Source organism: Mytilus californianus, unplaced genomic scaffold (assembly GCF_021869535.1).
Source record: "Mytilus californianus isolate M0D057914Y unplaced genomic scaffold, xbMytCali1.0.p SCAF_9, whole genome shotgun sequence".
In the NCBI taxonomy this organism is placed as follows: Eukaryota; Metazoa; Mollusca; class Bivalvia; order Mytilida; family Mytilidae; genus Mytilus; species Mytilus californianus.
The window spans coordinates 64,279,138-64,351,226 of NW_026262745.1; the positions used below are offsets into that span (position 1 = coordinate 64,279,138).

Genomic DNA, 72,089 nt, shown 5'->3' on the forward strand with positions numbered 1-72,089 from the left:
ACAATTGTGGATTAAACCTGGTTTTATAAGTACCTCGCACTTGTTTGATAGTCGCGTAAGATTCCTTGTGTCATATTAGTGTACTACAATAAAAAAAAAACTCATTCCTTATCAGTAAATGAAATGTGTTTTAGCATATGAATTGAGTTATTCTACCAATTAAAATTGTATTAGTGGAGCTCTGAGTGTAAACCTGTACATTAAACCTAACACCTGTTGTTTTGTTTACTTTCAGAAGCCACAGTGACGTTCTATTTAAGAGATTGTTTTGCGGTGAATAAAAACATAGAATCTGGATGTTACACTGATCAGAATCTGTTAAATGACCAGAAAGTATATCATTGAAAAGAAATTTGCACATGATCTTAAAAAATGTGGTGCACACGTAGGAGATATACACAATTGAAAGTTCTGTATCAATGACATAGTTATCGAACCGTGAAATTTGAAAATTGGTTAACTACCACTGCATTATTCTATCTCACATTCGCGTATTCCCCTCTGTAATGATAAGTTATTTATCACTGAAATATAATTAATAATTTTAGTTATATGCTTTTTGCGTAGCTCGGTATTTATACATTCCGCCATTGTGTTATTGTGCTATAGTCATTTTCTGTATTCTTGTCTTTCATTTTTGCTAATGTGTTTGTCCATATGCCATGTTTGTTTTTATAGAGTTAAATTTAAATCCCAATGTTGACTGCTGTACGTCTTTACCTATTATATAGATATAAGAAGATGTGGTATGATTGCTAATGAGACAACTCTCCATCCAAGTCAAATTTGTAAAAGTTAACCAAATATCTTTTTGTTTTGTTCACCATTTGTTGTCAATATAATGGAACTTTATGCGTCTGTCATACAAGTGAGAAGTTCAGCTAACCATAAGATTTTTGTTTTCAGTTGAATTGTTCAACCCTAGTCATTTTGGGGCTCTTTATGGCTTGCTGTTCGGTATGTGCCATGGCACCGTGTTGAAGGCCGTACTATGACCTATAACTGTTTATTTCTCATACATTGTGACTTGGATGGAGAGTTGTCTTATTGGCACTCTAACACATCTTCTTATTTATATTAATAAACCATTTGCTACATAAGGAAATGCATGTACTATGTATGGAATATTAAAGTTGTTTTCCCTCCGTTTGATGTATTTAACCTTTTGATTTTGCCATTTGATAAGGGATTTTCCGTTTTGAATTTTCTTTTTAGTTCGGTATTCTTGTTATTTTACCTTTTGGTAAACGGTAGAAAAACAAATCTTAAATATGTTACATCGTCCATTACAAATGCCTTTTACGCCATAATATTTACTATAATGGAATTTATTTTAATATGTTGGATTTGAATAGAGATAACTGTATTGTATTTTAAGCTTGGCTTTCGTCAAACAAAAATTTAACAGTTGCAAATTGGGTTCACCTAGCGACGCATAGCTAGGTAAACTCTATCAAAAATAACTTATCTACTGTTTATGTTAAAACAAACAAGTTAAACACTGTCTATGTGTATGTAAATCAACATTAAAGACGAAACGTTAGGTACAAGTCACATTATCAAGAAATGCTTAACATTGATATTTGGGGGTTATATAATGGCTAACTTCTTTGCAAACACGTCATGCAAGTCTAGTGATTGATAATCTATACATTCAATCTTTTCTGTGATCAGAAGGTAAATTTTCAATTGACGCGATTACAAATGTAGAAATGTTTGACAGTCTTCCGATTTTATGTTCAGATTCCATTTTAAATTTTAAATTCTCAAACTTACATTTTAAAAGAGAGCCAAAGTGACGTTCATACTCATGACTTGAAAACAAACTAACAATGCCACGGTAAGAAACAAAAAATGACGAAAAGACAAACAACTGTTAACAAAACACGATATACTAAACTAAAAAGTGACTAATACGAATTTCACCTAAAACCTTGGGTGATCTCAGGTGATCAATTGGGACACCATTACTAATGCGCCTCAAATTGTGTCATACAAAAATAATACCAAAACATAAAGAAATATCGTTGCATTGATATTGGAAATGTTTCAGGTTTAGCAAGTGACTGAGCTTGACTATTTGTGACGATTTCAAAAGATCATAGAATAAAGGTTTTAAAACTCGGAGAAATTCAATGTATGCAAATAACACAATTTTCAAAGAACCTATTGTGGGAAAAAGAGATTTTTACCTTGAGAAGCCGCAACCCAAATCACACATCTTACCCCAAACATGTTACCATAACATTTATGTGATAATGTCTCAGCTCCGAAACGAGCCATCATACATATCCAGGTTTATGATATGAAGTTGTGATAAAGGCTACCTTAAATGAATTGCGTATGTTGAAATAATTACCTAATGATACAATGGTCAGAAACTATGCATCACTACCTACTCCTTTTTTTTATACTTTTCTTATATCTACCTTATCTTCTATTTTTTATCTTTGAGTCCTAAATCAGCAGTAACCTGCATTGCCAAAAACTAACATTCCTCATTCATTTATTATTCTTACGTACGGCCTTATGTAATGCATACACTTTTTCACTTTGTTCACACAATGAAACAATTGATTTTCAATTTTCTAGCGGAAATTCTACAATTATTGTGGATTCATTTTATTTCCAGGGTTCAAACTATCAGAAATGTACGAAAAGTATATATATTAGATCTCAAAAACAACGCAGAGCATTGTTTCATTTCTAAATGTTATTGTTAAAACTTTGTTTTAACTTTAACACTACAACACATGTAGTCATTATGTATTACAGTTAATTTTACGTTGTGAGGAAACACACTGATTCAAAAATGATTGTTTTTATATATGTATATATATCGACAACATATATCTTGAGTTTGTTAGATTGACATTTTAACGAACAGTGCGTATTCAAATTGTGCACAATTACTGGCCGACCTAGCCAGGTGTTGAACTTAAACGAGACAAAATTCATATAGAACTGTCACAAAAATAAAAAGAAAAAGCGTTATGCTATGTTCTCTTATTCATTTTCAGATATATTGATGATATCCTGTCACTCACCAACATTTCAGTGAGTGATATTATTTCATATATCCAGAAGAACTTGCGACTAAGGATACATCCAGAAACTGGAAGGTATGCTACATATCTTTATCTTTTTTTCGATATTGCCAAATATGGTCAACTTCAAACAAGAAATTAAGGCAACCGTGATCATTTCTAATTTCAAATTGTCAACTTCAGATTTTTCAGTAGAAACATAGTTACCATCTGTTTCATTGTATGGCGTTAACAAACACTGCCCCAACACAGGTTTAAGTTTTAGTTTAAGTACATGCATTTCCTTATGTACAAAATGACAGCCATCTCTAGAACTGTCGACAATTCTGGTTTCGCTCTATTGGAATTCAGTGAGATTTCTGCAGTTTGTATTTTTTTTTTTTTTTTACTTTCCCAACCTTTTTATGATGTTTTTTCATTGATAAATATCTGTTGCCTTAGATTATATTGCTTCAAAATTCGAATTGATAGAACTCATTATGAGTTACTTCATAACATACTTGTATCATGTATTATAGAACAGGTAAGTTGATATTCTGAACGGTAAAATATCAAATGTATTATACAAATAACAAATCTTGTCTTTAACACTGCTGATGTTAAAGGTATTTTGTTTTCTCAAACTTATTTGAATCACACAAAGTCGAAGTATAAAAGACATGTACATTTATATATAAACAACATATTAGAACTGTGTTTAAATTAGCAACAACAGAAAACAATTGTTTTTATTTCATATAAGAAGGACTTAAACCGTGGAATCATCTGAATGTTTAGATCCATGTCTGCTATCCCCATATATAGGAAGTTCTTGGTTTTTTGACATTATATAGTCACACAGGCCTTTCACTTTCAAACAAAATCTGTAAAAATGAACCAGTATAATTATTTGAAATAATGCTATTCCTGTGAAAGTTGTGACGTGTTTTTTTTATATTGTAACTTGGAGTAATTCTTAATCAAACCAATGCATGTTATTATAAAAATGCAAAGAAATTATTTTGGACAATATTAATGTCTAGTATGTTGCATTTCTAAACAACGAAATTAAATTATATATACACATATAGATTACACACATTAAACGAAAAAATCGGACATAAGTTTACCTATTTTCTTCCTAATTCCTTCTTACTTACACCAAGGGCTATCAAATTTGTGTTTGGTGAAATAAAACAAAACACTTAGTGTTACTATTCAAAGACATATCTTGAGTTATTGTTTAGTTTCATAGTAAGTTCATTTTGAATAAAATTGAAAACGGAAATGAGGAATGTCTCAAAAAGACAACAGCCCAACCAAAGAGCCGTAAACCACCAATGGGTCTTCAACACAGCAAAAAAATCATGCACCCGGAAGCGGACTTCAGCTGGCCCCTAAACAAAAATTTCTAATAGTTCAGTGAAAATAGACGTCATATTAAACTCCAAAACATATAAATGAACTAAAATTAAAAAAACATACAAGATTAACAAAGTCCAGAGGCTCCTTACTTGGGACAGGTACATATATGCGGCGGGGTTAAACATGTTTATTGAACCTCAACCCTTCCCCTATACATCTAGCCAATGTAGAAAAACCAAATACACAGCAATACGCACAGTAAAAGTCAGTTTAAAAGAAGTCCGAGTCCGATGTCAGAATAGGTAACAAAATAAATTAAAAAAAATGACAATGATACATAAATTTACAAAGGACTTTTAGCATTTACTGACATGCAAGCTCCAGCCCTTAATTAAACTGATTGAAAGATTATGTCTTCGTCATACGAAAATCAAGCAGAATCCCTCCCGTTAGGGATTAAGTACCATACCATCATAAGATATATGAGAAGCACATAACCTTTATTTGGAATAAACATGCCATCTTTAATGACCTGACAACAGTACCGTAACTGTATCCCTTCTGAATACTTGATCATAGAAAAATGAGTTTGAACAAACCCAGAATGATCCGGGATTGTCTATTTAGGAATACTTTAATTGCAACCATGCTTTTTACCAGTGTCTGAGCAGAAAGTTGATGAACTAGGGGTTTGTCAAAGAACGTCTCGTCCTTTTTCCTAAAAAAAAGTTCATCGGAATGTACCAAGACCTTGTTGATAGATATTCCGTATCAACTTCATAAATAATAAATGATGGTCTTGAAGTATAAATTCTGGGTACTAACGTTTCTTAAATCTAAATAACGTGTTATAGTATTCTTTTATTTGTTTTTTTTGAATATTACTTTTACTGTTTAGTCTATTTTTGGTGATATCTGTTTGACGTGGCTCGGTACTTATACATCCCGTCATTGTTTTATAATGCTATGGTATTTTTTTGTATTCTTGTCTTTCATTTTTGCTTATATGCTTTGTATATATGCCTTTTTGTGTTCCTTTGTAACATATTTGTTTGTTTTTATAGTGATTAGGATTTTTTATTATAACAAAACGTTGACTGTTGTACCCCTATTTTGACTTTTTACCTCTTATGTCTGTTTAATTGTCTTTTTCACACATCGTTGTCAATATAATGGAATGTTATGCGTCTGTCATACAAGTGAGAGGTCTAACTAGCTATACAAAAGGAAATGCCTGTACCAAGCCAGGAATATGACAGTGGTTATCCATTCGTTTGATATTTTTGAGCTTATAATTTTGCCATTTGATTAGGGACTTTCCGTTTTGTATTTTCCTCGGAGGTTGGTATTGTGTGATTTTACTTTTTGCTACACAAAATTCGAATTACTGATATTTTTATTTCTACACATTTTGTTTATCAATTACAAAAATGAATTAGTCGTTAGTCCATACTTGTTATGTATTTTATGAATGTCTGTGATATTAGTTTGTAAACGTGGCAAGAAGAATTACTTTTTTTCCGGGAGAATTACTATATTGATATACCATGTGACTGTTTTGTATACATTTTAGAATATCAAGCCATGTTATGTTGTAAGACGTGCAAAATGAAAAATAATGAAATACGTCTGATATAGTCTATAAGAAACATATATAAGAATTCCGTCATTTTTACTCAAATTGGCAGCAAATTGGGTACTTTAACGTTATGTTTTTAATTTTGTATATTTTCGTTGCATTTCTTTTTAGAACGTTATACTTGTTAACTTATATATGTTATGCAATTTGCAATTGGGTCATAATTTGCTTGTATAGTTAAGTGAAAAATATATGATTTATAGACACACAAAAAAGTTTATGCATGAAGTATACGACTGTACATCCTGTTTCCTGTGTACGATGGTTCAAAGGTATAAATAAAAATGTCCGTTTGTGACACCGAAACAGGAGCACTAACATAAAATAATGCAAAACGTTATTTCAATGTAATGTCAAGTTCACAAGGCCCACCTATCTATTTTGTAGATAGGAATTTCCGTCAATTTAGTGAAAAGCAACGAAAATAATATTTTTAGACCATTAGCCGTAAAGTGAACTTTTTATTTCCCCTCCCTCCTAATAAATATTACAAATTCATAAGTGTATCAAAAAGAAAAAAAAATGACATCAGTACAAACAGTTTTGAATGCTTGAAATTGCTTGCACACTTAAAGAAGAGACGTCAATATTTTGTACCTGCAGGTTCGTATTCTCAGGGCAGACAGTTTAAAAAAGCACTTTTTTCAAATATTTTATAAATTGTCATGAAAAACTTATTAAATCATTATTTACCCCGAATGCCTAATTTTTACATATACATCCCTCTGACATATATCTTACATACATTACGAACATTATCATACAGAGAGAATCGATATTTGATTGATAAACCAATCAATGCTTAAAATGTTTCCAGAAAGACTGACAATCTCAAGTCTAAAATTCACCTCCAGAAAGCGCAGACTTATTGACATGTTTAAGTTGAACTGAAACGTACGTGTTTATCATAAGTACGAATGATAAAAGGATTTAACTTTAATATTATCAGTCCTATTAAGTCTTGTTTATAAGCTGAATAATCTTTAAAAAAATATCTATAATGTCGTTTTTTCCAAAAACATAATTATGATTTGTGTGTTTTGCCAATCTTACGAGTAAAGCCATTTTCAACTGCATTTAACATTTGATCTTATGTTGTGTTGTTACACCACCGTTTCAAGCTTGGGGTTAAGGTTGAGCACCAAGAAGCACGTTTTTCCCTAAGACATTCTCAATGTGCCTATTTGTATTCTAGAGCCCTGTGTTTTAAATTCTTGTTGTTGTTTGATGTCTGTCATTTTGATATCCCATTTGTTGTTTACCTTTTGTTATGTTGGTACCTTTAATACTTCATTATACAAGAGTTTTACTCATTGTTGTAGATTTACAGTGAATAACCAATTTAACAAAAAAAAAGGTGTTTATATCCACGTCACTTGGACTCTGGTCTTATTAACGATCATACCATATCTTAATATTCCCCATGTAGAGTTTAATGATACATGGTGTGAAGAACAGAAATGATGTATTTTATCATACATTAATAATCATTTTTTATATAGAATAAGTAAACAATATGTCTACTATTTTTCAAAGTGCAAGCGTGTTTCCAACTTGGAACTCGATGAAACTATTTTACCGCGAGCGTCATTGTATTTCGCGGAATTTCAAATGCAGCTGCGGAATTTGAGAATATAACAACAAAACTAATAATATTTAATTTTACCAGTGTACGTTATTTTATTTAACGCCAATTTGCCCAGATTATAGATGTCTTTTTGACATTGTTTTACATATTGTATTAATATTGTGTCATAGATCAAATTTATTTGTTAAATATATATTTATTTTTGTTAATATTCCTTTTTGATCAAGTTTGGCTTTTTCAATTGATATTTTATAGTTTGTCTTTCTTTGTTGTAATGCTATACTACTGATTCAGGTTAGGGTGAAGGTTTTTTACCTTCTAAAACGTTTCAACCCGCCGCGTTTGTTTGCACCTGTACTAAGTCAGGAACCTATTCTTCATTGGTTGTCGTTTGTTGGTGTGGTTCATAAGTGTTTCTCCTTTTTTTAATTTTAGATAAACAATTGGTTTAATTGTTTGAATTGTTTTACACCACTTATTTGTGGGCCCTTAATAGCTTTCTGTTTGGTGTGAGCCAAAGCACAGTGTTGAATACCATACTTTGATCTATAATGGTTTACTTTTTACAAATTGTGACTTGGATGGAGATTGTCTCATTTGCACTCATACTACATCTTTTTATATCTATGATAAAGTCACACTATATTGCAGGTATTTATTTTTGCAGTGTTTATATATTATCAGAATGTCTTCTATGGATGGTAAAGTAAAAAAGGTCAAGTACAATGCATGATCACCCAAGTTGTAAGAGGTTCATAAGTGTTTCTCGTTTCTCTTTTTTTTTTTGAATAGATTAGACCGTTGGTTTTCCCGTTGAATGGTTTTACACTAGTAATTTTTTGGAGCCCTTTATAGCTTGTTGTTCGGTGTTAGCCAAGGCTCCATGTTGAAGACCGTACCTTGACCCATAATGGTTTACTTTTATAAATTGTGACTTGGACGGAGAGTTGTCTCATTGGCACTCATACCACATCTTCCTATATCTATGAACAATATACATTTTGTTTGTGATTTTATATTTAAAAGAGCAATATCAAAATAGAAAGATTACCGTAATTTCCTTTATTGTAATGTCTATGATGATGCTTCTTTTTCTTTTTCTTGAACTTTCGTATGGGAGTATATTTTACTTCGACTTTAAATCTATATTTTCTCATATCTTTTGGTGATGGTCTGCAACTAATTTATAATAATTAATAATATAAGTTAGACATTAAAGGACCGAAACATTATCTTGAAGATATACGCTAAATGCAATATAACACATTAAACAACTTGAACAGCCAAGTAGACTCCTCAATAGAATCAAGCAGGTTGCGAGTTTGACTGTCCCTCTGGTATCTTTCGGCCCTCTATTGCGGCTATATGTCACTCAAATAGCAGGGAAAACTAATTTAGAGTCGACGATGATATTTTCTGAACGTGAGAGCTGTTGAACAATATTGATTATTGTGGGATAAATGCACAAACATTCTTATCGTACATTGGTCTGGGCATGTAAAACGTATTATACGATTTTAAGGGACTGTTTGGTGTACGAAACGCTTGTTTATTTAAAATACCTTGGACCAGGTTCTTCATCAGCAATTTGCACTTCTATCTCCATATCTCTGTTTACACTTTGTAATGGCTGAGGAGGGCTGCATCGGTCTGCATCTATTCTTAACTTTGATAAATCTTCCTTTAATTGATCTCGGTCTTTCTTTAGTAAATTCGACATATAATGCGTACTCTGTTGTTAAAAAAAAACAATTGTTTGTACTGAATTTTTAATTGCTGATATATTTCGCTATAAGTTCCGTATTCTTTTTTCTTACAGAAGATATTTGATAATACAAAATCTGAAGTGATCAATGCTCTATGTATACCTAATTTTTTATGATAGATATTAATACAGTTCAGATATCGATCTCACAACAACTGTGATTTCGCAACGAATATTTTATCAACTATAGCTATAGATAACATACGAAAAAATCAGTTGAATTTTTAAAAGGTTGTTTGCACGGATAGACACAGAGAAGGATCAGTAGGAAATACACTATACCATACTCTCTTGTATTATTTTTAATTTTAGTTTCTTGTGTACAATTTGGAGTTTAGTATGGCGTTCATTATCACTGAACTAGTATATATATTTGTTTAGGGGCCAGCTGAAGGACGCCTCCGGGTGCGGGAATTTCTCGCTGCATTGAAGACCTGTTGGTGACCTTCTGCTGTTGTCTGTTCTATGGTCGGGTTGTTGTCTCTTTGACACATTCCCCATTTCCATTCTCAAATTTATCTCAGACACACGACCTTATATTAATGTCAAGGTAGCTATATTTGTGGCTTGTATTTCTTATCATGATTTTTTTGGTAGAGGGTTGCTGCTCACAAGAAAGCTATTAAACCAAGAGATCTAAATGGTGAAGTTGAAATCATCCCTTCGTAAATTTTGCGGACGCCATCACGAGTTGGTTGACCGTTTTGAATAACCGTTTCACAGATGATATCGGATATGTTCCTTATGTCGTAACTTCAATCCCCTTCCCTTTACACGATCTTGACCTTCCGATTTAGACTATTTACCGGGTTTGTAATAACATGATCAACACGACGGGTGCCACATGTGGAGCAGGATCTGCTTACCCTTCCGGAGCACCTGAGATCACCCCAAGTTTTTGGTGGGGTTCGTGTTGCTTAGTCTTTAGTTTTCTATGTTGTGTCTTGTGTACTATTATTTGTCTGTTTGTCTTTTTCTTTTTTAGCCATGGCGTTGTCAGTTTATTTTCGATTTATGAGTTTGACTGTCCTTTTGGTATCTTTTGCCCCTCTTTTAAGGAAAGAGACATTGTTTCGTCGTTAAAATGGAATAATTATTATGCGTTTGATACCTTATTCTAGAGTATATGTGAGCAGCCGTGAACTTAAACGTTCAATTAAGTAGATTATTTTCTATATACTTTTATTTAGACTGGCAAAACCAAGAAAACTCATATCCATGAAAATACTATAATCCCTCAATCAATCTAACATGACCAAATTGGTTTTACAAAAATAATGGTTAATCTACAAAACATGCAAAAGTCTTTTTAGTTTTACTTGATATTGAATATTTACTGTGCTTTAGAAGTTCACTCTTTGTATCCTCCAATGGGAAATGACAACTTAGTAATAGGCAAATATCAATAGAATTATCACAAAACAAGTACCACCAAAATGGCACTCTGCATATTATAATTAAGTCAGTGAAAATAACATGCATCTTTGGTTTAAAAACACCTTTCATTCAAAGTTTTACAAATAGACCGAAGGTACAACTTAATTGGTTGGGTCAAACATATATGAATCAATGTAAACAATTTTGGAAGATTCTAATTTTGTGAGTGAATTTCATTAAACATGTTAAAATGCATAAAAAAAATGGAATAAACATACCTTTTTTGATGCTGATCGCACATCAGCAGGAACATCTGGTATAAAGTAGTCAATTGCTAATTTTATAGCAACAACTGTATGCTAGAAAGAAAGAAAAAGTGTTAACAATATTAATGTTTATATGTTTATCATTGCATTAACCTTACTAAATCAGTTGTCAATGTGTATTGTTTTCGAGTGTTACAAATTCTGTTAAAAATTATGTCAAAGTGTAATGGACAAAAAATCAAATAACAAAAATTCCAAACTCAAAGGAAAACGGAAAACTGAGTTTCTAGCTATTTTAAGTAATGTCCTCATAAATTATTCCTACTTTTACGTAACAGGAAATGCAAAACATAAGAAAAGAAACCATACAAGAAGCAACATTTTAAATTCAATCAATACATGTACCTCAAGACAAAAAATACCTCTGATTATGATATTTGATCTTGTTGGATATATCAATTTGGAAAGACTTTTAAAAACATTTGTTTATGTTGTTTTGCTTTGCAATATACGTTCAATATATATATGCTTGTTTCTGTTCAGCTCCTGCATGAATTCAGCCTAATCAGAATAAAGGAAAAAGTAAAATCATAAAAGTAATGAACTCTGAGGAAAACTCAATACGGAAAGTCCATAATCAAATGGCAAAATCAAAAGCTCAAACACACAAAAACGAATAGATAAGAACTGTCATATTCCTGACTTGGTACAGGCATTTTCTTGTGTAGAAAATAGTGGATTAAAACTGATTTTATAGCTAGCTAAACATCTCTACTGTACGACAGTTGCGTTGAATTCCATTACATTGACAACAATTGGAAACAAAAGAAACAGAAATAAAAAGTAAAAATGCCAAAAATAGGGGTACAGCAGTCAAAATTGATTTATTATCTTAATCACTATAAAAACAAACAAATATGTAACAAAGAAGCACAAAAAAGGCATATACAGATGGTTGCAGACCAAGCATTACATAAAGTTAACGCACGTTAAAGCCGCATGCACATATTTCGTTTGTTCGTTTCAATTTTCGCATTTACCGCGCGTTTACTATAATTACGTTAACGCGGCCAAAATAGATATTTCTAATGTCTACCCGAGTAAACGCGCGTTTACTCTGTGCCCGTTTAGTCTGTAGTAAATGGACGTTTACTTCAGATTTCACAAGTTTATTTTACGTGCACTTAACAGTAAACGGGCGTTTACTACAGATTTCAGAAGAGTAGCCTTAACTGATTGTATCAATTAATTTTTCTTATGTTATATTCTCAATAGCTTACGTTTAAATTGTTATATGTGAACCGAATCAAAATCAAACTTTCGTATTCGTATTATGAAATAAACTTCGTGTTCATTTGTACATTTACTTCGTTTGTTAAATGACTTTTATCTTAAAATTATATATGTATATGTGTTTAAAACCAAAACAATTAAAAACACTTTGACCAAATTGTTCTTTTTTCCCAAAATTACTATACTCGTTAGACTATGGATAGATATTATACACTTTAAAACAATCTTTTTCATTTCATTTTCTTATAAACATTAAATAATGGCTAGCCTATAAAATTACTCACTTCTGATCGACAAATGTATATATATGCAGCTATCATAAAAGAAAGGAAATGTTGTTTATTTAATTAGAAGGCGAATATAAAGATTATCCAACGCATCTGAAAACTAATTTTATATGATGGGATATAACCATCATGGTTTACGTTGCTTTGTTCTCCATTTTTAACAGTCTCTTCCTAAATATAATTCTATGTATTTATATGCATTTTTACTTAAATCTACTTGTTTGCCTTGGATTTACGAATCAATGTTCAAACGAAAATTGTGCAGTGTAAGAATATTTAAGGTGTTGTATAATTATGTACCATCTCGTGAATTTAGACAGACCTATCCTTACTGGATTTCTGGGACGTCCGATAGATTATTCTCGTTGTGAACATGAATGAAATATTTGCCCCTGAACGTTTAGCTACAAACAAAATCAATCAACCCACATACTAACAGTATACTATTCCAAGAAGAGAACCTCTCATACTTTTCATTATAACGGTACAAGCAATGTTTAAGGTAGTCAAGTTCTATTTAAATATGTATCACTTGTTGAAACGAAATATAGTTTTAAAGATTAACACTGATGATTAATGATAATTTATAATTTTATAAGAATCAAATGAAACCGAACAGTAGCAGGATAATTTGAAACACACATACATGTATATTGTTTTTGATACTAAGTAGACTACCATTCAAATGCTGAACATAACCGTAACAGTGCGTTCAACAAAAGACAAAACTAACCTCAAATGCTACAACAATCCACAGTCTTGTATAAACATCATAATGTTTTACCACTGAGGAGGTAAAACCAATTAGGAAACCATTAGATATCACCCCACAAATATTAACAAACTGTAGAATTGTAAACCATATTCCTACAAACAGAAAATATATTCGTTTGCAGCCTTTTTATCAGCTTTCAGTCACAATGGAATTTTTGTCTACGGGTGCATGGTAGATTTTACAGTTTGTTCTTATATGCTATTGTTACACCACTGCCCCAGGTATGAAGGTGTATGGTTTCCGCAAATATGTTAAACCCCTTCTCATAAAGTAATGGTACTGGTTTAGCTCATATTTGAAGGCCGTACGGTGACAGATAATAGCTAATTTATGTGTCATTTTGTCTCTCGTGGAGAGTTGTCTAACTTTCAATTATACCACATCTTTGACTTTTATATTGATATGCTTTTAAGTTTATAAGCGTATCAGAGACTGTATGAGGTTTACAGATAGAGACAAATGAGCCAAAAATATTGAATAAAGAAAAACATTTGGACAAAATAAGCATATATCGAATAGAGAATGATGGGCAAACTAAAATATTGCATAAAAGTTAATACCGAAATGAGTACCTCCTTGTAGACCCTCGTGTGTATATGACAAGTTTAAGGTTGAGCTTAAATTTGATTCAAATTACACTCTTATGACATTATGACCGCCCTGTACTAGGAATGAGGGCAGTAATGTGAGCACTCTATTCATCAAGATGCATCAAATAAGTTGATTTTGGTTAGTGAAATGATGTTGGTATTTTAATCAGATATCATCTGAGAAATAATGGTGTTAATAGATAGGGTTAATATATACTTAAGAGCCAATCTGCCAGAAAACCATACAAAACCGTCCGAATGTCACTTTTGCCAAATGAGTTCATATTTGGCACATTGGTGCACCTTAGTAATGTAAATAACCACACAATTTTTTTGGGAATATTGAAATTGCTCGAAAACAGCAAAACTAAGCCTTTTTTGAAATATTTCGCTGGTTTAAATAAAAAAAATATGGCAACAGTAATTTTTTATAGTTGTTCCTATAATACATCACTTTAAGTGTAAGAATGCATAAAATTAACAATGCTGTCTATTAAGTGTATGTATAATCTAACTGTTTCAATATGTCTTTTCTAGCTAAATTTCCACAATGGGTGATTTTGGTCATCTTGCAGAGCCAAAATACTCCAAGACCTATTTATCATTGTAAAACAACATATCTACTTTCAAAGTATAACCTTATATACCCAATAAAAAAAAACATCAAGCTCGGCAAATAATGTTGGTGTCTGGTTATGCCACAACAAAATGAGGTAACCTGCATATTCAAATTTTCTCTATGTTGCCGTCTAATTTGTAACTACTGACATAATATAGGAGCTGGACTCATAAATAACTATACACTAGTAGCAATATTTAAGTCTGAAACGGTCATTTTGGTCTGATCAAGTCTTAATCGACTGGATTTAATGATAGAGAAAAACGTCAAGACTTTTTCAGACTTTCAGACGCTTTCACGATATACCGTGTTAAGTCCGTTCAGTCATGTCAAGATAAACAAGACAGATTGTTCTTGCATGCGATTAAGACTTGATCAGACCATGTTCAGATCAAATCAGACCAAAGGTAAAAATGCTGTTTAGACTTTGTAAGATCGTGTTCAGTCGTGTTAAGATTTTAAATATTCGGATGCAAAACGGGCGACACTTTCTCTGTGTTTATTAGGTGTTTTTCCCCTTCGTGAATAAAATCGGAAAAGAATGGAGGGTATTCTTGTGTGGTCTTTTAATGTTATGTTGTATGTCTATTAATTAAATAACGTTTGCAAAGTTGCAATTCATTTTTTACGATGTTATTTCACTTAAACATTTAATTTGTTATATAAGAAAAGAATAATTGGTGAAACCGGAAAAGTGTGTAAGTCATAAAAACTTTGCAGTCGTGCTTTCTGGCATTAAGTAATTTATAATTTATTCGTTCCGTCAGTAAAGATATAATGATTAGTAATAAATATCAAAAATGTTCTTAAACACATTTTCGTCTGTGATTTAAAATAATTGTTCTTACCCATATAAAATTAGTCAAGGAAAATATATTCTGAGTATCTTCTTTACTTTATATTTTTCTAATTTTTGACAGATGACAGATGTTTGGTGAAAGTTATTTACATTTCAATATACGGATTATCTGAGCATTCAACCGAAACGGACTGTCAAACACTATCTTAATAATTATAAATACCCGTGCAACGCTGTGACTGTTTTATCCATGGAAGTTAAGTGAAATATGTTGCCATGTTTTATCATATATAAGGATACACCGGATAAAAATATAACATTTACAAATTATAAAACATTATTTCAAAATAAATGCAACAAGAATGCAAGCATATTTCAAAAATCTAGGTTACAGTTTATATTTAGTAAAGGTACCTATAAAACCCGATTTTGATACCTCTCTGACCTTTTTTAAGCATCAAGTTTTTTTTAGCAAGAACTAAAAAAAAGAATAAACTATATTATAGAAAAATATAAAATAGAATAAGTTATGAAACGATTGGTAAAAAGAAAATGTACATAATTATAAATCTAGTTTACGGTATATATTTCTGTTTCGTAGCAGATTTGTTTTATATAGCACCCGTGTTACTTCTCATTTTAAAAACAAAATGTCAAAGTGGCTTGGTGCCTTAACAGCTTCATGGTGCTTCAAAAAATATATCCTTCTAATGATTAAAATTTAAAAAATCTTCATTTATCAAGGCTAATGAACAATTTCCCAAACTGTAAAAAGAAAATATGTTATAAAAAGTAATTATTTCAAGATTTGTCTCTAATATATTCACTCAATTGTCAACAAATTATTTGTGACTTTTTGTCATATCAAATTTGTAACTTTCTGTCCTGTGACTTTTTGTCCACTGTCCGTTAAAAAGGATCTCCCGCACTCAGGGAGAGAAAGCTGCCGAGACTACCAATGCTAATTGTTAGATAGAATAATAAGTACACCAGTCATTTTCAATTTTATATTTAATATATAATCAAAATATGCATTCTGGTGCTTAAAAAAACCTGTTTCAAATGTTTAATTTAAGGAATGCTCTGATTTCAAAACTTAAATCTTACTCTGTTGCTTTCGATTGATATCATTCACAAATCATGTAATATTGTTCGCTGAACATTCAACTATCTTAGCCAAGCATGTGCACTTCGGAATGCAATCTGTAGAAAAATAATAAACCAGTTTTAAATTATGTACATTGTGCGAGTGTCGTGTTCGACTTATAATCCTTTAATCTATAAAATAGTCATAAATTACTATTAATACAATTATCATGATTATACTGTTGTATTTTTGACACTTTACTCAGAAAGATGTGAATATATTTTAATTTTCTTTCAACAAAATTTCCTTCTTCAATTTGCTTCTCGTCTACAAAAAAAAACGCATTTATTATTTCATTTTTGCCATCGAAATTCCTAATAGATATTTTTGTTTTTATCTATCTATCAGGTAAATATCAAAAATGAATCCAAAGTTTTGCAAGTACATTGACGGTTGTGAATTAAGGATTAGTTACTTTATGGAAAACTCATTTACCTGGATGGTAATATTATCGTTAGTCTTTCTTTTAATAATTTGATCATTTTTTCTCTTTTGCAAATTATAGATAAAGAATAAAAATGAAAATTTGTTTTCGATTGCATTCAGGCAGGGAGAAACATATTTTTTTTTTTTTTTGTTTCAAATAATTGCGGAAGATTTTTAGTACGGATATAAAACAATTCTTAATCTTTTCCAATTTGCAAATATAATTCAGTGGGCTTTTTTTTTGCACATGGTTGATGAAAATTGTATGATCTAACTTCTTTCAGAGGTCTGTTAAATCTTGAAAATATGAAAATTCCGTGAATCACACGTTACATGACATGTTACATTTGTACTATTACGCTGTTTTAAAGTGTCCGAATCATTTGCAAAGGATGAAAAGATGAATTAAGGACTAGATTTGATTTAAAATTCTTCTTTTTGAGACCTTTATGTTTAATGCGATTTTATATATGGACTACTAGCCAAAATAATTGCATGCATTTTTCTTTATTATATGTCTTTTTTTTCGACACGAAAAGCTTATCTTCAATATAACATGGATTTGTATTTGTTACTTAAAAAATACTTAAAAATACATTAAAATTGTGAATTTTTATAATACATTCTACACAGATACCGATATTTGTTCGTATCAATGTTGTTTGTTTAATTACGGAATTTAACCGCACATCTCTGCCGCACATCATAAAACAAAAATCAAAATTTTGTTTATTTCAGTTATACTTTGCAAGTGGTTCGGACACGGTTGAATTGACGCGTCTACATTCACCTATTGTCATTATTTGAACGATTTGCATTACATAAATTTGACATAGGTCTAACCTTACAGAACCTGTATTGATTTACATAGTCTTAAAATTTCATGTCGTTTATAGACAAATTTACTTAGTGCTTAATGACTTTAAAAATTCTTCTATCTCAATTTTTTCACGGCAATACTGTTACTTTACCAAGGATTTGTATAGTAAGATATTACTATACAAATCCTTGACTTAACAGAGTTTTGTTTATACGCTCAGCTTTTCACATGTGTAGCTGACATACAATAAATTCACACATATATCACATTGGTACCCTGCTGTGACTAGGTTGTATTCGCGATACACGTGCGTTAACCTAACGGAGTTGAGTCAGTGCCCCATCTTCGCTAGCCCGTGAAGAGGGGGGACTGGATCGTTACTCTTGCCTAGCGAAGATGATAAATGAATGAATAAATAAATAGATAAATAAATAAATAAATAAATAAATAAATAAATGAATAAATAAATAAATAAATAGATAAAATCTCTATTTATTTCAACAAATTGCTGTTGAAGGCATATAAAAAAAACTTCCGGACTGAACAGTCACGTGTTTGTAAAATTTTGTATCGAAGGACATAACTATAAACAAAAAGAAGTAATGTATTTCCGAAAGACGAGATGTAAAAATATATTGCTTCCTCCAGAATTTTGTGTTTTTACTTATTACAGCTATTTTCCAATCTGTTTAATGACTACTCAAAATTGCGGTTTTGCAATATCTTCATGTTTAGGGTTAACTGTGTCATTTTAATGTTCAGAAAGAAGCCATTATAATATTTTTCGAACCTTAAACTACACATACTGAGCTATGATACTATGATAGATGTAATTGTAAAATAGTCATGTAATTGCTAATTGTCTTTCATGCGTTATAGTTCATTGGACTTATTACCTGTTGACTCGGATGATTACTAGCACCTGCCATTGATCTCAATCTTTAAAAACAGAACATACTTAATTACGCCAAGGATTTATATAGTAAGAAGGATTGGAATCTCGTATGTTATCGTTTTATCTTACTATATAAATCATTAATTACACTTAAATTACTATGGGTACTGAAAAATATATTAGAATATATTGTTTTAATGCAAAGCTCTATTCGACATGTTCGATGGTATTTTATTTATAATTTTAATACTGTCTCATCACGGGCTAAGTGCAGTTTTAGAAGCTTAATGCACTTAGGCGGCCTTGGTAGCGTTTAGATGCACAACTGTGTGATGTAAATCATTGTTTAGAAATATATTGTACAATACAAGCTAAGAAAATAGAAACTTGTTCAAGTTTTACAAAGTAACCCGCACGAAAGTAACAAGTTTACAAAATGCTCTAAAGTAAATATCTTGTTTACGAGGAAAGTACCGACAAATAACGAATTGTAGCACCTGACATAAAACATACTTAATATGTGTTTATTAAATTGCTAACGTCCACTTGACTTGAAATATGGCGGATAGTTCTCTCAAAGTCATTCATATCACATCTCCTTAAATTTATATTGTTAAATTTAAAATTTCCAGTAATTTTTTTCAAAGACGAAAATAAATTACCGTACACATTTTATTTGGGATAACGACTACATTTTTTACCTGCTGGGTTAACAACATGTTAGGGTTAAGTGTATAACTTACATGTTTTGTAAGTAACGATGTAACGATTGCATAAAAAACCCATTTCCCCAATACACGCAATTTCCGTCTATTTCAAATATGTTTTAATACGGTAACTTATGAGGGTATCTTTTATAACCCTTAGTAATTATACATGTATAAATTCTATATCTTAAAATACAGGTTTCAGCAAATAATGGTAAACTTTTATTCGCCGGTATACAATTAATAAATACATAAATAAACTAACATTAATTAGAAAAATAAAACCAACGACATTTATAGACGAATAATTTTTTAATTCCTCAACAAAACAACAACAGAAATAAATAATCAACAGATGATTTTCTTTATTTATTTATTCAAAAGTTATGCTTTTAATTCTAGCATATATTTTTCAATTTAAAATGTATCATAAAGCAGAAGGGGCGTAACTCGGATTATCATACTAGCATACTGAACGGATCTTAACACGGTCTGACAAATTTGAAAGCATTTTTTTAGGTTTGGTCTGATTTCGTCTGAAACTGTCTTAACAGATCTTGTTTGCTCGCTAGAACATTCAGTCTTGTTTATCTTGAAATGCATAAACGGACTGAATTACCTGATTGGTCGATCGATCGGAACGGCGTCTGAAAGTCTGAAAAAGTCTTGACGTTTTTCTCTAGTGGTAAATCTAGTCGATTAAGACTTGATCAGACCAAAATGACCGTTTCAGACTAAAATCTTGCTACTAGTGATAACAACAAATGGAAAAGAATAATTCAGGTCTAATTTAATGCTTTCAGAAAACAATCTTACAAAAATACAAATAATTCATCATAAATCAAGAGGCTCAAAGGAGCCGCTATAACTCTCATTGACAAATTATGCACTAAAAACGGATGCAAACACACATCTCCAAAGTAACAACTTTCAAAGAAGAATTTAAACAATTCAGAATAAGTTCAGACTGTAAAAGAACAGTTCCTACTAACCATTAATGCAATTTATTCTATTATATATTGATATAGTTGTCCGAAAGAAGACGCAAACGGTGAAAATTTGTAGATTCAAACATTTCAGGGACAATAACTGGAAGATATAAGTACCAATTTTTCGGAAAATTTTGGGGTGTTTAGACCATGTTATGTTAATAGTTTTTATTTAAATATACATGTAGGACCTTTTTTCTATAGTTATTAAGATAATGGTAAAAAAAACTGTAAACAGTGACATTTAAATACAGAGAAGATTTTGACAGACACTTAGTGATGTGAAAAGATTTCACAGCCCTTTGAGCCCGGTACGCTAACAAGGAAAGTTTGGCCAAATACTGATATAAAATTGAGAATGGAAATGGGGAATGTGTCAAAGAGACAACAACCCGACCACAGAACAGACAACAGCAGAAGGCCACCAACAGGTCTTCAATGCAGCGAGAAATTCCCGCACCCGGAGGCGTCCTTCAGCTGGCCCCTAAACAAATATATATACTAGTTCAGGATCTATGTTTCCTGCAATGATGTCAATACAAACATGACATGAAAATGCATGTTAAAAAAAACCATAACAAGACAAGAAAGACAAGTAAAACACTTTATACGTTGCAAGTGTTGTAACGATACACATATTTCATACAATATTCATATTTACACGGACACTGCATATTTCCGTCACATAATATATGCTTAACACCTTGTTATGATTCTTGTCCTATATTTTCTTTTCACTGAAAATCATCCGTATGCTTTATTTCAAAAGCAGCCATGGCTAGAATAAGTATAATATCCCAACTCAATGCCTTTTTATTTCATGACATACAAACTATTCTGCTAAAATCAGACATTTACAAATTTTTAAGTCTACAATACTTGTGCAAAATTTATTAAGAATTTTGAATGAAAAGTTGAAATTGTTATGATTTCTGTACCTATAAGGGCCTACATAACACACTCAGAAATAACAGAATTGTATTAAGTCATCTGAAACTTTAAATCTAAAAAAAATGGAATATGTTTTTTTATGCTTCAATGTATAAGTTTTACTATACAATAACATCAAGTGTATGTTTACTTACTAGTAAAAGAACATCCTTTATAATATAATATAATCAAAATCTTCATAAATGAACTGCTATTGAAACATTGTCTTCCTATACGCATTGGCCTTAACTATGACCTCTTGTTAGAACTTTGGCCACCACACAGTAAAAGTGCAAGGGGAAAACCATGATGTAAACAAATGTGCACTGGAAGGTAAAAAAATAATTACATGTTCTTTAAAAGAACAATTTAATACAACAAATCATTCAACAACTGTGAGGGAAAACTTTAATTCATAACTGGGAACCCATGGAAAATAAAATAATAAAAAAATGATCGTGGCTCTTATCTATTCACTTATAAAAATTGTGCTCCACATGATCTTGGTTTAAACTTTGGCAACCAAATTGAATGTTAAATAGCTTGGGAACAACAATTACCGAATGAAATATTATTTGTCGATTATATGTCGTCTGTCAAACCATCACTCGAAGCTGACATGTTGGAGTGGAAATTTTACCAAAGGGAGATAAGTCAAGAGAAAAGCATAAAAGATGGACTAGTTTCAGACAATTTATTGATTTTTGCACTTGCAGTACATAAACGTCTTATTTCATTTTTTAGTTAAATTGATTTTACTTTTTCAAATGATTTTATGAGCCATTTTATTTCCAATTGTGTTAAGAATTTAATTAAAATCAAAATCAAAATGTGTCAATTTGGGACTAAAATCACCATTCTTCCAAGGCATAAATTAACATATAATAGTCATTTGCCAACCTTAATATTTTAAAACATACCCCATAGTAAAACCCGATATAAGTACCAAACATATCCGGAATAAGTCTTGCAAGTTGGAGGCAAATGAAATCCACGTAAATTCATGTATGAAAATCCCCGCCTTTGTGTCCGTGCTCCTGGCAATGTGCCAAATCGTTTAAATTATCATATGTATTAATAATAACATAGTAAAATGGATGGGTTCCAGCTGACATTACGCTAAAAACTCTACTACCCCATTTAATATGCTTCTTGGTCATTCTTAAAAGGCATAAAAAGGTTGGATTTTTCCTTGGTTTCATTATGAATTTACAGAATTATGCAAATGAGGCTGTTACTAAAAGTAGATTCGATTCTGGGAAAATTAAGTGCTAAATTCTTTTATTTTATGCCAAGGATTAAGATGATGTATAAGAATTTGTCAAGTTGTGATTTTTGATTCGGAAGATTTTCTGAATATTGCATGGATTTTTGGCGGATTGGCTCTTAAGTATAGATATTACCAATGTCTTGTGCTATCTTGGCTAATGGTCTTTTGTACCACCAAAGCATCCTCTTGGCATCCACTCTTATGTCAATAAGATTTGTGATAAGGACAATCAGTGGTGCTAACGGCAGTGAGGTTGCAAACAACTGTAAGAAGATAAAAGGTATCTGAAAATGTGCATTAGAAATCAGAGTTTACATACTAGTAAGCAGCAAGCAAATTGAACGACCCTAAGAAAAAAAAATTAAGGAGTGAACTAGTTTAGGAAAATATTAGGAAACATAATTTGTATAGAGAAAACTAAGTACTAGCATACAAAATATTGCTATAGTTATACTTATAGTAAATACTACACTGTCTCTGTTGTTATTATTTAACCTTCTTTAACTAAGAAATTATAGAATTATCCTAGTCCAAACTGCACAGTGCTATTCATTTATGATATATTAATACACAGCCACGATGTTATTGCTAAACCTTCATAAAAAATATTTGCAATTTTAAAATTCATACTAGTTCAAATCGAATAGTGCTATTTTTTTGGGAATGTTTAAACACGCAGCTTCTTTTGTTATAACTTAAAATACGTTTAAATTGAGATTTAAGTATTATATCAATTTAAATCGATGATTGCTTTTCAATTTGGAATGTTTTTAAATTCATTCTCTTTTGCAATTAATTAACTACAGATGACGACTGATATATATATCAAACGTCGTAAGAACAATTCCGCCGTAATTTATTCCGAATGTGACCTACCGAATTAGACAGGGTTTGTACTTATATAAGAAACATGAAGGGTGCCACATGTGAAACAGGGTATACTCACCCTTTCAAATAATATTTGAACCCCCCGGCTTTTCTTGGTTCTTTCGCCTTTCTTTTATACAAATTTTTAAATTTTGACAATTTTGGAGGAATAAATATGCATTCACGTTTATAGAGCAAAAAGTTCAGTTATAATTTAATGGGTTAACAATTTTGGATTGAAATCATAGTAGTCAGAAATTCTTATGTATTTCTTAGTTAACTCATAAATATAAACAAATTAAGAAAAAATATATTGACACTGACGAAGGAAATTAGTTCTGCCAAAATGTTTGTCAACACAGTTGCATAAGAGCATCATCAAATATTATCATCTTATAGAGGTACTATTGTGGAAATTACACTTGTTGTGAAGTGATTCGTTACACCACCATTAGAATTAAAACACAAACCCATCTGAAAATCTGTCTTTTAATAATCCATTTGTATTATTTTACATCATTAAATATCTGTTAACATATAAACAGTAATATGAATGTTCTTGGTTTTATATAAATATATATCTCCGTTAACTCCGTTGCACGATTTTATAATGATTAAATAACAAAAGAAAACATACAATTGAAGGAGTCATTTAACAATTAACGGAACCAAATTATATTATATTCAAGCGGTGTTAAATGTAAATAAAGAGGAGTCAGCGTTTCGTAACAACACTTTTTAATATATTAAATCACTTATGAATTTTTAATGAGGTCCATACGTTATATACGTAAAAACACACGTTTAAGCCTAAAACCACTGAGTATACGTAACAACAGATATGGGTGGTCACAGGCACCTACTTGATTGTATTGCATCAGAATTTTACAATTTGAACTTAGACTAAGGAAACATGTATTGCTGTAGTGTACAATATATCACTATGTGTTCTATCTTTTTTAAACATATGTTAACAACAGCAATATCCAATGTAGCAAGATTCATAAAGGTCATGAGTATTTCAAGGCTGAGTGTACGAAGACGTTCATCTTCGGGGATCGATAATTTGATTGTCAGCTCGGATCCCAAACGACAAATTGCATTTACCTACAATATTAGTTAACAAGGATTGCAAATTTTCCTTCCGAAAGTAAATGTTTTTAATATAGGTACTTTGACTTTATCCCTTAAATAAATAAAAGATAATAAAATAGCTAAGCGTGCTGACATTTTCGTTAAACTTCAAATAATAAAACAGTCAATCATAATAATTATTAAGAAATTACTGTAAAGAGAGTTTACATACAGAAAGGTTAGTGCTGTGAAAGTCGTAGCTTGATTCCGTTCCCCAAAAAGGTTCAATGTTGTTAGAACAAATGTGGTGTAATATGTTTACAAAACATCCACAGAACATTATTACATAAATATTGTAAACATTGTTTCAACATACCATAAGGAATCCATATTGTATGATTTTCTCTGTGTATTCTTCCATTGTGAAATCACCAAGTGAAGGTTTACGAAATTCTTTCTCAACAAATATAAGTTGTTCTGAAACTCCTTCCACTTTTATTTTACAACACCACTGGAGACGCTTTCTCCATAAACGCTTAATCCACCTAGGGTTTAAAATAAAACAGAAACTCTCGTATTGATTAATAAAACAATTGTAAACAATTTAACAATTGATATGTTGTGATATTGTCACTGTTGGAAAGCATAGACGGATGAAATTGTCGCTAAACAAATACCAAAGACAGATTTCTTTGAAATATGAAGCGATGCGATATATAAAACACAAGAAAAACTGACGTCATAACAAAATTCACAAAAAGACCAGCAAAACAACTGAACACTACACACAAAAAGACTAAGCAACAAAGACCCAATTTTATGCCGGGGGTATTTTATGTGATTAAAAAGTGTATCAATTCCTGCTCTGCATGTGGCATGGTTTTGTTCAAGCAAGTAGATCTCCATTCATAAGAAACAACCGGTAATGTCACAAAGTTCAGATTTCGCCGTTTTACAGGACAAACAAATTTTCGGATTTTATTTGTATATTTTTTTTTATTCAGTCATTGACCTGAGTCTTTATTTAGACATAATTAACGCTATTGTAATTTTAAGCGTAGAAAATTATGTGTTTTATTTTCTTTACGGCTGCATTTTACAAAAACTGAATATTTTGATGTTTTTTTCAACTTTGCAACATAAGAGGAGATAACTCCAACACAAGGGGAGAAAACTCATACATAAGGAGAGATATCTTAAATTAAGTAACCGTTTCAATAGAATGTATTTCTTTTCTTTTCTATAGCAAGAAAATGAGTTAGATGAATCCATTTTGTCCATTTTCTTATCTGAAAGCATATTATGAGAGATATCTTTCCGTATTTTCCCTTAAAGTTCTATGTTGACGTTTTCTTTTTAGCACACAAAATTGATTCTTCCATGCACAATCTTTACAAAATCTGAAAATTTTGCAATACCAATTCTTTTTATTATATTTAAAAAAAAAATATTGTAAAATTGAGAATGGAAATGGGGAATGTGTCAAAGGGACAACAACCCGACCAAAGAGCAGGCAACAGCCGAAGGCCACCAATGGGTCTTCATTTCGACAAATAACTGAAAAAAAAACTTTTAATTTAGACCCCACACCTTCATGATTTTTTTTTAACATTTGACAACTAAAATCATAGATTGAGCAATATTCAAATAAATGGAAATGATGTGATAGTTACAAATGTCATTTATCATAATTATAAATCTTAAATTCATATGTGTGTCCTTCCTTATAAAACAAACATTAATTGTTGCACACATTTGCCAGTCGATAGACCATGAATGAGGTGGTAAGGTAAAATAATCATCATGGAAACGAAATGTGCAAATGCGCAAAATATTTTCAATATTACTTACTTACCAAATTTGGTTCTTCTGAAGCCTACCTAATCACAGACTTTATTCTAATAAATATGTCCATGAACCCTGGAACCGTGAACCACCTTAACTGAAGCGTGTTACTTACTAATGTACTAATTTTACATTTTTTACACTGCTGTTTCAAAACCCTTTTATGTATATATATTTCACTAAGGTCTGTGCAATTGAACATTTCTAACTTTTAAATGTACATGTGCAATCTGAGGAATATTGTTAATGATCGGGGCTTTTGATAACTAAATGATTTCTTCGATATATGAATGCGAAACTGATGACAGATCTGTGATGGCATCTATTTATATCATTCTAGAATATAGGATTTTGGTTCAGTGTTGAAAGACCATGTTATGATTGAAAACCTTTGCCGTTTTCTATTTGATTTTTTTGTGAGCTTGCTGTCTTATTGACATACACATGATATATCTCATATCTGAATTCGTTGATATTAAATCTGATCGCCTGTTCATTTTCAGGAAAATAAATGGTTAAAAGCAACCGCATGGATACCGTGTATATTTCATATGGGGTAAGTAGGAAAGGCTTATTTCAACACACAGCTAGTAGCGGTCACTGTGGTGTTAATTACCTTTAAAATAAAACATGTTGTTGAAGAAAAATCTGAATGGTTTCAACAAACCAAGAAATGAACCTAAATTTATTAAAACATATTAAAAAGATATAAGTTGTATTTTTGCATTTTTTTATAGACAAATGGATGCAGGTTCTTGGTGTTGAATTTTTTTTTACTTTGATAGACCACTAGTCTTAATATCACATGTTCAGATAGTCTGTAAGATAGATTTGTTGCACATTGTAGTAGTCGCCCTTATCACCAATATGGAATTCACAGACCCCCATATATATCGTATTTGGTAACTAGCAAGCTTCGTATCTTAAAATGTTTGACAACATGCACACTAATTGTTATAGCTTATCGCCAGAATCCTAAATGGCGACAGACTGTAAAATATTTTATGAGTATGAATACTTACAGCCAAACAACATTTTGGAAGAATTTTGGCAATGGTTTCAAAGAGATCAAAATAAAAATCTGGAAGGACAGTTCCGACATACAGTTTCCATTAGGTTCACAGTTGTCTGTATATGTTTTACCTAGGCCAACGATACCATCCTCTCCCAATCTCTGCAAATAAATAACAGTGGGATCATGATCCGTTCAAATATAATTTAACTTAATTAGCTGAATACGAATGTTATACAATAAAACTTAACTTCAAGTATAACAATGTATATAATTCAAAAGATATAATACCAGTCACCATAAAGCATTTGTTTTTCGAACTTCTTGTCGTTTCTCATTAGAGCACTAAAAAAACATACTCATACGAAAAAACGAATTCTCTAAAAATAATTTCTCTCAACTTCACCATTAAGCATGAGTAGTAAACTGTAAAGAACGTGTAATATCTTTCTTCACAATCAAAATGGTTTGTAAGAAATAAAAAAAGAACCTAAGACTATGCATTGCATATAATGAGGATACAATGTATACTTAAATATCTACCAACCCCTTTTACGAAGGCTATATAAAAGCATGAAGCGTAGTTGTTAGCAAACTCAAAGGCAAACAGCTTTACAATCAAGGCGTCATCATACGATGTCTGTGTTCTGTGATTCTCTACAAGTATGGAAAATACATATTTAAAGCATTTGGTTGAATGATTAATGTAAATGTATACTTATCATTCAGTGGAAATAATACATGCACTTTACGTTGGTAACATTTTAATAACGACTAAATATGTCCTGTGATGTACTGACTGACACACAAAAGTTGTAATACTACAGTAGCGTATACGGAAAAAGTCTAGAGGTAGACATGTACTTATAGCTGGACAAATTGTTGATCTATCTTTGTTCCTCCTCATAGAGGCGAAAAAAAACAAAGTAACATTTCAAACTCATAAGTCAAAAATAAACTGACTCATCCCCGAGTTCAAAAGCAAACAAAAAACAATAGTGCAGGAAACATAGCATAGAACACTGAGCAACACGAACCTCACCAAAAACTGGGGGTAATATAAGGTGCTTCGGAAGAGTAAGCAGATTATGTTCTACATGTGGCACCTGTCGTGTTGCTCATACTAGTACAAACCCGGTAATAAGTCTATTACACACAAAACAAATGCAAGCATACATACAAACTATTTGATAACAACTGCCATATTCTTGACTCATAACAGGACATTTTAAGAAAAAATGGGGGGTTGAACTTAGTTTTTATGGCTAGTCAAACCTCACGTTTGTATGGTAATGTAAAAAGATATCGTTTTAATGACAACAATTCGTGACAGGAATTAAGTAAAAAAAAACACGGAAGAACACGCAGCACAGAAAAACGGCATAAATAAATAATATAATAATACATTTTAACATATAATCTGCAGAATTACAACGGACCACTTGGAACTTGGTTTGATAGCTTTATTGTGAGCTACTCTTATAATTAACGTAGAAGTCGAACTGTTATCTTGTATCATTGTTTTGTTTTGTTAAGCCTTAGCAATTTTGCAATTTATAATTATTTGTTTTTCTCAGTTGAATTTGTTATTTCGGCTGGCATTTTCTTTTATTACACAACTTTCGAAGTTGTAACATGATTTGCAGTGATGTTGTTGATAAAACCTTTTAACTGAGATATATTTAAATAAGCTTATTTGGAAAGAGTCTCAACTGAACACCGTAATAAGATCTTTGAATATTGTGTGTATAAAAGAATTAGAATATACCTAAACATTATTGCTATACAGCAATGAACATCACATTTCTTTTTGTGTAAATGCTTATTGTTTTACGTTACACACGATTATATTTTTCGTTGACTATTAATGACGTCTTTATACTATATCCATTGAATGAGTACTGTAGGTTAGTTACATTAATAAAATAAAGACTTTAATACACCAACTTAACATACGGCTATATAATAAATCATTCGAAAGCTTATTATCTATTCTTTATGTTTCGTTTGGCCGTCGGAAATGAATACGGTGCAATTTCCGTTAAATTGACGTCTAAGGTAAAAAAAAAAAACATTTCAAAATTTTCGAATGATATTATTTCATAAAAAATGAATTAAAGTTAAACCCAATTTCATGACCAGTTGAATATTTTTATTTAATCCACGTGTGGTTCGTTTAATCTCAGTTCTTCATTTGTCAAAATTCGATTACGACGTGAAATGTTCTTTTTTTTTTAAATTCAACTGTCTCGAGTGCATGGATAAATATCGTATTACACTCAATACAGTGGTAGAATCTAAATATTCAGTTAAGACGAACGGTACTTAAGAGATATTTTTATTAAATAACACTAATCTGTCCACAAACCGGGATGATCTCATGTGCTCCGGAAGAGTAATCGGATTCAGTTCCACTTTTATCAATGGTTATGCTGTCAATTTAATTGTTTTAACTTGGTGACATAACTTATTCGGTTGGTGACATTCGAGGACAATATGACGGTACTATGGTCACGAAAAGTAGAAAATATTTATTGTCAACTGTAAAACAGATATTCAATAAAAATCAACCCACGCGTGATGGCTTCCGTTAAATTATCCAACATTTAGTGATACAGAGTCAAGTTGTGGTATATTATTCATTCCTTCATCAATGCAAACTTTAAACATCAAGCAATACCTGTCAAAATCAAAATTGGTTGCTTGCGAAGACCAAGCTAAATAAAACTGAACTTCTGACTTTCATATGAAGTGATTCTGACCGGGACATGTGTCACTAGAAGTTCGACAAACGCACAGTGCAAGTTTTAAAGAATTCATTGATAGTTCAATAAACGTGGAATGATGATAAAAGTAACTGATTCCAAAAGATACATTTTTATAAACCAGATAATCTAACAAATAATTTGACAAAGCGTTACTGACAAATCGGGACGCTTGAATATATATAAAAACAAATAAAAATCAATGTATCAATTCAATTATAATACGAAGTGTTCGATGAGTCTGTGTTGATTATGTATCAGTTCATACTTGGTAAACTATGTGTGGCTCAATAATTTCCGAAGCATCAAAATCATCAGAAACTTTTAAATTTGGTTATTGAATTTCAATCAAAATGAACAACTTTGAAATGTTTTCAAAGAGCATTAAGTTAAACTACTTGAATGTGGTTAAGCTTGAGCTATTGTGGATAGAATCTGTGAGTTTTGTCACAAAAATACAAGAATAAAACTAATGAAAGTTATTGCAAGGCTAGACTGCTCCAAAAGTGTGTAGCTAAATGTTTTTGGAATGAATTAAGAGGTTTATTATAACATTTGTCTAAAGAAGGAACAGAAAATATCTAGATTTGTGTGTGTTTTTATACAGGAACTCAGTATAGTTTTCCAAGAATATTGAAATTAATACCTACCCCAGTCTGTTAGTTTTCGAGCCATGCAACCATACAGCTACAACGAAAATATACATTTTGAAGTTATGGACATATTATACTTTCGTAATCCCAGTGTCTGATTTGCGTTCTGTTTTGTTTAATGAACGTTTGTTGTGAAGTTTGCCTTTTAAAATGTTTTTTTTTACTGTTTCCTCTACTATTAAGGAGATATCCCCTACATGCCAAGATACTCAACGAGAGGAGTAATTGAAATCAATTTAGACTTCATAGAGCATGCAAGCACAAATTTCTCAGCATTCAAATATAAGAAATATCAGTGTTTCTGTCACAAAATTTACCTATAAAAATTTGATCAATTTGAAAACCTTTACCAAACGATATAGAATATTTTGATTTTTTTTATGTTTGTTTCAGAAATAAAGAAACACGGATGATTTCAAATTTCACTTGAGCTTTATTGAGTTCTTTGTTTTCATTCAGTTACACATTTTATATCACCTTTCGTTGTTCAGATTGTTCATTGTCTCTCTTTTTATTGGCTATATAACTCTATACAAATTAAGTAGTTTACTACCTATTTAGAATGTCTCAAATATTTATTCCTCTTTTATATAATTGGACATTTTATGTCATGTCTTTAAAGAGGCATTAAGTATCCAATTCATTTTCACCGTTTTGACTTTAATTCTCATTTTTGATTGATAACGTACTTGTATATCCAACTACAAAAGTCTATAATAAACAATTGAAAATGCATGATACTGATGATATGAATCAACATTTCGTGTGTATTTTTGGCATCAAATTAAACATCGATATGACCTCAGAAGACATCTAACGGTCATATAATCCGATATAAACATACGTATAAATATACGCATATTGCGACCACGTTTATTTGGAATTTTCTATGACTATTTCAGTAAATTTGTTTTGTTGATCGAATCAGTCAACCAAATAGTTCATCTTTGTTTCACTTCCAATTCTGACATTCTTTTCCCATTTATAACTGAACATATGCATAACCTATCTCCAGCTAAGCGGTTCATTGAAGGTCACATTAATATGGAATCAATGAGGTCAAATTATATTGTGTAAAAGAACACCAAGAAAAAAGAAAAAAAATACTAGTTAAAGTGTGACAAAGAAAACTAATATCACAGCCATGTTTTATAAACTGTTTTCGTTACCCTTAGGTTAAATATAATAATAAAATGTATGCAAACTATAACTTAATTCTTTCAAAGTTAACCAGATATTCTACCAGTTGACATTTTAAAGTATTATCCTAGGCACTGTGTCATCTGAATACTTATTAGCGAAAAATGATCACTTGGTATCGAATTTAATCTCAATGATAAAATTTTAACAAAATAATAATGTAATTTAAAAGAAAATATATTTAATGTTTAGTTTATGATTGATTGGTCAGTTCAACAATTGACTAAATTAATGATATATTTATTTTATGGCGAATTCATTTCAAAATTTAGAAATAAACCATTATTATCACTTTTTCCATGTACTTTTTAAAATTATTGAAATGATACATGAAAACCAATTTGTTTTTAACATTAAATGTTATGCTAACAGGACTAACAAAGTTTTTTCTCATCACATGGCGTACGTCGTCGTGCGTCATCGACCATAATTTTTCACCTTTATATGTTGTAATGATCATTTTTGAAAAAAAATGTCTTTGTCTCATTATTACTTATTCTAATAGATAGATAAAACTTTAAATAAAAAACATGAGGAGCAAGATAAAACAAGACATACAAATAACATATATGGCTGTATTCGTCAATCTACTCCTTATTTGGGTATTTGCAATTTTAGTCGAATCAGTAAATAGACTCTGGTTTACTTTTATAAATTGTAACTTGGATGGAGAGTTGTCTCATTGGCACTCATACCACACCTTCCTATATCTCTTTATAGATGTGATTGTCTATAATGACGGGTTGCTTTCCATTTTCCATTTGATAGATGTTGTGTACTGTATTTTTTTTAAATGTTCATGCTCTTCTCTCTTGTATTCAAATTACCTTGCTCAGTATCAAAATTGATATTGCATTAAGCAAAGTTGAAACAATCGATGTTACGAAAAAACATGCTAGGGCACACATGTTTGGACAGAAGTGAACACTAGCAGCCACTCTGTAAACAATAACGCCAGTCACACTTGCCAAAACAACACATAACATGAAGACTATTGTCACCCCAGATAACAGGTACTGTCGTAGCTTATTTTTTTTTGAAAAATACCAGTCGTCATTCCTTGTCACTGGATGCTGAAAACAAGTTTACAATAAATAAAGATAAGACAGATAAACGCTTGAAAATGAACGAATTAAAACATCAATGCATTACAGTCCTGAAGTATTAAAGTTGATAATTCCAAGACTTATGTTGATAATTCCAAGGTTAATGTTGATAATTCAAAGTTTTAAATTGATAATTCCAAGATTAAAGTTGGAAATTCCAAAAATAAAGTTGGAGTTCAAAGATTAAAGTATGAAATTCCAAGATTAAAGTTGATAATTCCATGATTATAGTCGACAATTTGAAAAAATAAATTAAAATAGGACAGCCCTAATACGCTTCCGTACAATTCAGAGATTCACTCCATCAAAGAAAGTCGGTAAAATCAGTGTCGGAAGATTAAAATTGGAGTTCCCAAGTTTAATGTTAGTAATTCAAAATTAATGTTGATAATTTCCAGATTAAAGTTGAAAATTCCAAAATTAAAATTAAAAATTCCGAGATTAAAGTTGACAATTCCAAGATTAAAGTTAAAAATTCCAAGATTAAAGTTGACAATTCCAAGATTAAAGTTGACAATTCCAGGATTAATGTTTGATAATTTCCAAGTTTAATGTTGGTAATTTAAAATTAAAGTTGCAAATTCCAATATCAAATTTGATAATTCGAAGATAAAATTTGATAATTCGAAGATAAAAGTTGATAATTCGAAGATAAAAGTTGATAATTCGAAGATAAAAGTTGATACATCTAAGATCATAGTTGATTTTTCCAAGATGAAAGTTGATAATTTCAAGATTAAAGTCGACAACTTGAAACAAAAAATAAAAAAGGATGGTCCTAATACGCTTCCATAGGTTATAAATTTTGTGATGTCTTAAGGTTAGATGAGATCCAATTATCAATCCACTATTGTGGGATGAAGACCCATTGGTATGCTTCGGCTGATTTATGTTTTTTGATCGGGTTATTGTCTCTTTGATACATTCCCTATTTCAAGTCTCAATTAAACATGTTACGTTTAAAAAATATGGGAAATGATACAAGGTAAAGCAATTCTCAATCACTCACGCGTCAACAGAGTTTAAGATGGAATGATAAACTGTAAATCAATCTGTTTAACTTTACTGCGATTGTTGTTTTGTGTGGTCAAACAAATGTGCTATTTTGATACAAAGTATGATATAATGGTAGATTAAAGTATATCTTACTTTTCGAAATCGTGTTCCGTAAAACTTTGGTCTGTCTGGTTCTGTCACTTCAAATTCGTCTACATACCATTTATGGGCTAATGTAGCAGATTTTCGTTTCCATAGTTTCAGAAATATTGTTCCTAAAAAATGTTTTCTTATTTGTTTTAACATATATATATTGTTTAGGTTTTTGCTTAGTTGTTTTATGCTGAGATCACAAATGCAGATACGTAATAGAAAATGCATAATTTACGGTATTAATACGCCCTATGGCTTATTTATAAGAGAAATAAAACTTGCTAATAAATCCACGTATAACTTTAGAATGCATTATCCAATTACTTTTTAAAAAATACTGTAACGTCCTGAAACATGATACACACATGAATAATTACGGTATCTAAAAATTACAATTCAGTTAGTAAGTATTTTTTTTTGTATCAACTTAGGTTTTGATGGGGTGTCTATAGGTTTGGTGCTACACATGCAAATAGTAGATTATTTTTTAAACAATCATTAACAAACTTTTCACCATAGTTTTTTTTTCAATCTTGATCGCATGTATAAATCAGTTGATTTAAATAAATAGAAATAGAAATACATTAATCAGCCCTTGAACAAATGCTAAATCATAAAACTTACCCCAGACACAGATTATTAAGGCAAAGAATGGTGTGATCTCATTGTCACAGGCTTCTTTGATAACTGTGAAGATCTCTGTTACCCTAGAATGTACATTGGAAATGTGTTATATTTTAGTTAATTTTTAAACAAAACATATGTGAGTGGGGTTCGTATTGCTAAGAATTAAGTACATATCATGTGTTTTTTTTTATTATGATTTTTATTCTTTCGTCGTTCAAATGTTGGCCATGGTATTGTTTTTTTTATTATACTTTTCATTGTATAATGTCTCCTGCTTATCTTCATTTGTTTTTAAATAAAGCAACACTTTTTATTTTTTGTTTCCAAATATTATAGGTTTTTTTTGCAAGGATAAATCAAATAACAAATAAAAGAAATGGAATGTTGTCGAAACAATAACAAATTTCTCAAAAAGATCAGATGAGTATGTCATATTCTTTTAAGGTAGCTTAAAAGTTATCAGATACCTAAAATCACGTCAATGCTCTTAAGGGGGAAAATGGCGGGAGACGTTAATATTATCAGCAAACAAATTTCAGCATTTTCGCGATAACGTTGATATTGACATAAAAGAAAAATCACAAAAATACCGGACTCCGAAGAAAATTAAAAACAGAAAGTCGCTAATCAGATGGCAAAATCAAAATTACAAATACATTAAACGAATGGATAACAACTGGCATATTGTTGACTTGATACAGGCATTTTCTTTTATAGCTAGCTAAACCTCTCACTTGTAACACAGTCGGATAAAGGGGCAGACATTTCTTTTTTCTTTTAAAACGATTTTTCTCAAGATCTATCAAGGTGAAAATATATTTAAATGAACTATTTTGAACAAGTTTGACTGAAGACGGTTAAATTAAAATGCAAGTATAAAAAGGATGTAAGAAAACTAAGATTTCTAAATTTTAAAGTTAAAATAGTTGTACTTCTAACATCGTATTCGTGACTTCTAGCAGGACTTGAATAATAAACTAATGATTTTATATGAATTTATTTCCCCCTCACATGTATGTTCACTCATAACAGCTTAAAAATTATTCAATATTATACATTAATGACGAATAATATCTTCTTTAACAACATAACTTTGCCAAGATCACCAATTTTCGGCTTCGATTTTCTCGATGACCTATATTTAATTTAGTGATTGTTTTAACTACTCGCTTACATCTACAACAATTTCAAACTTGCAAAACTTCCAATACATGTTAAGAAATCAGTGTGCAAGTAAATCTTAACTTTTATCAATGAACCATTAAAAGCAGGTACACGAAGGATGAGTTTGCCAAACGTCCATGTTCACCTGCAACTCATTCAAAACACCAAATATAGTTGACTTTTTACTAATATATTCTTAGAAACCTTTCGTCGCATGCGAAACAGACAATGAAATAAAACTATCTAAAACTATCTACACTATGTGAAATTCCGAGCGACAACATTTACGTGAACACTATGTTTCAAAGTTCTGATCATTAAAATGCTAGAGGAATTGATTGAACCTTTTCTTTAAGTCCGATTTTATCATAATGAAAGCCGATATGTGACTTTCTTCCAACCCGGTTAAGTAACCAAAGGCTGAAGATTTTTAAAGTATATACGTAAGCTGTTATTTAAATGTGTTCAGTATATACGAGGAAATATATATTATTTATATGAAATTTTTCAACATACATTTATTTGTAATGAAAATATTCTAAAATATGTGGGGTTTCTTGTTGATACCTGTAAAATGTATCAATAACGGAAAGGCAAAGAAAACTAGATGTATACATAACTACTAGCACATGTGTCATGATCATAATACTCACTTTGACGTTGTACTGTTAGTTGTGCTAAAAAAAAGAAAACATCTGAGTGAAATATTATCTCAAGTTGAATTGAATTTTGTTTTTGTTTTGTAAAAAAGTGGTTTTTTCTCTCTGTTGTGTTAAGTTGGGGAAAAAAATGCCATCAGTGCTAACACTGCGGTCAAAAGTTTTTATAATTACATTTGGTTATAATAGAAAGTCAATTCATCTCTTGAATAAAATTGAAAATTGAAATGGGGAATGTGTCAAAGAGACAACAACCCGACCATAGAGCAGACAACAGCCGAACGCCACCAATGGGTCTTCAATGCAGCGAGAAACTCCCGCACGCGGAGGCGTCCTTCAGCTGGCCCCTAAACAAATAAGTATACTAGTTCAGTGATAATGGACGTCTTACTAAACTCCAAATTATACACAGGAAACTAAAATAAAAAATGATACAAGACTAACAAAGGCCAGAGGCTCCTGACTTGGGCAGGCGCAAAAATGCGGCGGAGTTAAACATGTTTTTTGAGGTCTCAACCCTCCCCCTATACCTCTAACCAATGTAGAAAAACAAACGCACAACAGTACGCACAGTAAAACTCAGTATAAGAGAAGTCCGAGTCCGATGTCAGAAAAGGAAACAAAAGAAAATAAACAAAATGACAATAATACATAAATAACAACAGACTACAAGCAGTTACTGACATGCCAGCTCCAGACCTCAATTAAAATGATGGAAAGATTATGTCTTCATCATATGAATATCAGGCACAATCCCTCCTGTTAAGGGTTTAGTATTATACCGTCATAAAATATATGAGAAGCACATAACCCGTGTCATGCCAACAACTGGTTTTAGAATAAATGTGTTTAATCCGATGCAAAGACCCTATAAGTGAATCAATATTAAAGCCAAAATATGCAATCTTTAATGACCTGACAACAGTATCGTAACTATATCCCTTCTTAATAAGTCTGTTTAAAGGTTTTGTTAGCTTTTGAGGTGAATACTGACATTTTTGTGCTTTGTAAAGAATATTACCATAACAGATTGGATGTGAAATACCCGAACGTATAAGATGTCTGCATGTTGATTTATATTTACGAATGGTGTCCTCATACCGATGATAAAATTTAGTAAATGTTTGGCTAGTTTATGATATCGAAAACTCTGGTGTAATAATTTTTCAGTAATACATAAATTTCTCTCGCTAAAATCTAATACGTTGTTACATACACGAGCGAATCGTACAAGTTGAGATATATAAACACCATAAGATGGTGACGAGGGAACGTCACCATCTAAAAATGGATAATTAACGATAGGAAATGAAAAATCATTTCTTTTATCATAAATTTTTGTATTAAGCTTCCCGTTAATGATATAGATATCAAGATCGAGGAAAGGACAGTGGTCATTGTTAGTATTAGCTTTATTTAAAGTAAGTTCAACAGGATAAATTTCTTTAGTATACATACTGAAGTCGTCATTATTGAGAGCCAATATATTATCCAAATATCTAAAAGTATTGTTAAATTTTAGTATAAGATGTTGTTTCGATGGGTCTTTGCTGATTTTAGTCATAAATTGTAACTCATAACAATACAAAAATAGGTCCACAATAAGTGGTGCACAGTTAGTCCCCATTGGAATTCCGATAACTTGACTATATACGGAATCTCCAAAGCGAACAAAAATGTTATCAAGTAAAAATTCAAGGGCAGATATAGTATCAAAACATGTCCAGTTGACATAGTTCTTTTGTTTGTTGCTACTAAAAAATGACCTAAAAGAGTTTGAACATATGTATTCGCATTCCGACTTTTTAAATGCCCATTTAATTAGGTGTGTATATTTTTTCTTAATAAGAATAGGAGGCAAATTGGTATATAGGGTAGAAAAATCAAAACACACTTTGAACAGATTCAAAATCACCAATATATGCATGCAAAATTTATCAAGTACTTCCAACGAGTTTTTGAATGTTTATCTCCCAATCTACTTTTAATAAAATACCTGTCGAAAACTCTTTTAAAGTTCTTATGACGAAACAAATACCAGTCCCAATAGGTTAACACACATTAAATTATTTTAAATTTCTCTTTAATAGACTCATCAGCATTATAAAACTAGAGGCTCCAAGGAGCCTGTGTCGCTCACCTGATATTTTTATTTACAATTGATGCATGAAATAATGCAACCGTGTTACTTTTGCTTTAGTTTCAGAGATATAAGCCAAAAACTGCATTTTACCCCTATGTTTTATTTTTAGCAATGTCTGACATGTTGGTTGGCAGGTAGGGTCATTATACACATTTTTTAAACTGGATACATTAAAAATGATTGTGGCAAAGTATGGTTACATTTGTCTCAGTTGTATCAGAGGAGAAGACTTTTATAAAAGATTACAGAAATTTACAAAAAATTGTTGAACATTAACTTTAAAGGGCAATAACTCCTTATTGGGTCAATTGACCATTTTGGTCATTTGAATTATTTGTAGATCTTACTTTGCCGAACATTATTGCTGTTTACAGGTTATCTCTATCTATAATAATATTCAAGAAAACTGAAAAATTTCCTTAAAATTACCAAGTCAGGGGCAGCAACCTAAAACGGGATGTCCGATTTGTCTGAAAATTTCAGGGCAGATAGATCTTGACCTGGGGAAGTTTTCTGTTAAAGTTAACAACGACGGATGACGACGGACGCCAAGTGATGAGAAAAACTCAACTGGCCCTTTGGGCCAGGTTAGCTAAAAAGGAGATGTGATATGATTGCCAATGAAACAACTATATCCACCAAGAGACAATTATCCCAAAAAGCGTAAACGGGAGGGATGTAAGCAGTTATAGGCAACCAAATGGCCTTCAACAAGGAGCAGGAAACTCATACCGTATTGTCGACAATAAAAAGCCCTGAAATGTAAATATAATACAATTGAATTGAGAAAACTAAAGGCAAAATTTATAACAAAACAGTTTACTAAAAAACAATTATAACAAACATGAACATACAACATCCACTAAACTACAGGCTCCTGACTTGATGACTTGGGACAGGCACATAAAGAATGAGGCGCGAATGAACATGGCGATGCGCGCTCAACGCTCCACTAATCTGGGACAGAGGTGTAACAGAACAGCATGAGAACAAACTATAAAATCATTTGACAATTGCTTAATTCATCAGATGAATACAGAAATATATCTAACAAAACACAAAGTAGACTTGGCTGGGTACTAATACATCGCCAAAAAAAGACAATAAAACACAAATCTCAGCATACCCGCAGTTACTGACAGCTAGTGCAATGCCATTAACTACTAATGAAAATAATCATATATCTTAGACTAAGATCAAGCCTATGTTACATTTAGAAAGGTTAGAAAAAAGTCAAAAGACTACTGAACGCCGAGGAAAATTCAAAACGGAAAGTTCTTAATCAAAAGTTAAAACACATCAAACGAATGGATAACAACTGTTTTATAGTTTTTCTTTATGTTGTACGGTTCCATCATGGTCACAGAATATGGGTAGGGTTTGGTGTTTAAAAAAAATAGTTTAACTCCTCCACACTTTGTATACATTTGCATGTATGTAATTCAGTGGATGTTGTTTGTTGTTGTTGATCATATTTGTTTTTCGTTCATTGTTTTGAACACAAACAAGACCGTTACTTTTCTCTTATAAATTGTCTTGTTTGTGATTTAGGGGCCATTTAAAGCTGACTATGCAGTATAAGTTTTTCGTATTGTTGAAAGCCGGAATGTGACCTATACTTGTTCATGTTGTTAACTTTCATTTCCTTTTTGTCTATGGTGGAAAGTTATCTTTCCGGCAATCATACCACAACAGCTTTATTTTACATCTTCATATAAATATCTTCAAAGGAAACACTCTGCCCTATGTGAAAAGTAAATAAAAAACAAAAAACCCAAAACCCAAAAACCCTTAACAATTTCAAAAGCACAAACAACATAAACGAATCGAAAAAGACTATCATATGCCTGAACTAGTACAGTCAACCAGATCGTATGTACTGCCATGGATATAGTAGTTTGAAAGATAAAGCAAGTGGAAACAGTCACATGTCAGAGGTATTTGTTAGGTATTTCTTTAAGTCAAGGTCCTGCAATACTGGTTATAATTAAAATCTTAAGGTGCAAATTTTTTGGTATAACTGTAGGTAACAATAGGAACAGACTGATTTTGAAAATAAATTCGAAATTCATATAGTACCTCTTGATGAAGAAGGTTGCTGATATTGATAGCATCGATTCCTTTATAAGAAAACGTAAATGGGAGTCATTCAACTTATTTCAATCTACTTTCATTAGCATATGATTAATGAAAGTTTCTTCTTCCACATGTCATACATGGGTCTTAATGCCAATCCTATACATTTAGTGCAATTCAGTGATCACTAGCCTGTCATTTTAAGATTGTGATTTCAAACCGCGCTCGTTGTCTTTTTGACGCCGATCCTTCTGTTCAAGGATTCTTGTCAAAGGGAATTGTATTTCTAACTATTTTTGCGTAATCAATCTAATATACAAAGTGAACTCACAAAACAACTTTCAAAAAACAAATATTACCTTGAATTATCAGTTGAAAAACGGGCACTGTATAAAATAAAGTAAACATATGTTATGATTAATTGTAACACGTCTTTCTATTATTTCATATAATAAGACTACTTTTTACGATACAATGACTCATAATTAAGAGAGCTGTTGCAGAACTCACGTATCGAGGACGTATCCGTATATGACGGAACGTATATGAAGTATTTGTGAATATGCTAAAATGAGTATTACATGTATTCGTAGTATACACGATTTCTCATTCCCTTGTCCTTATATGAAGGAGTGAAGCTATGTAAAATTAAGACGTGCCACACGATAATTGTAATAACTGTTTTAAAGTATTTCGTCGACCTTTTTCACGTTTAAAGCGATGTTTGAAAAATTCCTGAATAGGCCGTTTGGATTCTATATCTGCTATAATGAATTATCAAAGATTAAATTTTTAAACTACATTGCTTACTTAATGTTTGCAGTTGATATCTATCTATGTTGTGTACGAACACTAACAATTAACCGCAGAATGTTTGCTTGAGTGTTTTAGTCGTCCGGTATTACTTCGCATGTATGACAAGGTAAATAAACAGTAATTGAGAAAAAAGAGTTGACCGTGGCGGCAACTGGTCCGATGTTGTATTTTTTTATTCTTAACAGCATGATTTAAATATAAACAGTGATTATCTTCGTCAAGGGTATTCCATTTGTATTTTAGCGAACGGTATTGCTTAGAATAAACGAATGGCTGTTGTGGTAAGACTGTTAAATATGAATTCTCGACACAGACCTAATGGATTTCATAATTAATAGACAAAATATTAGGCAAAAAAATCATAGTTCGTATGACAATTAGAAAAAAAATGGAATATAAAATTCAGCTACATGTACCATATATATGAAAATCGCATTTGTTATTGCATATTTTGAAGATTGATAGAATTCAAGTGTTCAATAAAAATAAATAATTCTGAAATTAAAACACAACAATCCTTTATATACAAGAGGCGGAGGAAACCAAAGGGACATTAAAAAGTCAAAGTTAAACGGAATGTCTAGCATAGCTCCAGTTTTGTGTAATAGGTATTCATGAAATAAATCAAAGCTAAGGTTAGGCAGCAACCATTTGATTTTTAAGGGGTGGGGGCTAGGATGAAAATTTGAGAAAAAGTGAGTAAAAAAAATACAGGATGAGCAACTTAGCAAAAAGAAAGCAGGATGACATTTTATGTTAAAAAAGTCAAAATAAAGTAATAAAAAGGCAGGACCTATTAGGGAGCTATTAATTGATTTTTCTCCGGGGGGGGGGGGGGGGGGAGGGGGGGGGAGAAGAAAAAAAAACAAATTCCAGCCTATTTATTGTATCTTCTCTTCGGTCCTCCCTTTTTTATTAGTTTATCCTGCCTTTTTTTAAATCAAAATTCCTTTCATGTTTTTTTTTTCAAATTTGATCCTAGCCAAATGAATTTTAACATAGATATAGTTAATGTAAAAGTCAAACCTAATAGGCTACATTGAATACCGAAATGAACAGTTCATGAAATGATAGTTTTAGTCAATGATTAATGTCCACAAATAATAATAACATATTTATCATGTGAAATTCTGAGCAAGAAAAAGGGAATATATCACTTAGATACTTGAAATAAAAAATTGAAAAAGTTTCTGAAAAACCACTTTATGTATAGATTAACCAAAAAGATGAGTAAAAGTAGTTGACGTCGAGCTAGGTCCACTTAATGAGCACGACAAATACAATTGACTTTCCTAAGAAGCTTCTGTACGTATCTAGCAGCCAATGAAATAACAGCATCAAAAATGGAATGTTCCTTCGACGTATCCATAATTGTAATTCAAACACGCCTCGTTTATTATATAAGGTGTGTTCAACTTTCTGAACTTTTGGCTTAAGGTGTGTTTGAGTTCAACGTTTTCTTATAGGATCCAACACATAATCGTGATTAAGATACTTGGTTTTTTTTTCTCATTTTTTGTGACGTTTAATTTCGATTTTATTACATACAAAAATATCAGGTGCAACATAAACCAAGACACTCCATAGAGGCTTAAAACAGAATATTCCAGATAAGTTTCTTTAAACCAATGTACGTATATCTAAACCAATCAAATAACGAGTACACTGAAGTTGAGCAAGGTTCGCTTGATTAGCACGACAAGTAAAATGGAACCTTCCTGTGAAGTTTCTTTACGTATCGAACAGCCAATGAAATAACAGCATCACAAATGGAATGTTCCTCCAACGTATCCGATGTATCTACAAAGTATACTGTTTAACTCAACCAATCATATGGTGTACATCGCAAGTGGGGTAAAATGGAACGTTCCTCCAACGTATCCAATGTATCTACGAAGTTTGCTGTTTAACTCAACCAATCAAATGTTGTACATCGAGCGATGAGTAAAATGGAATATTCCCAAGACGTATTTGACGTATAAACCAATTTCCGAAGTGAGTGTAACTTGGGGGCTGCTAAAATCAGCATGAACCACTTTAAAGGGATGGGCATATTTTGATAAATATAAAAACATAGACGACGGAACATCCACTAGGGGTGGTGTTTCAGGTACGTCACATTCAACACTCTCTATGATTAGAAGAGCAAAAAATATTTGCTCCTTTCAGCACATATTAAAGCGATAGCCGTGAAGTCAATAGCAATAAATGTAAATTTATTAACGAACCTTTAAAATTCAGTAAATCCCACTGTGTACAGAGATGCCTATATATCATGATTGATTATTCTTTGTTCAATGTGGTACAAAATATTTTATGTTCAGGACGAACAAAAAATAATCAATAAATACCATAGATATGTATTTGAGAGGTATGGGTAAACTGTGATAAAGAAAGTGTTTCACTTGTGAATTGTAGAGCGAAAAAAAAATTACACTGATGAGATTAAGTTAACGTAAATCATTTTTGCTTTGAAATATATTCCTAAAAACTGTCATCTGAAAAGGCAATTACATTAAAATATTTGCTTTAGTATTTCATCATTGTTCTAAAATCTTTTATCTAAATTATTGTTCGCAATGTTTATACTATTATATTCCTGTATGTATATAATATATGTAATGAATTTATAATAACAAAATTCTTCGGTAAATAAAAAAAGTTTATAACTCACAGCATATGAAATCGTACATGACGAAAACGACAGACCATGTAGAGATGACGCGTTTCGGCAATTTTATTTACATTGCTTCATTACGGATTTACGTACAAATAATATTCGGAAAGATAAAGGTTTCTTCATTAAACATATGTGTATGTCTTTATAACACTTAATGTGATTGTATAATTGTTTGTCACGACGAAGTTTTTAAAGTTCAATAAAAAAATTTAAACACTATTATTCTCAAAAATTATATGAAAACATTTCATGAAAGGGTAAACAAGAAAATTTCAGAAGTTGAAGGCTATAAGTTACTTAAAATATCTATAAAAAAGGGATTCTTTTTTCAACTGATGAAATTTAAAAAAAAATGAAATTTAAAAGCTCGTCCAATTTTTTTTGCATAAAAGGGGGATCCGACTTCTATTTTAAAGATCACTTTCATGAATAAGATAATTAATATGCAATTATGTTATTATAATAATTGGTCTAATAAAATTAAATGCATGCACTATGTTATTTTAATATTCAAACACGCCTACCTTGTTATGATGACGCATTACAAAGATATTTGACCCATATATTTTATTTTCTAGTTATATGAAATTTAAATGTTGATATATACATGTACATAGCTTTGAAATATATGAATAATGAAATTTGAAGCGAGGTGATATACTCTTTGTTACTGTATTAAACATTTAATCGACAAAACAGGTGACCAAAACAAGCTTGAATAGAAAAGATGTACCTGACTTTCTTAACATGATAAGATTGACGCAATTTTAAGGATTGTTTTTCTTTCAAAGAAATACTGTTACCGGGGCAGAGATACATTTTTGTGGAAACTCATGTAAATTTATGCATGCATCTTCAAGATACAACACGATTAAACCTATCAAAATAAGTTGTTTTGTGAAATTTTGTATTTAGTTAAAACTATTTTAACCTTTTTTTTTGAAATACGTCGAAGTAAATTTACTATTTAGTGATAAGTACTGAGCAAGTTAACATACTTACACATTGTTTAACGAACATAAAGATGGATCATAGAATCGTAAAGCATTGCACAATATAAAATGCTCAAACTTGCATTCCTGCATGAGTTATAAAAAGCCAAATATCATAATTCAATTAAAAATTTGCTTCTTTCTAGTTTTAATGTTCTACAATTCATAATGTCATGGTACTCGTCACCAATGTGACAGGATTTTATTTGTGAAAATATCTAAGGTAACGACTATTCAACTTCAAGGAGGGAAGGCTGTTAGTTTTTTTTTTTATGAAAAAAGTATTCTAACCCCCAATTTGATAAAAACAAAATATATTCTGAATTTCAGATTTTCCCCATGCTTTATGGGGTGTTTAATATTGAGAAATTATTCGATTGCTAGCGTTGAAAAACTGAATAAAATTGATCGCGAAAAAAATTCTAACTCAGACAAAAAACCATACTCCCTCTTTTCTTTTTAAGTTAAATGGTTGCTCCTTAAATGATCTTGTTCTCCAAATGCTACTTAATGTATTAATACATAAGGAAAACGGAAGATATTTTATATACACAAGTTTTGAGTCATTCTTAATTGAATAGAGAGCACTCGAAGGAATCTCGAAGTTAAATTTTGTTCCGATTTATATCTTTAAATATCATTTTTCATTTTTCAGTATCTCAATGTTTTGTTTATAAATAAAGCATGCAATGACACATGACAATATACCACTTTTTGATTAAATCAATATGTTTATTGAGTGATCAGTTCAACAAAAAAAATACTCATTTTAACTGTTCCGCACGTATATGAATACTTCGATACGTATACGTATCCAAGTACTTCAGTTCTGCAACATCTCTATTTTGAGGTAAAGTAAGCATTTGAATGGTTGATTATTTTCATTTCAACATGCACACATGAACTTCCTTCTTAGAAATAAAAGATATTGAACTGCTTTTAGTTTTTAAAATGTAATATGTCATTCATGTGAACAAAAGATTAAGACAAAGTTTTATGTCTCTTTAATTTCATATGGATATCAACACATCTTTTGGTTTGTATTTCTATCTATTTCTTTGAGTATGAAATTTAAATCTTGTGGATAGAAATGTTCTAAAAGAAATAAATGTGGACTACTAACATATTTTTGAAGGATTTATCATGAGCTCCAGGTGTCTTGTTGTTAAAAATAGTAACTTTGAAATAATATGCTATTCATGATTCATTTTATCCAAGGAACAAAAAGGTATTCAATTTCATGTTCACGAAAAAGGTATAATTAAACTATCAAATTGTATTACCTTCGTACTATCCCATATATAAAGATGACCAGACCTAGAAACATTGGCACCCATAGCGTTGTCATTAACAAACCTTTCCAGGCAAAATAAAAGGCGATTTTTTCTCCAAAATAATAACGAATGTTTGTCAAAGGCTGGAATTTGTAAACTCTTTTCCAGTCATCATACAAAACTTTTCTTTGATCTTTCCTAAAATCCTTTGGTGGTAAATGTTTGTTTCTTTTATGTTTATCTTCACTATTTTTATATAAAGTACTGCCAAACTGTTCCTCGTAATGTTGGCTGTCTTTTGAAGGCTCGTGGCAAATTAAATAGTCTGTGTACACTTTCAGTTTCGTCATGTAAGGGAAATCTGGAACATTGTTATAAAGTTTAAAATGAAGTACAACGAAATCCCGATATTACACATATACGTAACCACAATGTTCCTGCTTAAAAAATCATATTTATTGAAATGTGTTCTGTAGTTTATCAAGGCGCATGCCTGCTTCATTGTATAATCAAGCTAGAAAATGTCGACTTTCCTCGTATAATTTTTTTAATTACATGTATATAAGTCATGTCATATGCTGAAGTCTAAAATTTATAAGGATCAAATAGGTCAAATTTGCAATAATTTTGACGTCACAACTGACATTCTACAAAGTATTATGATTATATAATACTATTCATTTGTCATAAGAATTAACATACTTTTGAATGTGAATAAAAATATATTGCATTTTTTACCGTTTTTGGGGCAAGATCATGATTTCATCATACTTTCTCATAAAGGTGAATTAGATTTTCATAATACTCACTTAATATTTGAATCTTTCTGTCTATTGCTTTATCAAAACTTGCATCTGTCGATAAAAGAGAAATAATGCTATTTATAAAAAAGGTGCTTCAAAGTTGGAGTTATAATATCGTAGACGTTAAATTGATGAAGCCAGAAATATTGGTCCTCAACTGAACTTGTCTAAATGACATCACAACTTTATTAAAAAGTTCGTCAATCCAAGAATTCGAAATGGGTTTGATTATTTTAAATCTTTCAAAGTCCAAATAATAAAACTTGTGAACAATTCGCTGTACTTTTTTTTTAAATTGTGGTTATTGTTTTGAGACTGTGCGTTGCCCTGTTAATGTCGTTCTGTTATGATTGTCGTTCCGTTGTAGTCTCATTTACGTGTATCAACTTGCCATTTATTTATATGAATAGAAGATGAACTTAATTCTCAAAAATATCAATATGTACGTACTTGTAAATATTTATCAAAGGTAACAGGCTGATAATTTAATACGCCAGACGCGTGAAATATGGTCTCGGTGGTTGTCTTATTGGTACGTTTAATGTTCGTTCTTATATTTTGATAGAAATTTAAGAAACAGCAAGTCACTGTAAGCACCTTTACACAAAAACGTTACAATACAGATAATACAAACAAAGAGCCAACTATAAATAAATGGTTTAAAATGATATAATAAATCGTTAAGAGGAGACTCCGATAACTCGGACGTCGTTTTGGTAATACATGCTGTCTCATTGGACGTTGATAAGTAGACTAAAATGTTAGACACTGAATAAAGAATTTGACATCCTATTGTACATCGATTTGAGAATTGGATGTCGATTAGGGACCGGACGTCGATCTAAGTCTAACACATATACTATAACTCAACCACACATGCATTTATAATGTCCACATACAAGTATTTATTTCATACGTAGTCTTCTTTTACTTTAAACAACTCGTGTCATAATAAATAAGTGTTTGATTGCAGATCTTTGATAGTCTTTAAAAAACATTCAGTTTTTCTAGACCCATTGGGTTTAGAATTTTCACATATTTTGTAAACATTTGTCTGTCTAAAGATCACAGCTAGGTTGACCACTAGATGTATTTCCCCTCTTTGTGTATTAATATTTCTATAATATTGACAATATGTGGCTTTTAAGGTAATGTGAAATAGATGTCAAACATGTTTTAAGCAAATTTTGCAGGAAGACTAAATTTGTAATGCATTTAATTAGATGATGAAAAACAGATCCAAACCTGTGTTCTTTTTCTTTCTTGAAAAGAACTCCTTATCAACATTATCATCTAATAAAATAATGTCATCTTTCTGGACATCATTGCTGATGTTCATATTGATAAGAATATGATTAACCTGTCAAAATGAAAAACAAACAATTACATGACTAAAGGATGTTTTGTTTGCTACATATCCAGTTTCTGCTTTATGTAAAAAGATATCATTGTGATTCGGGTGAAGAATAGAATATAAAAACATGTCCTGATCTAATATACTCTATTATGTCCTTTATGTTATACTACATTTAACATATTTTTGTCTTTTTTTAGACAACATTCATAAATTGATTGTAGGTTGTAAACGTCCACTGGCAAATACTTCGTGCATGTTCAGGACGAGAATTATTTAAAAATAAATACAATATGTTGATCCGGTAATAGAGACCATGTGGGTTGAAGTTCAAGGACAACTACACTGGAAAATAATGGTATGTTAGATACGGATATATGGACTCCTCAAAAATGGTTGCAAGGGTTCTGAATATGCGAATAGCGTTGCACTATCTTTACTCAAGGCTTCGGATTTAACGTCGTCATTGGCTGAACGTGGCTGTGTACCTGCTTTGGCAAGGGTTTAAATACCGATCGGAAGAAGATCAAGAGTGACTATGTTTCTATATCCCAATCACCCTTGGTGTTCCTACTTTATGTAATTCTATATCGTTAGACTTCTAGTAAACTGTTTATTATCGTGTGGATATATATCCATTCATTGTACTGGATCTTTTCGAATTCTCACTCCATGGTTTTTGTTATAATTCCATCATTACAATGACAGAAGTTTATAACAGAGGGATTTTCTACGAATTACAATTTTCACAATATATTTGTAATATGAAAAAGAAGATGTGGTGTGATTGCTAATGTGACCACTCTGCACAAAAATCAAATGAAACAGAAATTTACAGCTATGGGTCACCGTACGGCCTTCAACAATGAGCAAAGTCAGTACCATATAGTCAGCTAAAAAGGCCCCGAAATCATAAAATTAATGTAAAACAATTCAAACGATAAAACTAACGGCATAATTAATGTACAAAATAGAAGAACGAAAAACAAATATGTAACACAGCAACAAACGACAACCACTGAATCGCAGGCTCCTGACTTTAGCCAGGCACATACATACAAACTGTGGAGGGCTTAAACATGTCAGCGGCGGGATCCCAACCCTACTTAAAACCTGGGGCAGTGGTGTAACAGTACACCATAAGAACGAAGTATACTTAATTTTAACTTCCATTTTTGTTCATTCCTTTGGTTTCTTCCTTCATATTATCGTTTAAATGGCACTTTATTTACATATGTTACAAAATTTGTAATAGGGAAAATACGCAATGGAACCTTGCCGCATTCGAAAAAGATTCATGAACCTAGTGCACACAATTTGTCTATCAAAGTATACATTATTGTACTTCAGCTGTACATTTACTGAATTTTACATGTAAGTAAAATTAAACAACACTCAGCCATTTGAAAATGATAGCTGAAACAGACAATATGTTATCAAATTGCATATTAAGAACTTCTTTGTTGGGTACAAATTTTCAGACATTTAATGGGTATGAGTGAACCAGAATGTTAGATATTCAACGTAATAAATTTTCAACGAAATTAGGATCTACGAATGTACAGTATTTAGCGTTTACCAGTAATGTCCTGACTGCTGGTCTGAAGAAGTTAGAAGGATCATGATAGTTTTCAAATAGATGTATTCTCTCCATCATAAATCTGGACGATATATAATTTAAATCTGAAACATAAAAAAAGGTAATGTTACCACGAAACATTCACTATATCATTGTATATTACTCAAAAAAAATGTATTAGCAATGCAAATATAGATATTATATATTTGAGATAGGACAAGCGTCTTCTGATATGCATTAACGCACAATTAATGAAAAAAATGACACAATTTTTAGAAAAAATGACATATCGTACTTTTGTCTTGTATGACAGAAAACTAACAATAATGTTTTGTAACTGAAATAAAACCAGAAGTAAGCAATCCTTTGCACCACTAGAACTGCTATCTCTTTAAAAAATAGATATTATTGTACGATAGCTATGGATTTAAAACCTGGTTGAGATAAACCGCTTATTATCAATTTTTTTTCTTTTCTTTCTTACCGAAAAAAAAATACAAAAAATATAAATAAAGCAAATCAAAAATCATAACTAGGTTAATGAAAAAAATGCTCGGTTGCAACTGTATTTTGTGATTGACTGCTAGCCATATAACTTACAATAACAATAGTTTTTGATATTTTTAAAGGAGCATCTATTCAAATGATAATACAAAAAATTGATATCTAAACACAAATGGTCACAAAAAAAAGACAATAGCTGAAACAGAGATAGTATTTGACTAAATGAGTATACTCGAAATAAAGAGGACATTTTTAACGTATAAATAAACATTCAACAAAGTTTGAAGGATAGGCTGAAACATGATGAAACATTGGATTGTATCAAAAACATGTAAAGGATACTGTCCATCAAGATTGCACTATTAAAATAAATATTAGATTCAGCTTATGAAAAATCTGCAAAACATTGTGCGACCAGTGTGTATATTAGGAGGAGTAAATCTTCAATGTGCAGACGAATATTCTACAATATTTCTACCGGCCCAAACATATACCATACTGTAAGCTGGATGTAAATGCCACTTATCTTTAAATACTAGTAGTCAGATCGGGGCAATTTGAGACGAAAGATGTTTGAGATCAAAAAGTCTAGGTAATTCTATAAGAGTATTTTCTTTAAAATTTTCAGTAAAATATTTGAAGATTTTTTCAGGAAAAATAAATCGGTAATCGACCTTTCAAAAAAGTTATGAGTAGTTTCATGGGGTTTTTTTTCCTATAAAAGAATTGCAAATATATCAGAGGGACGAAAATGAAATGACAACTCCATGGCACACACAAAAAAAGAAACAACAGGACACAAAACACAACATACAAAACTAATGGATGAGCAACACTAACCCCACCAACAACCGGTGGTAATCTGAGTTGCGTTGAAAGGGTATGGTTAGCAGATCCACGTGTGTCATCGGCCGTCGTGTATATCAAGTGCAACTTTACTGTTTATTGTTTAACTATGCCCAGAACTGAGTGAGTAACTGTGAAACAGGTTTAATGTTGCTAATTTTATATAACATGTGTATGAATGCATTGTATATAATACCCATGGAATATTCAAGTATGTGTATATCAGATTGAATCACCAACTAATCATCAGGGTTCAATTTAAACATGTTTCAAAGTGTGATTTTAAATTGAATCATTCTGTGTGTATTGAAAGTGCACATGATACTTATTTGGGACCACAATATATCAGCGTTATATATACATTTGTAAATCGTATATCAATCAACTTGTACTTGACACATATCTGAAAACTTACTATTTTCATCAGTTGCAAATTTGTTGCACACAAATTTGGAAAAGCAGTTGGTTTTTTCTTCCTCTGGATATATATGCATTGACTGCAAAATAAATTATACGTTTAAACATAACATGACTGATAGATTCATTATAAACAGTCGCTTTTGTTTGACGCAATGTTCAAGGATTGAAGAAAAAGAATGTCTGTGGTTACTTGATATTCTCCAACAAGTTATGCATACAATCTTATAGGCGTTTGTAGTAGGTTTTACTCATAACCACAGCATCTGTAGAATAAAAATAATGAATACTTGTGTATCGAAATGCGTATCTGTTGCAGAAAAAAATGCTACCGTCTATGTTGTTACTAATTGAAAATAGTTTAAACAAATTGTAATGCTGTCAATAATATGAAGTTCGAAAATCGCAATTTTTCTACTTTTACTCACATTCGCCTCAAATATTATATTTACTTGAGGGGTTATGTTTCGATATCTATCATAAAGCAATCTGTTATGGTTTCTGGACACTATAAGCCGTCATAACAGTACCAGAACCTATGACGAATAAAACAATTTCCCAGACTTAAGTAGAGATTTACAAACTTTACCTGCCTATGAGATATACATTTCCTAACTCATTCGGTATGGTTATGTCAAATAACGACTCGTCCTTGCTCTTATAAAGTTCACCGGAAGATACCACGACTTTGTTGATAAATATTGTGTATCAACTTCACAAATAAGACACGATGGTATTGATGTCTATACTCTAGATTCTAATAGTGTTTACAATCTTAATCACGTGTTATAGTACTCGTGTAATTGTCTGGGTAAATTATAAACCTTTTTTGTCGTAATATCCTTTTGGCGTGGCTCGGGACAATCTGCCAATGTGTTATTGTGCTATGGTCGATATGTATTCTTGTCTCTCATTTTTAATTATAAGCTTTGTCTATATGTCTTTGGTTTTTCTTTGTTGACATATTTATTGTTTTTATAGTGATTAAGATTATAACCGAATGTTGACTGTTGTGCCCCTATTATTTACATTTTTAATTATAATGTCTGTTTGTTTTGATCACACATTGTTGTCAACATTATGGAATTTTATGCGACTATCATACATTGAACTAGCTATAAAACCAGCTTTAATCCACCATTTTCTACATAAGGAAATGCCAGTACCAAATGCAGATTATGACAGTTCTTCGCCTTTCGTTTAATGTGTTTATAATGGTTTACTTTTAGAACTTGTGACTTGAATGGAAAGTTGTCTCATTTGCACTCATACCAAATCTTCTTATATCTATTAAGTCTTTGATTTTGCCAGTAGGGACTATCCATTTGGATTTTTTTTAAGGTTCGGTATTTATGTTTTTTTTTTAAATAATGGCCTTACAACTTCATATTCCAGACTGTAAAATCAAGTAACCGCCAGGTCAGTTAAATCAATAAAAATCACTTACATTTTTTAAAGGCATTTTTAAATGTGTTTCTTCGGCTTCAATACATAGTCTTTTGAAAGAACAATGAAGATTCTTGTACACCTCGCCATTAATCACAGTTTCTTCAATATCAAATCCTTCACTTCTCAACTTATTTTCAAAAACTACTCTCAACTTGTCTCTAGCTTGTTTTTGTCTCTTTGTTTCACCTTTCAATAATTCTGTGGAATGTATCAATACAATATCAATTGTTTTTGACTCTGGAATTGATAATTGTCCAAGTTTTGTGTACACTCTATCAAAACGTTTCAGAGCTTGTTCTTCCATTGGATCCATTAAAAAGCTAGAAAAAAAAATATTTTTAAGCATCAATAAATACGATGCATAATAATTGTGCTAAACTTTAAAATAATGATATCTTAGAAACAACAGGTTTTTTTTTCCAATTTCCGGCTTTGTTATCAGTTCGGAGTGGGGTTTTTTTTAAAGAGGGGCGAAAGATACCAGACGGACATTCAAATTCATAGATAGAAAATAAACTGACAACGCGATGACCAAAAAAGATCATACATATAAAAAACTAAAGAATAAGCAACACGAACCCCACCAAAAACTAGGGATGATCAAAGGTGCTCCGGAAGGGTGAGCAGATCCTGCTCCACATGTGGCACCCGTCGTGTTGCTCGTGTTATTACAAACCCGGTAAATAGTCTAATTCGGTAGGTCACATTCGTGTTTTATTTCCATTATTATTATATTTATTAATATTATTATCATTATCATTATTACTATTATTTTTATTATTATTATTATTATTATAACTATTATTATTATTATTATTATTATTATTATTATTATTATTATTATTAATATTATTATTATTATTATTATTATTATCATCATTATTATCATTATCATTGTTATTATATTTTTTTATTTCTATTATTATTATATTTATTATTATTATTATTATATTTATTATTATTATTATTATTATTATTATTATTATTATTATTATTATTATTATTATTTTATTATTATTATTCTTTCATTATTATTTATATTATTATTATTATTAATTATTATTATTATTATTATCATAAGGTATATGAGGATCTATTGATTGTGTTCTGATCATTTTTACTTCTTCTGCCAAACTCTTTTCTAACGGTATAAAGTTTTTTCGCAAGATGTCGCTCCGATATTCTGGATATTATATCAAACACTTATTGCGCTTTTGAAATTCATTTTGTTAAGTCGAAAACTTTTTTGATTGTAAAAATTTCCTCCCAACACTGCAACTCATTAACCGTGAGCCGTATAAACCTAAAGCTTTTCTATTTAAGGGCCTCGGGTCCTAACTTAGAAAGATCGGACAAGGTCAAAGGTGAAAGTCGTGATCTCAATTTCGTTTTTTACTTGTTTTGTCATTTTCTCTGATACTTTTAAAGTAATATATCTAAGAACAATGTTTGCTTTATGGATATGGTGAAACGATACATGTATATTTAGTCGGAAACCATCCAATGACACCATAGAGGAGTTATTGCCCCTGATAAGTTTTATTTTAGGGTTTTAGATTGGTTCATGATAAAGTAATAATGTCTTTTGCAAAATGTTTGACCTAGAAATTATCAACCGGATGTGACCTTGAGTGAACCGGAAATAGTCAAGTGTGCCCTTATTTTATAGAAAAATACATAAAAATCATATAAATTTTAAATGGGTATACTTGAACCTATTATTTGAAACCGGAAGAGACATTCTATATACAGGAGGTAGCAAAGTATTTCCTAATTACAGGCATAAGTATATACAAACTATATATTTATGGAATCAGTTTAAATATATCATTTGAAATCAAAAGTGACATTTTCTAAACCGGAAGAAGCCAATAAACTCCTTTTTACATGCACAAGTATATAAAAAACATATTTTTTTAGAGTCAGTTTAAACACAGCTATCATTTGAGACCGGAAGTTGTCAATTATCTCCCTCATTGCATGTAAATGTATATAGAAACCATATATTTATTAAATCATTAGGAAAAAACCTACGATTGAACGTCCAAACTAACTTTGAGTAAACCAGAAGTACCTTCTTATCAATTATTATGAAAATTGACGTGTAAAGACCTTCACTTGTTCTCTGAATTATTGTTTAATTTTTCTCGGATTTTTTTGTGTAGGTTCCTAGGTATTACTAGATATATTGTTTAAGCTTGAAAAATGGATAACCTTTTTGTAAGTTTACAGCTAAGATGAATAGTCGATTTTAGATACTTATGCTTACGGAAATCTAACATATATTAGAAGGTTTTTAGTTTAGAACTTGAGTACTTACTTTATTGGTTAAAGTTCTGACTAGTTTTTTTATCCACTAGTAGGTGATTTAAAGGATATTTTCAATTGAATAAGGAAAGAAAAACTAAATGAAATAAAGAGATCACGGTTAATATGCAAAGTTGGCATTAGTAGGTGATTTAAAGGATTTAAAGCAACTAAATTAAGCTCCTGGAACTGACATGCCTTATCAGCAAATGAATCAAGGTTGTTCAATAGAATTGGGTAGATAAAACAAAAATGCTTTTGTAGACATGAAGGATTTCCGGGTGCGGGAATTTCTCGCTGCATTGAAGACCTGTTGGTGACCTTCTGCTGTTGTCTGTATTATGGTCGGGTTGTTGTCTCTTTGACACATTCCCCATTTCCATTCTCAATTTTATTAGATAGATTAGGCTATATTTTTATGTCCTTTTTGTTTTAAAAGCTTGTCAACTATTACGTTCTTACAGATCCTTGGTTATAAAATATTTGTCTTCGAGCGTTCCTGATGAAGGCAACTCCAGAAATGTGTTTGGACGCATGAAATTCAGTTAGTTTGTTTACATTTATTACATCTGATTTCTAAAATTGAGGTCTTAAATAACCAATACTTACTGTTTTTTGCAAAAGACGTAAGTGTAAAAAATAATAGATCCATAAGATTACAAACCGTGGAAGAATTTGGTTCAAAGTTCTATGTAGAAGTTAGAAGGAGACCAAATTTTACTATTGCCTCAAGATGGGTATTCTTTTTAGCCAATAAAATCGATTCTTAATGGTATGATATCCTGGTAAACTTTTTCCGGGTTGCAAAATAATTTGTACATGGAAGACATACATATATTCTGTCATGTTGGCTAAACCTAAACATTAAAAAGGATGACAACATGATTTTAGTGTTCAACTTTTCTGAAAAGTATGTCTTTTATATTAAATTGAAGTCTGTTTAAGAAAGTTAAATATCAATACCAACTTTGAGGAGTTGTATGGTATTATAACATGTATAAGTGATATCATGGCTATTTATAGATTTATGTGTAATCAGATATAGCATGCACAATGATTTCCCATAATGGTATGTACGTTAACATTATTCCATTATTCCTTTTTTGTACTTACTAAAGAGATTAATTGATATATGAATATCTACTTAAACAAAAGAAAAATTTACACCGGTTTAGAAAAACCATATTGTTATTATACTTACCTTCAGAATAATAAACTAACAATTTCCACGAAAAATAATTGAGTATTATATATTAGGGCCAGATCAATCCATGCACAATTATTAATGGCTATGATATAGTCAGTTACACTTTTCGATTTTAAAGATTTTAAATGTCTGTAAAATATCAATACCAACTTTATTGTTAAGAACAATACACTTTTTTTTTAATATATTGTTTCTACTTATTAACAATTATACAAAGGGAATTATATAGAACCTTTGATAGGGTTCATGCATTTCAATAGTTTTAAGAGCTGACAATAGTAATGGCTTTAACCCAAGTTTTAAACTTGTGTTGCAAAATCAACCATTTAGTACAGCGTATAATATGGTTAATTAAGTCCTCTCACTTATGTTTTTCAAATGTTTTTCAATTTTCTAAAATGCTTTGTCCTAATTGTTTATTTGTTGAAGTTCAGATTGATGGAAGAATAAAGAATTTTCGTTTCAATTATAATCCTGGAATATAAAGGTGTCAGTTGTGTCTCAAAAGTATTCCTAAAAGCGTAAAATCCTCACAGGGTTTTTCGTAATATTCATATAAGAAAAATTTCCGATATGTGTCAGTCCGATTAATCATTATGTTTAAACTTTGAATGAGTAAGTGTCTTCACCTTTCAAGAATGTGGTGTGGAGAAATAAGTAGAAAATAGATCAGATTCTTCATTTTCTGTTTTAACTTCAATTGGAGCCATTTTTGGAGCGTTTTAAATGTATTGTTGTTTTCATTCGCAAATCTTTAAAGCTTGTCAGGTATCTGTAATTAAGAAACAAAGGATATGGGTTATTCATTCATGACACAAAACTGGTATATGCACAGCAAAAAAGCAAATTAACAGAGCTTGTATTGCTGCTCTTCGGCAGTGTTTTATTATGTTTGGATTTCGTTTTGTCTTTGAATATGCCATGAAAGGTACTTAAAACAAAACATAACATAGAAAACTGCAGACTGCTAAGGGAGTAATACTCTCATGATATCTAGTGTAAAAGAGAGGCTAAAGGTACCAAAGGGACAAGCAAAGTAAAAAGTCGAAAACAAACTGACAATGGCATTGTAAAAAACGAAAACGACCAAAAAGACAAACAACACTATCCAAAACAAAACATACCATGTTCTCTAGATCTGAAAAACCCTGCTGCGCAAGTGGAAATATCGTGTTGCTAATGTTAGCATGAAACGCTGATCAGTTTAATACGGTAATTCACATGAGAGGAAACGAGAACGGGAATGTGGTTACAACAATTGGAACATACTCATGAGAAAAATCGTATCAATTGAGAATTAAATGCTCACTACGGAAGCGGATTGATGCATGGAAATGAAAAGTTTACGATTGGGAACCTGAAATCATCTCTTTTATAAGTCCTATATTTCAAGTTCAATGGGTTAGATACTTTCCGCAAAGTAAACGAACAAAATATTTTCAATCATACATCATATCTAGGAACGTGAAGTTATAGGGTAATAATAGCTTTTTTTTAAATTTACCTGAAAGCTGAATTTTATCGGTTGAATCAAAACGGATTTGTAGGAGATTCAGTTATAGCCTTGCAAGTCATTAATACATCAACAAAGATTGTTTTAGCTTATATCGACGAAATTAAACCAAACTATCTACTAGTATTTTTGATTTATTCGTAGATTATGCCCCTTTAATTCACTAATTTTTTTTATTTTCTAGCACTAGGTCGAAAGCTCTGCTTGGTGGACTGTTTTTTCTCGAGGTTATTGTTTATTCAATAACTGTGCTGCTGTCTTGTCCCGGTCTTATACTGATGAATTAAGAAATTATTTAAAAACTAAGGTTTCAAAATCCTCAACCTGAGTAGACCTTAGCTGCATGTTGCCTATTCTTTTTATGCTCCTTTTTGTCAAATAGCTTCTTAAGTATTCAAGTATTTAAAGCTGATTGCCTTTCAAAATTTTCCGGTTTGAGCGATTTCATATCGCCGCTGTTGAATACTCGGTCACCGGTGTATTATTAGATTAGTAGGTAGTACTGATATTATCTATAACTTACCTTTCCTAAAATCCCCACTGAAAGATACTAAAATGAAAAAGTTCACCTTTGATTGATTTAATTATTTCTCTCAGTTTCTCGTGGTAAATTATCACCTTACGAATTGAGAAAAATATTCCTCATTAAATTGTCTTTGTGTTTGATTGTTCCTGTTGCAGGTTAGTCTAGAAAAACGCTTCGGATGCACTAATTGATCAAGCTGGGGTTTTTTCTAGTGTCTTTTGCATGTGGTTGGTATTGCTACTGTACTGTTAGTACATAAGGCATCAGTAGGTCGGAATTTTGTGAATCGGCAAAGGCAGGATTTATAACATACTTTTCTTAACTTCTTCGTTGATGAATTTGAAAAAATTTAGCAATTGAGTTTAAAACTCAAACAAACCAGGTTTACCTTGGTTAAACTGGTAAATATTGGTTATTCGATTAAGCCTCTTTTAATCATTAAGCTTCCAACGTATGCATCATTTCCTTTTAGTTCATATTGTTCGTTATTCAAGATAACGGTAAACCTTTAACAAAAAGCGATACGAACATACCAACTAAATAATATAACACAATTATCTCTATTTTATATTATTTTTTTATCTCGAATTATCTCCCTTTGATTGTGCTTATTCACAATTTTATACGTTGTGTAAAGTTATTTAAACATAAGCTCTGAACACCTTTAATTGGCAAATTGAAGATTGATATGATTTTGTAATTTGTAACATAAGCTTTGAACTTTAATATCTTGACTATTAGCTTCCTTGTACATTTGTTATTGGATACAAACAAATTGTGTAATCGGATTGACACTCTAAGTTCTCTTAGTTTTGAGAATCTAGGTATAGATATGAAACTTTATGTGTAACTATATGCAGACGATACTGTTACACAAACATGCATATATTTGCAGAATCCGCACCAGAATTAAGACAAGTACTGAAAATTATTGTAAACTATTGTACCGTATGAAAGCTCAAAGTTGTATCGAAAACAAAAGTAAGGGTGTTTTCGAAGATAAAGTGTACTGTAGACTATAATTTTGAAATATTTAGGGAAAATATACATATTGATCATTCAGTAGGATGATAATGGCTATTTAAACATTTTGCTTAATTATAATGGTGTGTTTTTATGAAAAGTGGAACAAACACAGAAATCACTATATTCGTTGTATACAAAAAAATCGTAATATAAGTATAGTTTATATTCCAGTCATACTAAGCTACGATCGCACTACAATCGCTGAAAAAAATGCAAATGTTGACGATCGTAGTGCGATAGTGTAGATCGCAGTAAGGTCGTGGTACGGTCGTGTTGAGGTCTTCATGATTGTGATGATCGTGGCCAACTTTGAACATGTTCAAAACAATCGTGGTGCGGTTGTGGCGAAATCAGGTCGTTGTAGAAGCGTAGCGAGAGTGCAATAAGGTCGTGGTAAGATCGCAAAGGTCGCTGTACCATCGTAGCTAGAGCGTAGAGAACGCGCGATTCTAGAATGCGCTACGATCTCACAGCGACGTTACTCTGACCATCACGTTCTCTCAACAACGCTTCTTCCACGACTATACCACGTTTATACTACGCTGTTCAAGACCATAGTACGATTCTAGTACGCTCATGCCGTCCTCATCACGCTCGTCTTACGACCTGACTATGTTCATACTACGACCATTTCGAGTTCTAGCCAGGCTCATTGTCGTTGTCACATAAAATGTATAAAAGTTGTTGTTTGTCTGTATGTAATTTGGACCTCATGTCCCTAATTTCCAAGAGTTCAACCATGCTTGACACATCTCTATCATTCCCACTATATTGTTCAATAAAATATCATCATCTGATCTTGATGGATCAGCAATACGTTGTGATTCAGGTTAGATTGGTTGATTCGACATATCTACTGGATCAGGATTCGTATCAGAGGCCCCTTTTACTCTACCTCTACCCTTCCACCACGCCCATGAGTTCTGGAAAATGTTGGTGGCATGCCAGTGTTGTTTTCGAGAATTCTACGTAATAATGACAATAAGAAGGAATGGAACAGTATTTATCTGGAACATGATGTTGACGTTATTGCTGAGAGCGTAGTTAGATTGCGGTATGAACGTGGTAAAATCGGAAAATGATCGTGGTAAGAGCGTGCTATAATCGCAGAAGAAGCGTGGTAAGATCGTGTTGCAATTGAATAAATCGTGGCATGGTCCTAGTGAGAACGTGATGAGCGTAGTAAGATCGTGATAATCGTAGTGAGGTCGCAGAAAAGGCGTGGTTAGAACGTGGTATAATCGTAGCGGGATCGTTGTCGAAGCGTAGTGAGGACGTAGTAGCATCGTGCAAACACTGAAAATCTACATGTTTATGCCGCTCATACAGCGACCTCACCACGATTTGAATTTGTTTTAGATCGCAGTTTGCGTGGTGCGATCGTGGTCTTTTTTGACTGGGGCATAACACATATTTTGTTATTGCATAAACACAAATTGGATGAGACACCAGTCAATCAGACTTATGAAGTCTTCTCCATTTAACATATATAACAATACAATGAATCAGAGCACGCATACATTACACATTTGTTAAACAGGGAAATAAATTGATAAAAACAAAAAACAGACACAGAAAACAAATTTAAAAAACAACGAATAAAAAACCAACCAAAAAACACACAACTGAATCTATATAATGATGTGTATATGGTCATTTTTTACCAACTAAACAATAAGGAATCTATTCGACCATCTAACATGTCTAATAAACCCGAACACATGTTTAAAGATATTTTCATTTTGCAACTGAGTAAGTAGATAAGTATTAGTATACCGAAAAGGTTTGCAACTAAAACTTTTTATATGTATAAGGTGCTCCTATATTTACATATTTATCTGAGATTTCGGAGTTTGAAAATGAAAATTTAATAGAAAAAAAAATCGTTTACAGTTCTGTAAAAAATATAGGAATTAGAGCAAGCACGCCTACTTTTATGCTGTATGATAATCTTGGGCGCTACCCTGTAGAAATACAAATACAATGTAAAATGCTGTGTTTCTGCGACAAATCAATTAAAAATTCAAAGAAATTGTCTGGTGAAATGTACAAATTACTGTAAAAATTATATGAAAATGGCAAATGCTCTTGGTGGATAATATTAAATTCGTATTTTTTTATGGGTTTTTGTGAAATATGGAAGAATCAAGAATATGTAAATACTGAATTTTTATAAATTATTGTATGACAGAGATTCGATGATTGATTTATACGAAAGTGGTTTTAGGGTTATAATTTCTTCATGAGGGGGCATTTTATTCTAAATTTAAAAGTTTAGATTAGAAGATTATCTTTTACGGTTAAATCCTGTATGTAAATAGAAGCTATTTCAGCAAACTTAGAACATGCAATCTTAAAATTCCGATAGAGACGGGACGTTGGGCTGGCAACCAAGGGATAAAAGATTGGGCAATCTCTGTTAATAAGCTGTGGGAAATAAGTTTCATTATATTTTATGTTTTGATGAATCAAAAGACATTCGAACTAAATATAAAGCAATTTACTTTGTTAATATACACAGTGAGTTAAAAATAAGTAAAATGTTGAATATATAATAACATAAACGGTACCACTTTTTCAGCACTAGATGCGCATTTCGACAATCAATGTCTCTTCAGTGATGCTAGAGGCCAAAATATTTGAAAATCAAAAGCTTATTAAACAGATAAAGAACTATAAACCAAAAAAAGGACAAACAAGTATAGCCAAAGCCGGGCAAGGAATCAGAGCTTTGCAGCAAGGAGACACATTCCTTTATTTAAAATAATTTCAAAATTGTAAAAGCAAATTTTAATAACACAAAATCCGTATTTTCATGCGACTACCGACCTACTGGCTACTGCGATGGTGATACCCTCATGGACTATCAGTCCACTAGCAGACGCATCGACCCATTGGTAGTACAAATTCCTACTCACCTCTCGTAGTTTCTCCAAAATATTGTGAAACTCTTATAGAGTCAAACTGATAAATTCACGTGTACTTCACAAACATTGAAATGCGTATTAATCGAAACTTGAACAAGTCCGAGTCAACATTCAAAGACATTCAATACATATCCGACTGAACCGTAGCTTCTCGAAAATTAAGTGGACGTGAGCATTCTAGACTGGATAGGCAATTTGATTGGACGAAATTTAATTCAATTATGTTGATTATTATTTTTTTATCAATCAAAGTTAAAATTTACTATCGATTGTCATCTCTTGTCCAAATCTTATTATGTAATTATCCTAAATTGGTTTAAATATAGAAATAAGGTTTAATACCACTAAAACGTTTAATTCCGCTGCAAATGTTTGCACCTGTCTTAAGTCAGGAATCTGATAACAGTAGTTGTCGTCTGTTTATGTAGTTCATACGTGTTTCTCGTTTCTCGTTTTTATATAGATTAGACCGTTGGTTTTTCCGTTTGAATGGTTTTACACTAGTATTTTTTTGGGCCCTTTATAGCTAACTTTTCGATGTGAGCCAATGCTCCGTGTTGAAAGCCGTACCTTGACCTATAATGGTTTACTTTTATAATTGTAACTTGGATGGAGGGTTGTCTCATTGGCACTCATACCACATCTTCCTATATGTAGATGTTGTATGATAGCCATTGCATGAGACAACTTTCCACTCAAGTATCGACACCAGGTTAATTAAGACTAAGCCGTATCCTTATTTGGCACAACAATTCTGAATGTTAGATATTAAAAGTTCTACAAAAAGTATTTCATTAGGCTAATTACCTGTTTCTATTCGAGAAAAACCGTTGAGTCTTATGTAGACAAAACTATTATGAATCTGTAGTGTTTTTTTTTAATTTTTGTTGACACCACCCAGTTCGTTTTAACTACTAAAACATAAAAGATGTAACGGTCTACTTGTATTTCCAGTATACCGTATGGTGTATGTTCATCATGAGACATACAAGTTACAATGAGAAGACCATTACATCTCTCGTTTTTAGTTTTTATCAAAACAAAATAACTAATAAGATTCTTAGTAAGATGCTAGAAAGATAGGATTAAACTTGTAAAACGATTACACGTATATGATTTAAGAGTAAACGGATGTATACAAATAGAGGAGGGATTGATGGGTTTACATTAATTATTCGTACAATAAACTAAACAATCTGACTTAAGATATATTCATTTACTTCCTAGAGATCCTGCATTCAGAATATTGTGAGAAGTGCTATACATGTAGCTGTTAAAATCTATACACTGTGTAATCGAATTAAGACATGCGCGTTACATTGACCTATGCATTAACTGTCGCAAGTCTAGTTTTCCTCTGATAACGCGATTTAACGGTCAAGCCCTTTCAATCGAATTATGTTTGTATATACATTTGTGTTCATTTTTCGAAATAATCAAATAAAACGAACAATCACAGTAAACACCTAAATCAATATTTCACCATGTAGCGTATTTACCTGACGATATCTGAATATTAGTATTTAGTCGGATCTTAACAGGAAGTTGTGATAATATAAACAACCGACACGGATAAAAATTATAAACAATGTCAAAATTTTCAGGCTTTAATTAAATTTGATTTACTGTTTGATCAATCTCAGGAACATTAAAGAAAATTCTGAAAGAAATGATAAAAAACAATTAAATTCCATGTCTTTTCCTAAAACTAACAAAGAAGAAAAACACATATTACAATATATATTTAGTCTCTATTATTAATTGATTTTGGCTTTAACTAGCTTTCAGTAACTTCGAGTACTCTCAAATGCTACTTCCATGTTAATTTGACATGTTGATACAATTGTAATGTTTTTTGTTATTTAATGTTTCTCTATTTTTAATATATACCAGCTTTGATAAGTGTTTAGTATCACTTCTGTTTCTCGTACTATGAACAACAAAATTATTCATTTCGTATACAATATTTCCGTTCTCCATTTATACTGTATACCTTACAACAATATTTTTTTCTTTTAACTGTGTACAATAATCTATGTGGCAACAAGGTTATTTGTTCAAGGTTATGGGTAACTTTCTGTAATTATTAAACATTTTACACGCTGTATACTACTGTTGCCTTTATTTATTCACCCCTTATTCTATTGATATTGTATTTACGTTGTGTCATAGATCAAATTTATTCGTTCAGTGTATGTTTACTTTTGTTTATGGTCTTTTGATTTAGTTAAGCCATTTCAATTGATATTTTATAGTGTGTCTTTCTATATTGTGATGTTACACTATTTTTTCGGGTAAGGGTGAATTTTGGTACCTATTAAAACGTTTAAATCCGCTGCATTTGTTTGCACCTGTCCTAAATCTGGAAGCTGATGTTCATTTATTGATGTGGTTAATAGGTGTTTCTATAGATTAAACCGTTAGTTTTGCCGTATGACCAAGCGATCCAAATCTTGAAAGTCATTCTTTCCAAAGTTTAACAGACCCCACTGTTATTTGGATGACTGATATAATTGTTGTTGGATATCAGTGTCATAGATGCCATGAACATGTTATATCTGCAGTAACAAACTTTTTACGTTTACAGCCAGCACATAGTCTTACTTGCCATGATCAATACAACGGTTACAGTAGCGGAGCAGTGACTGCTGCCTTACATTTACCCATCCGGCGCACTTGAGTACATTTATCACCGGGTGTTGATAGTTTTTCGTGTAATCTATTCACATATATATTCTGGACTGTTGTTTGTCTTGTGGTAACTTTTCGTTTTGGCCATAGCATTGTCTGATATCACTTCTTGTATCTCCTCTTTATTTGTCATAAGTTATATAAAATATTTGATAAAGCATTAGAAAGTAGCCATCTGTTGCACCTCTCTTTTTAAGCTAGCACTGTTTTGTCCGTCCATCTCTTACTAATATAACAGAGTACTTCACAATGAAAAAAGCTTGGAAAAGAAAAACGACACAAGGAAAAATCACGAATGAGCTCTGCCCTGTATTTTGAGCTCGTTATGGAACTACGATGTCATTGTTTTATAAAATAAGAGTTGTGCTATCATTACCAGTGTGTCAAATCTCAACCACAGACCATATACTATTAAACGTACGGCCTTCACCAATGCCTGCCACCCATGCCGAGTACCAAGTATAAAGTAGCAAATCCCCGAAATAACAGATGTAAAACAATGCCAACAAACTAGAAAAATGATGGTCTGATTTACAAAATAAACAATATATAATAGAACAAATGACAACCTCTAAATAATTGGAAGAAGTACATACAAAATGTGACCTAGTTAATATTGCATGTTGTGGGCGCACAACTCTCTACTAACCTGAGACAGTTGTGTAACAACACTACTTAAGAACAATACTATAAAAAAAAATAATCAGATCGATACAAAACACAAAATTAACTAATAAAAACACTAAATACACAAAGCATTGTTTAGAGAAAGTGCATACTAGCACTCAGAACTTTCTTACTTTGAATATTCAAAATTCAAAATGATTATTTTCGGGTACAGAATGTATGCAGTGTGCAAAGGGTAGAGTAAGCCCACCAGAAATTCAAATGTTTATACCAGATTATGTGAGAAAATTTATCAACCCAGAATGTACAAATACAATGGCGAAAAATAATGCAACAAATGTAACGTTTGGTCCATGTCCTAATGGCCCAGTTGACAAACAGATAAACAGATGCGGTACTGTCCGCTGAAGTTTAAAATTGGCAGTGTCTTTTTTGTGTAATGTCTGGCAAATATTTAATGTTGACAACTTAGAATGTAGAACAAATGTATCATTAGGGTGCTGATTGTTCATTAGTATCCAAAGCTACTGAATCAGATGTTCCTGTCGTAAATACATCAGACATTTGTCAAATATATTTTAGCTTTGCATTAATTAGGATTTGATATAAATAGCAAGTGTATTTCTAATATTCCAAATATATTAAAAATTATGGGAACTGGAGGTCTCAGCTATTCATCCTCACCCTAAAAAAAGGATCGAATCCCCCCTTTTGCCATGAAATACTTTTTTAAATATATTTTTGTATTCAATAAACGGTAAATTCACGTAAATTTATGAGCCAATTTTTTTAGGTTTTGACAGATTTAGCCTACTTCTACATATGTTCTAAATGATGATGACTGAATTGCAGGCGTAAAAAAAAAAAATTACAAATGTAATAATGAAAACATATATATAGACTCTAAACTTTAGTTCAGCTACTTTCTACCAGGTTAAAGAAATTTCAGTATCAATAGCAGCAAAAGTTTTTAGAATGTGGTGAATCGTCTTCCTCTGTAGCAAGGAATTATTTGAATGCTGGAATAACTTTTTAATTTAGGAAAATTGATAAGAAATGTTTGACGAAAACTTACCAAATTAAGATGGGTAAGCCATATGCATGCATTTTGATTGATCAATTTTTATAAGAATAATTGTACCCTAAGCTGACATTTTATTCCTTAAAAATTTTAACACTGTAATAGATAACTGCTAACAATACAAAGATGTAAAAATACATGAAATACAGTGAAATCATCTTTCTTCAATATAAATACCTAATGACATATAATGACACACTTTTCAAAATGCAAATGTATTGATTAAAATCTTAAAATAAGGCTTTTATTAGTGAATATATATATTTTTTAAATTCAATTAATAAAAACTAGTGGGATAATAAACTTAATTGTCAATTTTCCAGGTAGTGAATTTTGCTAATAAATGGCCAATACTACTCGCTAACCTTAATTCCTTTCACAAAACAATTGCTCAATGAAGGAAGGGGAATTTCTAATTATCAAAAACAATGAAATAGCTTGAAATCGTAAGAGAGAAACAATTAAACAAAATGTCATTCTATTCTGCCTATTGATATGTTATGCATTAAACATGTTTAACATGTTAAAAAATGTAAGAGTATTCCCTTATATCACATGACTATAAAGTATACCCATATTTTTTCTTTTAATTGTTCTTGCCTATATGAATGTAAATTTATTTAGACAGTTTTGTTTTTTGTTTTTTATACTTTGTAAATTCGCTGTTTTCGAACAGTAAGTCCCCGGGGGAATATTTAGCACAATAGTCAGTGAATCGGTACTAAATCGATTTGTTTCCTTAAATTCTACGTTGATTAAAAAAGAAATTGATAAGAAACAAAATTAACCAATTATGATGTGTTGCTGTTAGTTTTAGGATCAATTAAGCTATAATACCAGTCATGACCCTAATTTGTTTTCGGAAAATATGTGTATTAAGTCGGAACTATGACCATATAACAGTTGCTTTCCACTCGTTCCGTTGATTAGTAACGTTTAAAAATACATTTTTGTGGACTTCCCATTTTGAATTTAACCTGGTACTAGTATTTGGTATTTTGATATACAGTTTTGCTCATAAAACTCCTCACGTATTTAAATGCTAATACATCGGTGGTTTTCAAATGTTTAGATCTGAGTGCTCTAGATGACAATAAAAACAGAAAAGCGCCACGGATGCACGAACGTTTCACAGTGTTTTTTTTTTTTTTTCATTTCATATTCACTGTTAATCTCGAGTTCTCTCCCCTTCGTTGTGCTTATACACTGATGGATACCCTGGGTTAGGTTATTTAAACTCATGCTTTGAAACTTTTATTGATAAATTAAAGATTGATATGAAAAAATGCAGTTCAAACTTTGTACCTGGTTACCTTGACTGTTTACTTGTTATTAGATACACAGGGGGAAAGTACATATCCGATACTCAGGTAACCATTAATATTACTACGGGTTTTAGGTGTTTGCAAATGATGTAAGAGCATAACAAAACAAAAAGGACACAATAGGTTTAACATTATTTGTTGTAAATATATTGTAAATATAGTTTTATTTCCCTAATCCTTTTTTGCTGACGTTGTGCATTCGATTAACACATCGATGATTAAAATCAATGGAGACTATTTGTTTGGCTATTTATCAATATTCAATCAATGTTCAAAGGCGATTTCCAAACCATTTACTCATTCGTATTATTAAAAGTTAAGCAGGTTGTATTTTGTGTCAATGATTTTTCTATAATTTTAATTATTTTGATCAATAACTTAATTGTTTTCTTTACTGCGCATTAAATAATGTAATTAGACGAGATTCAAATGGGAGGAATGACTGTTAAAAAGAAAATTCACTTTGTAGTTGTTAACTGTTGTTATTGTTCTTTCCTCCATCGTTATTACCTTGTTTTATTCTTGACAAAACCTCTGAACATGACCTTGCGACGTTCAATGTGTTTGATCTCATATTCATAGCCTATACCGAACTAAGCAGCAACTTCATAACACTTGATCCATCGTTGCAGCTTCAACCTGATAGTCATCAACTAAAAACTTCTTCTGATTAGCTGATACAACAAACACAACTATTATTTATCACATGGAAAAAAGTAAAATAACAAAAGTACCGAACTTAATTTACTGGAAAATTAAAAAAAATGTAGTAAGTAATAAACACATCACATCGTTTTATTTTTAAAAAATCGGATATTAAGTCATTCCAGAGTTATGAGACTTTGACCGTAAGATACATGAAATGAGATTGATAAATGTAATGCAATAGCTCAAAAGGTATAAGAAATGATTTGTTCAAATTGTTACAACTAGATACTGCTGTTCGAACTAATAAATGTAGACTCACATTTGATTTTTGGACATTTTTCTGGTTTTTCATACTTGACTCAAGATTACATGCCTAGTGATACCCTCATGCAGTTTTCTGCCTCATGAATATCAAATTGTTTCTTGCAATGGAATATGTAATTGAAATAGGAACTTGTAAATGAGACAACAACCCGACCCAAAGCAAAAAAAACAACACAAAAACAACCCAAGGCCACCAATTGGTCGTCAACACAACGCGAAAATCCTATATCCGGAGCCTGTCCCCTAAACAATACTGTATACTAATTCATTGTAATGGACGTCACACCGTTTTACGAAACATACAAATTTAGAGAAATTAACAACATACAAAAGGTTACAGGTTCCTGACATGGGACAAGCGCAAACATTGCCGAGGGGTTAAACATGATAAATTTTAATATACACAATACGTGTTTCTCGTTTCTCGTTTTTATATAGATTAGACCGTTGGTTTTGAATGGTTTCACACTAGTAATTTTTGGGGCCGTGTGGAAGGCCGTACCTTGACCAATAATGGTTTACTTTTATAAATTGTTACTTGCATGGAGAGTTGTCTCATTAGCACTCATACCACATCTTCCTATATCTATATATTATGGATTTATCGTTGAAATCCGGATCTGGTGTAGTAAAATTGATACCATTTATTTTATAACGTCAAGTAAGTTGTAAAGAAAAATAGGAAAATTTCTTATCTTATGAAGAATATCAGGGTCTTATAATTGTTGTTTTTATTATTACACCTACAGATTGAATGGCTTCATCCGATAGTGTTTTTTGTAGTATTTGTGAAGCTCGTCATATTACAAAGGCACCAGCTTATTGGTGCCCAGAATGCGGTGAAGGATTATGTTCTGACTGCCATGAACAGCACAGTATCTCGAAAGGAACACGCAAACATGGAGTTATTTCTATGGATAGTTATTACAAACTACCGACGTCAATCGCTAACATCGTACATTTTTGCGAGGATCATGATATGAAATATGAGAATTATTGTCGGCATCATTACAAACTATGTTGCCCGTCCTGTATATCAACCAACCACAAAAACTGTGTCGGTTTACTACTGCTCCAAGACGTTCTAAAAACTGCCAAATCGTCAACGTTATTGGACTCAATTGAAATTAGCATAAAAGACATAAGATCCAACATTGACACAATCATAAAGAATCGCCAAAACGATCTTGATACATTCAGGCAGCAACGAGAAAAGTGTCAGGATGAAATCAAACAACTGCGAATTAAAATAAACTCACATTTGGACGAACTAGAACAACACATTTTGAACGAACTAGATGTTGCGGAGAAGAAAGTAAAAATAAAAACAAACAAATTTGTAGCAGATCTTTCCGAGAAAACAAAATACGTAGATGTCTTGCAACAAAACATAGCATCTGTCAAGGAGCATGGATCAGATCTTCAGGCATACATGGGCAGTAAAATGATTGAAGCTGATGTGGAAATCGAAGAAAATTATATCCAGTTTTTAACAAAGGACGGAAGCCTTCAACAAAATCTCTTGAAATGCAAAATTGATGATAAAATATCGCGGTTAACATCAATTAAAACTTTTGGATCCATATCTATAGAATTAGGATGTTTATCAGTAACATTAAAAACAGAAAAGGAAAAGCAGGCCCAGATTTTAACTAACATTCCCAGAGCTATCGAAAGAACAGTTGATAATATTAAGCTATCTATTTCATCCAAAATTGATATGACCGGAGATTTGTTTAAAAAATCCGATATCCGCGGGGCCGTCGTTTTATCTAACGGACAAATTATTTTTGCAGATTGTAGTCAACGGAAGCTGATCTTGTTCAATAATGATGGTACGCTTGCAAAAACAGTATTAGTGACTAGTGGGCCATATGACGTTTCCATTATTGGTGATAGAAAAGTAGCCATGTCAGCCTTTCGTGCCGTATATATTATTGATATATATTCGGAGGAAATTAAAGATAATATCAATACACATGGAGAGTGCCAAGGCATAGATTACCATAGCGCAAGAGGAATGATAATATGCTATGTAAAATCAAAAGGATTTCAATCGATTCAATTATTCGACAAGACAGTTTCCACTATCGTACAAGTAAGAGGTGATTCGGAGACGGGTTCGTTCTATATTGCTGTCCATGGCGATAATATTTACGAATCCAGAGCAGAACAACATACTATAACATGCTTTGGAGAGAAGATGTAGGTTTTCAACAACACGTACCTATTGGCTTCTCCTGCGGCAGTTTCGGTTGAT

At 31.4% G+C, this 72,089-nt stretch overlaps 1 protein-coding gene across 1 annotated transcript; it reads right to left on the reverse strand.

The window, feature by feature from the left end:
- Positions 1-3,696: 3,696 nt before the first annotated feature.
- LOC127713943 (anoctamin-7-like) lies at positions 3,697-57,250 on the reverse strand. The gene is made up of 22 exons (XM_052219897.1): positions 57,136-57,250; positions 53,626-53,947; positions 52,177-52,258; positions 50,412-50,515; positions 48,724-48,838; positions 47,485-47,529; positions 46,685-47,036; positions 41,273-41,299; positions 36,689-36,712; positions 34,869-34,951; positions 34,245-34,366; positions 32,817-33,062; positions 30,787-30,823; positions 27,919-28,028; positions 27,382-27,533; positions 24,891-25,059; positions 22,707-22,836; positions 13,340-13,473; positions 11,039-11,119; positions 9,181-9,350; positions 8,670-8,797; positions 3,697-3,910 (listed from the first exon to the last, which is right to left on the reverse strand). The coding sequence occupies exons 2-22, from the start codon at positions 53,938-53,940 to the stop codon at positions 3,900-3,902; spliced, it is 2,637 nt and encodes an 878-aa protein (XP_052075857.1). The 5' UTR covers positions 53,941-53,947; positions 57,136-57,250; the 3' UTR covers positions 3,697-3,899.
- Between the last annotated feature and the right edge of the window lie 14,839 nt (positions 57,251-72,089).

Coding starts and splice junctions, on each gene's coding strand:
- LOC127713943 (XM_052219897.1), bottom strand. CDS start 53,940: ATGGATCCAATGGAAGAACAAGCTCTGAAACGTTTTGATAGAGTGTAC. Junction 48,839..50,411: donor CAGCAGTCAGGACATTACTG/GTAAACGCTAAA, acceptor TCATTTTGACAG/GTTAATCATATTCTTATCAA. Junction 11,120..13,339: donor GGATTGTTGTAGCATTTGAG/GTTAGTTTTGTC, acceptor CTTTCTTTCTAG/CATACAGTTGTTGCTATAAA.